The sequence below is a fragment of the Phocoena phocoena genome, chromosome 1 (assembly GCF_963924675.1).
Source record: "Phocoena phocoena chromosome 1, mPhoPho1.1, whole genome shotgun sequence".
Taxonomy (NCBI): domain Eukaryota; kingdom Metazoa; phylum Chordata; class Mammalia; order Artiodactyla; family Phocoenidae; genus Phocoena; species Phocoena phocoena.
This window is the reverse complement of record NC_089219.1, coordinates 44,475,865-44,536,812: the sequence shown is the minus strand read 5'-3', so window position 1 is coordinate 44,536,812 and position 60,948 is coordinate 44,475,865. Positions and strand designations below refer to the sequence as shown.

General features: G+C 41.1%; 1 protein-coding gene across 2 annotated transcripts; it reads right to left on the bottom strand.

Moving 5' to 3' along the window:
• Positions 1-1,402: 1,402 nt before the first annotated feature.
• Positions 1,403-28,585, bottom strand: CPT2 (carnitine palmitoyltransferase 2). Of its 2 annotated transcripts, none has more exons than XM_065887501.1 (5): positions 28,337-28,585; positions 15,752-15,832; positions 13,870-13,976; positions 3,065-4,369; positions 1,403-2,036 (listed from the first exon to the last, which is right to left on the bottom strand). In XM_065887501.1, exons 1-5 carry the CDS (start codon positions 28,486-28,488, stop codon positions 1,705-1,707), a joined length of 1,977 nt encoding a protein of 658 aa, XP_065743573.1. In that variant the 5' UTR covers positions 28,489-28,585; the 3' UTR covers positions 1,403-1,704. The 2 variants fall into 2 exon arrangements, with proteins under 2 accessions (XP_065743573.1, XP_065743582.1); XM_065887510.1 differs by having other exon boundaries at positions 1,705-2,039; positions 3,137-4,369; positions 28,337-28,488.
• Positions 28,586-60,948: the final 32,363 nt, after the last annotated feature.

The following is a 60,948-nucleotide window of genomic DNA, read 5'->3' as shown; positions in this document are numbered from 1 at the left end:
AGCTCCAACTGGATTGAGACTTAATAACTGTTTTTGCCATCCTAGCTACCTCGTAGAACCCTTCATAGCATGAATCCAAGATCAAGAGGGGGTGGAGGAAGTTGTAAACAGGAATGCTGAACACTGGGACAGGCCGGCAGTTCCCCTTTAAGGGACTGCTCGCACCCAAGATGTACTGCCCAAGGGTACATCCACCTGAACATAAGCATGAAATATACTTTTCCACCAAGCTTCAATTGATGCTTCGGTCTTAAGAGCTCCTGCTATGGGGAACTTGCTATCCAAGAGGGGTCAGCACTTCAATAAGGAATGGAACAGCGGCAGCAAGACATCACAGAACAAGAGAGCACAGGCTCAGCTTCAGCTGTATGCCAGGTGCTTTACCTACATCGTTACAGCTAATTCTCACGACATCCCCATGCTATAGGAATTATCCCCATTTTACAATGGAACTCACAGACCAGAAAGGCAAAAGAACTTGCCTATAGTCATAAAGTGAGGACATGGTAGAACCAAGATACCAGAGTTCAGGTATTCCTGATCACGGTTCCTGAATGAGAGCAGCATATGTTTATGTGCATTGGCAGCCACAAATGCCTCTCTCTTATCAAACCATGGAGTATGGAGGACCTGGGACCTGCTGGGTATTCACTAAATGGTTAATGAGCAAAGGATGGACAGGGTCGGCTAAGAAAACGTGCAGGAGTGTTTACATGAACTGTAAGGAGGATTAAATGAGATAATGCATTGGAAGAGCTTTGTGACTGGCTCATACCAGAATTCAACCCAGCTGTCCAGTAACTTGCTGGGCAAGCCACTAGAAACGCAGGTGAAATTAAACACAAACAAAAACCCTTCCTTTTCAAAAACAAAAGAGAACACGCTTCCTTTTCACATTATAGCAGTATTCTAACAATAAATTGTTAGAGCAGTGATGTTCTAACAATAAATTCTGTGCTCACTCAATGGAGAGGTTTCAAGTGCAAAATGTATAGAGCAATAATTCTACCTTATTCCATAATTAGCACACAAGATTCAACTGGTAAAAATAAATACACACCAGTTATTAATCTTCATTTGGCTGGAAGAACAGTGATATAGAACTCCCTAAATCCATGGATATAACCCTTTATTGCAGCAGGACTATCAGAATCGAGCAGTAGTGGTTTACTCCTTAGAAAAATGAAGAGGGTTTTTAAACAAAGGATATCCCAGGAGAGAAAAGCAAGTTTACAGGAAAGATAAAAGAGCATTTCCTACCATCACCCGAAGAGCCAGGAGCCAATATGAACTTACTATCACCTGAACTTACTACTGGAAAGTTCTTTGTGGGGATTAGGCAACGAGGTTAAACAATTAAAAACAAAAACAAAAAAACCCAAAACCTAAGAGGAACCACCTCTAAGCATGAATTGCATTTTATTTCTGCTTCAACAATAAATACACCTGAGTTATTTTCTAAGTCTTACCTCCTGATAAATGTCCTTAAAATTGAAATCTCACATAATCTTTAGTTGTGATGTAGTTCCACTTGGAAATTACATGTTTAGCTTTAAAACCACGGTTTTAAAGCTCAAACCTTATAGCACTGGTGCTCAGGCACCTCACAATTAGTTTCATTAGTCACAGAACAGGGCCTACTGGTTACAGAGGCCCCAATTTTCATGTTGATGAAGGAATAGAGGCTTTTCATCCACCCAGAAGTTAAGATTTGATGGCTTTGCCTTCTAAGGCATCAAACATGCCTTCTAAGGCCTTCTCCACACACTGGAGAAACTCGTGGGCATTGCGGCCTTGGTAGGCAGAGACGTTGCAGCCTATCCAGTTGTCATGAACAGCATACGCAATGCCAAAACCATCAGGGACCACGGGGGCAAAGCCGCCAATGTTCACTGCTGGGCTGCTCAACGTGCTCGTGGACAGGATGTTGTGGTTTATCTGCCTATATGCAGGGTCCAGGTATAGCTCGGGCAGGTCAATCCCTTTGGCTGCTCCCAGGTACCGCAGAGCAAACAAGTGTCGATCAAAGCCCTGGCCTGTCAGAGACAAAATGGAAAACCAGAGTCTAAGAATCTCAGAACTGAAAGGGACCTCACTTGGTAAAACCTCCGACCCATGGTAGGAGCACCTTCACAGCATCCTTGAGAGTGGAAGAAGGGTTTGTTTATCTCTGCATGCACACCTCCGGCTTGCTAACCTCTGGCTCAGTTCATTCTAGAATATTCCTTTTTAAAAAGCTGTGAACAGCTGAGCTAAAAATCAGCCTAAAATGAACATGATTTTTAAAATTTTGAAATTGAATCAGTTTAGTCAAACAGTCAAGAAAAGTACGTGGAGAACACACTATGGACTCAAAAACTAAGGTAAAAGCCAAAGTCCAAATCAAGTGTAAAAGACAAGACTGAGTCAGTGGAACAAAATGGAAGGGGTATTTGACCAGGGTTCTAATCTCTGCTTTCCTGATAATTTGCTGTGTGACCCTGAGCCAGTGGTCTCAGTTTCATACTTATAAAATTGGAGAAGGATGAGACTACAATGTCTTGGAGGTCCCTTTCAGTTCCAGGACTTTGGCTGCATGAAGGAACTGGACTGTGTGATCCTCCAGGTCCTTTCTAGGTCTCGAATTTTACTATGAAGAGGCAAAGAAAGATGACACTTAGGTTGGGAAGAGCTTCTGAGATGGCCTATTTACAGGCAACCAATACACTTCAACTGAAGTGAAGTAAGAGGGGCCGTGGGCTTAGAAATCCTACGTTGTCAAAAGTGAGTCTGATGACCAATAAATAATAGGAAGAGAGTATGTAACATGGCTGAAAGTGACCTTAAATGAGGACGATGTTGGATGCATTTCCCCATCCCTGCTTAAGAGGAGAGAATATTCTGAACTCTAATGGCTAGTCTGGCTGTTTGGACTGCTAAGGTTGAAAAAAATAATAATCAGTTGGCAGGTGGATTAAACCTAGTGAAGAGGTGGAAATCAGATGTGGGGGAGGATAGAGCTGAGGCTTACCCCAGTGCTGAGGGCAACAAGACCTAAGGGCATGCTCCCCAAACCCTGTCTCACCCATCGCTGCTTCTTTGGTCAGCTGGTTGTGGTACGTGGAGCACTTGGCTATCATCTGCTGAAGCTCTCCAGCACTGTGCTTGGAGGGCTCCCTGACAAAGGCCTCAGAGCACCTCTTTGTGAAGATGGAGGCCGGGCGGATGGTCTCGGTGCGGCCGTGCTTGAATGCTGCAGTGCTACAGGACTCATAGGTGGCCACTGTCTGCCCGTACTGTTGCAGGAGGGCCATCTGGAAGGCCAGCTGAGCCACCGAGTCAGGGCTCAGCTTCTGCTTCTTCAGGAATTCTTTGCCTCCTCTCTGAAACTGGATGTAGTCAATGGTGAGGGTTTTCATGGTGGCATCAAATTTTTCCTTAGCAGCGCTAATGCCAGTCTTTAAAGCATCGTTCAGCTTGAAGTTGAGTTTTCGTACGGCGACAGAAGAGTCAGTGTTAGCTGGTTGGCTCCGTGGAGTGATGGCAGGGGCCTGAGTGCTGTCTTTAAACACTTCATTAAAAAACCTGAGCACTGCAACACCATCGCCCCAAGCATGCTCAAAGTGGATAGCAGCAGTGCCATCCTTGGCTATAATGAGGTTAAAGGATTTATCAAACCAGCGGTTTGTGCCGTCACCGTGCAGCATGTTGTGGGACAAGTGGACAAGGTCCTTAATGGGGAAGTCATCTAGGCAGAGACAGAATACAGCAGAGTCCACTTTCCTCAGGGTCTCCTCGTTGCCACCACTCACCAGCTTCTGTCTGAGCTCTGCCCAGATGTCCCGGTTCTCACTGGTCAGATATGACAGTGGAAACTCGGGGGCCAGGCTACTGTCTGAGAGAATGTACTTCAGATGAGCCTGGATTTCTGAGGCACTCACAATGTTCCCATCTTGATCCAGGACATCAAAGACATAGAAGTGTCCTTTTCTTAGGACCAGGAGGTGTCTGGCCTTGTCATCAGTGAAGAGTTCATCTCGACTGGGTTTGGGTAAACGAGTGGAATTGAAAAGCCGAAAATACTGGGACATATCCAGGGGATATGCATTGACCAAGTAGGCGCCATACCAGGACAGAGAGGAAGGCACAAAGCGTATGAGTCTCTTGAAGGTATCAGTGTCACTTTTGGCAGGGTTCAAGTGGAACACTTCTGGTTCCAAAAGGTCAGCCTGAAGTGTCTTCAGAAACCGGACGGCAGAGACAGTCATGTTGGTTGCCCGGGTGAGCTGGTCGTTGTACTCGGACTTTGGGTCAGGGTTGAATGACATAAATGGATTAAAGTTCAGGACAATTGGGTCTCGAGCAGTTAAGTACATATCAAACCAGGGACCTAAAAAATAAAAATTAAAAAAGAACGATAAAGAGTTAATGCAGTTCCTAAAGATAAAATTTGAGAAAGAAAAAAAAAAATCAAGCATATTCAGAAGAAGTGACATTAACCTCCAGAGGATGGAATTTTCTGATTATTTTTTTCCTCTGCAATAATTCATAAATGGTAAATGGGATCATATAATATGTGGTCTTTTGCATCTGACTTCTATCACTTACAATAATGTTTTGACGGTTCATCCATGCTATAGCATATATCAGTCTTCATTTCTTTTTATTGCTAAATAATGTTCCAATAATGTACCACATTTTGTTTATCCATTCATTTGTAGATGGACATTTGGGTTGTTTCCACTTACTGGTTATTTTGAATAATGCTGGTATGTACAAATTTTCATGTGGACATATGTTCTCAGTTCTCTTGGGGGATATAGCTAGGAGTGGAATTGCTAGGTCATACGGTAAGTCTATGTTTAACCCCCCTTTTTTTGACTGAAATTGTTTGATTTTTTATTAATTTTTTCTTTTTTTATTGAAGTACACTTGATTTACAATGTTGTGTTAGTTTCAGGTGTACAGCAAGGTGATTCAGTTATACATATACATATACCTAGCCTTTTTCAGATTCTTTTCTATTATAGATTATTACAAGATACTGAATATAGTTCCCTGTGCTATACAGTAAGTCCTTGTTGTTTATCTATTTTAGATATATTAGTGTGTCTCTGTTAATTCCAAACTCCTAATTTATCCCTCCCCCACGCCAACCTTTCCCCCTTTGGCAACCATAAGTTTGTTTTCTATGTCTGTGAGTCTGTTTCAAACATGTTTTGGAAATAAGTTCATCTGTATCATATTTTAGATTCCACACATAAGTGATATATGATGGCTGTCTTTGTCTCACTTACTTCAGTTTATATGATAATCTCTAGGCCCATCCATGTTGCTGCAAATGGCATTATTTCATTTTTTAATGGCTGAGTAATATTCCATCGTATATATATACCACATCTTCTTTATCCATTCATCTGTCTATGGACATTTAGGTTGCTTCCACGTCTTGGCTACTGTAAATAGTGCAGCTATGAACATTGGGGAGCATGTCTCTTTTCGAATTAGAGTTTTCTCCAGATATATGCCCAGGAGTGGGATTGCTGGATCATATGGTAACTCTATTTTTAGTTTTTTAAGGAACCTCCATACTGTTCTCCATATTGCACCTATTTACATTCCCACCAACAGTCCCTTTTCTCCACACTATCTCCAGCATTTATTTGTAGACTTTTTGATGATGACTATTTTGACTGGTGTGAGGTAATACCTCATTGTAGTTTTGATTTGTATTTTTCTAATAATTAGCAATGTTGAGCATCTTTTCATGTGTCTGTTGGCCACCTGTATATCTTCTTTGGAGAAATGTCTATTTAGGTCTTCTGCCCCCTTTTTTTTTTTTAAGATATACAATTTATTTATTTATTTATAAATTTATTTTTGGCTGCATTGGGTCTTCGCTGCTGCGCGCGGGCTTCCTCTAGTTGCATTGAGCAGGGCTACTCTTTGTTGCGGTGCGCGGGCTTCTCGTTGCGGTGGCTTCTCTTGTTGCAGAGCATGGGCTCTAAGCACGTGGGCTTCAGTAGTTGTGGCACACGGGCCCGGCTGCTCCACAGCATGTAGGATCTTCCCAGACCAGGGATCGAACCCGTGTCCCCTGCATTGGCAGGCAGACTCTTAACCACTGTGCCACCAGGGAAGTCCCATTCTGACCATTTTTTGATTGGGTTGTTTGTTTTTTGATACTGAACTGTATGAGCTCTTTGTAAATTTTGGAGACTAATCCCTTGTTGGTCACATCATTTGCAAAAATTTTCTCCCATTCTGCAGGTTATCTTCTCATTCTGTTTATGGTTTCCTTTGCTGTGCAAAAGCTTTTAAGTTTAATTAGGTCCCAATCATTTATTTTTGCTTTTATTTCCATTACTCTAGGAGACAGATCTAAAAAAATATTGCTGTGGTTTATGTCAAAGAATGTTCTTCCTATGCTTTCCTCTAGGAATTTTATAGTATCTGGTCTTACATTTAGGTCTTTAATCCATTTTGAGCTTATTTTTGTATATGGTGTTAGAATGTTCTAATTTCATTCTTTTACATGTAGCTGTCCAGTTTTCCCAGCACCACTTATTGAAGAGGCTGTCTTTTCTCCATTGTATATTCTTGTCTACTCTGTTGTAGATTAATTGACTGTAGGTGTGTAGATTTATTTCTGGGCTCTCTATTCTGTTCCACTGATCCATATGTCTGTTTTTGTGCCAATACCATGCTGTTTACATTACTGTACCTTTGTAGTATTGCCTGAAGTCTGGGAAGATTATGCCTCTAGCTGTGCTCTTTTTCCTCAGGATTACTTTGGCAATTCTGGGTCTTTTGTGGTTCCATGTAAATTTTAGGATTATTTGTTCTAGTTCTGTGAAAAATGTCATGGGTAATCTGATACAGATCATGTTAAATCTGTAGATTGCTTTGGGTAGTATGGCCATTTTAACTATATTAATTCTTCTAATCCAAGAGCATGGTATTTCTTTTCATTTCTTTGAATCACCTTCAATTTCCTTTATCAATGTTTTTACAGTTCTCAGCATATAAGTCTTTCATCTCTTCGGTCAGGTTTATTCCTAGGTATTTCACTTTTTTTGGACACAATTTTAAAAGGGATTTTTTTTTACTTTGTCTTCCTGATATTTCATTGTTAGTGTAAAGAAATGCAACTGATTTCTCTATGTTAATCTTGTATCCTTCTACCTTACTGAATTCGTTTATCAGTTCTAATAGTTTCTTCTGTCTGGAAGATCTGTCCATTGACGTCAGTGGGGTGTTAAAAGTCTCCTACTATTATTGTATTCCCATCAATTCTCCCTTTATGTCTGTTAGTATTTGTTTTATGTATTTAGGTGCTCCTATATTGACAGCATATAGGATAACGAATGTAATATCCTCTTCTTGTATTGATCCTTTTATCATTATACAGTGTCCTTCTTTATCTTTCTTTATGACCTTGTTTTAAAGTCTATTTTGTCTGATTTAAGTATTGCTATCCCTGCTTTCTTGTCATTTCCACTTGCATGAAATATTTTTTCCATCCACTTTCAATCCATATGTGTTCTTTGCCCTAAAGTGGGTCTACTGTAGGCAGCATATTGTAGGTTCTTGTCTTATTATTCAGTCTGCCACTCTACGTCTTTTGATCAGAGCCTTTTGTCCATTGACATTTAAAGTAATTATTGATAAGTATGTATTTATTGTCACTTTAAACCTTGTTTTTCAGTTGATTTTGTATATCTTCTTTGTTTCTTCTTTTTGTTTTTCCTTTTGTGGTTTGATGGTTTTCTTTTGTATTATGCTTGAGTACCTTTTTTCTTTTTGTTTTTTTTGTGAATCTTTTAAATATGATTTTGATTTGTGGTTACTCTGATTTTCAAGTATGTTAACCCATCACTAAATCTACTTGCTTTAGACTGGTAGTCATATAAGCTCAAACACATTCTAAAAGATCTACATTTTCTTACTCCCCTCCCCCACATTTTGTGATTTGATGTCTCATTTTACATCTTCATGTTTATTCTTTTGCTGAACACTGTAGTTATAATCACTTTCATACAATTAAAAAAAATTTTAAACCTATGTACTGACTTATTTCAGTGAGCTTTAATCCTTTTATATACTTACCTCTTCTACTGTTGTTTTCTCTTTCCTATAGATTCTTGCTTCTTTTCCATTTAGAGAAGACCTTTCAATATTTAGTTTAAGATAGGTTTAGTATTCCTGTATTCCTTTAGTTTTTGCTTGTCTGAGAAATTCTTTCTCTCTCCTTCTATTCTAAATGATAACCTTGCTGAGTAGAGTATCCTAGGTTGCAGGTTTTTCCCTTTCAGGACTTTGAATATATCTTGCCACTCCCTTCCGGCCTGCAAAATTTCTGTAGAGAAATCAGCTGATAGCCTTATGGGGGTTCCCTTGTAACTGCCTATTTGTTTTTCTCTTGCTACTTTTAGAATTCTCTCTTTAACTTTTGGCATTTTAATTATGATACATCTTAGAGTAGGTCTGTTTGGGTTCATCTTGTTTGGGACCCTCTGTGCTTCCTGTGCCTGGAAATCTGTTTCCTTCTTTAGGTCTGGGAAGTTTTCAGCCATAATTTTTTCAAGTACATTTTCGATCCCCTTTTCTCTTTCTTCTGCTTCTAGGATTCCTATTATGTGCAGATTGGCATGCTTTAGGTTATCCCATAGATCTTGTATGTTGCTTTCACTTTTTTTTATTTGTCTTTGTCTGCTGTTCTGATTTGAGTGATTTCCACTATTCTATCTTCCAGATCACTTATTCATTCTTCTGCATTATTTAGTTTGCTATTTATTGCCTTTGGCTTTGTTTTCATCTTGGCAATTGAATGGTGTAATTTTGATTGGCTCCTCTTTGTAGTTTCTAGTTCCTTGTTACAATGATCTGAATTTCTAACAATAGCTTTTCTTAATTCCTTCAGCATTTTTATTACTTCCTTTTAGAACTTGTGGTCTGGTAGACTGGAGAGGTCATCTGTTTCATTGTTCTTTCAGGGGATTTCTCTTATTCTTTTAATTGGGAGTAATTCCTCTGCTTTTTCATTTTTCTTATATTTCTCTGACTGTGAATTTAGGAGAAAGTTATCTACTGTGGTCTTGAAGGGCTGTTTTTATGTGGGAGTGTCCCTGTGTAGCCTGCTTGAATCCAAAATTTCTCGTGTGAGGGCTGTTTTGGGTATGCATGCTTGCCATCTCTTTCCTTAGGGTGGCCCTTGTACCCTTGATAGGGGGTGTGTTTGGTGTTGTGGTGACCAGAGCCCACACTGGATGTTGGGTGGGGCCTCCTCTTTGCTTTGTGGATGTCATAGCCCTGCAAAGGGGAAGGGTCTGCTCCCCCACTGTTGTAGTAGAAGTCCCCAGATCTGGTTCTAAGCTGTGGTGTGAAGTAGGCGGGACTGGAGCACTCCCTCTGGGAGAGGAGCTGCTGCATGTTTCTCCCCAGGAACTGTCTACCAGGACGTGCGATTCTGTGATGCTGCCTGCCACCTGGTGTGAGCACCCACAAAGACCACTATTGCCTGGCACTGCCCTCGAGGGACACCTTTGCTTGGGGGCTCTGGTAACCTGAGGTCCCTTAAGCGTGCAGGTGCACTCACAAAGTGGTTGCTCCATAAACCCACTGGAGTCGTGTTCCCTGAGCCCGTCTACAATTGACCCAGATGGCCTTCAGGCATGCATGGTTCTGGTCCCAAATCCACCATAGTGAGAACTCACTGGGGCCACCTCCCTGCACCCACAGTGGGACTGCTGGTAATCAGCTCAGACAGCCCCCAGGCAGGCACGTGCAGTCCTGAACCCAAAATCTGCCAGAGCAGCAACCTGCCAAAGCTGCAACCCAGCACCTGCAGTGGAATCGCCAGCGATAAGCTCAGATTTCAGGCCCGCCTTCATGTGTGCCACCCACAAAGTTCACAGCATCTGTGGTGATTGGAGTCACACCCTGCTGTGAGCATGCTGACAATGAGGCTGCTGTGGCAGGCCCACCCCCCTCCCCTTGTGTGTTGACAATGGGGCTCCTATGGCAGACCCATGCTCCATCCTGTGTGCACCCCCAGTTGCAGCCTGGGTCACACTCCAGGCTCTTTGGGATGTCTCCCCACAGCCAAACCATGTCCTCTCCCTGGGTCTGTCCTCTGAAACCTGAGTTTCACCACCCAGTCACTGCACACACCAGCAGGCATGCGTCTTGGGCTCAGAAATGTGGCAACATGGCCAGAACCATCTATGTTGGTGTATCTCTACCCCGCAGGGCAGCAAGCCAGCTCCCACACTCTCCTCTCCAGCCTCTGAAGCTCCCTATCTGTCCTGGTGGACCTCCCAGCCAGTGAAGGATGTTCTCAGGGTGAGGGAAGCTGTCCTCTTTCACCGCTCCCTCCCAGGAGCACAGGTCCTGTCCCACATCCTCTTCTCCCTTTTCCCTTCGTCCTACCCAGTTACATGAGGATCTTTCTTGCAGCTTTGGTTGTATGAGATCTTCTGCAAGCTTTCAGTAGATGTTCCGTGAGAACTGGAACATGTAGATATGTTTCTGATGTATTTGTGGGAGGAGGTCCTTCTACTCTGCCATCTTGGACTGAACTCTATGTTTAACCTTTTGAGGAACTGCCAGGGTGCCTTACAAAGTGGCTGAACCAGGGCTTCCCTGGTGGCACAGTGGTTAAGAATCCGCCTGCCAATGCAGGGGACACGGGTTCGAGCCCTGGGCCGGGAAGATCCCACATGCCGTGGAGCAACTAAGCCTGTGCGTCACAACTACTGAGCCTGTGCTCTAGAGCCCGCAAGCCACAACTACTGAAGCCCGCGTGCCTAGAGCCCGTGCTCCACAACAAGCGAAGCCACCGCAATGAGAAGCACGTGCACCACAATGAAGAGTAGCCCCCGCTCGCTGCAACTAGAAAAGGCCCGCACGCAGCAACAAAAACCCAACGCAGCCAAAAATAAATAAATAAATAAATTTTAAAAAAAAACAAAGTGGCTGAACCATTACCACCAGCAGTATACAAGGGTTCCAATTTCTCCACATCCTCAGCAGCATTTGTTATTGTTACTATAAGTTTTATCTGATTGGAGCCATTCTGGTGGGTAACCATCATTGTGGTTTTGATTTACATTTCCCTAATGTTTATTAATTGCTTTTTCTTCCTCATTCCGTTTCCTTTTTTGACACTTACAGAAATAAAAAACAATAATACCTCACTGGCATTCATGCTGAAATAGAATAGTTGTTAATTCCCACCCCATCAGCTTAGGTTTCTCATGCTTCATCTCCTTTCAGGGACAACATTCACACCTGACTGTCTCCCTAATATGGCAGAAAGTCTTCTGTGTACTGTGTACATTACTGCACTCCCTCTTTTAGAAAATGCTTGAAAAGCAATTAGAAATAACTATCAGTGCGAGTGAACCACTCCAACTAGCCCTCTGTATTCCTGTGGATGTTTTGCTTGTAAAAATTCCAGAGGCAGCATCTTATCAGAAAATGTGTTTTCAAGGGAAGTTCCTGGTGGGATTAGGAACTTCCTAATCAAATATAGCCTATCTTTGATTCAAAGAAATAGTTTTTACATATAAAGTATTGGGAAAGGATTAATGGACATGAATTTATCTATTATTCATTTGTTGGTCCCTTCATTCCTTGCGAATCAGTGCTGTGCCAGGCCCTGGCCCAGGGGATATAGAGAGGAATAGGGCATGGACTTTAATTCAGAAGGACTCTGATGAAGGAGACAAATAGAATTAAAACATAATGCAATGCATTAAAACGGGGGCAAGACGTATTTGACAAAAGAAGACATGAATTTATACCTCTGATCCATTCAGTAAAAGAATTTTAAAGAGACAGAAACCAATAAGGCAAAGAGAATGAGAGAAGAGAAAAGAGCAAACATTAGAAATTGGAAAGCTCTCTAGCCAATTCAAGGAAGCCACCCCTAACCTGGCAGCAGAGAAAGCCAAGAAACAGTATGATTTACACAGCAGAACCCCCAGAGGGCTCAGGAAGTAGCAGCCTAGATATATCTGGTTGAAGAGCTGTTCAATTAAACCCCCACCCCACACCCCAGATTCCCTCCCCACTCCAATAGGAGACTTAAGTTTTATTCACTGGAGAAAGTAAAATTGGGGGACATAAGTTACATATGAGAGCTCAAGCCTTCTTCCCTTATCCCACTCCTACGACAGCAGCAAACAGGAAAATACCTTTTGGCAGTTTACTGGAAAAGCCTTCCCTGGGAGTCTAACCCAAAGACACCACCATTAGGGACACCCCGAGGAAATGGCTTAGCTGATCACATTACAGTGAAGCTGTGACTGACAAGCACGCCCTCACCTACAGAGCTTCCCACAACTTTTAAATATCTCATTCAGATCTAAGACAACAGAGAAGGATTATGAAACATCTGAAGAAAGAAAAGAGGGTAAAACAAACCAGCAAAAAGCAAATTCGAGACAGACTAGGAAGGAAGATGAGAATTAAAAAAAAAAAATCCCAGGTAAATTATTAAGCACATAGAAAGCAAAACAAAAGAAAGTAGAATTATTAACTTCAGAGAAAACAAAGTTCATATGGGAAAGGAAAAACAATTCCAATGTGCTACACAATTCAGCTGACAATAGTGCTTACATGATTATAATAGTGTAAACACTAGGTACTGAGCAAACGAAAATTACAAATAACTATACTGTGACAATGAGGGGATGGAAATGTGGTGAGGATATGAGAGACTGCTAAATCCTAATCTTTTACAGTGAGACATCAATAGATAATGCCTAAAACTACAAAAGATGCATTAATATCAGTCAGTAATTTAGAGAATGGGGGAAAATGAGAAGTGAGAAATTAGGGCAAGGTCAGGAAATTTCTGTTTCTCCTAACAAGCCTGAGAAAACTATTTGATTCTTTAAACTATATGCATGTATAACCTTATTAAAAATATGAACTGAGTTAAAAGAAGTGCTGTGGAACAGAGGTGGAAGCAACCAACTCTGAATGGGAAGAAGGGCTGAAAGGTTTCATAGAAAAATCATCCTACCCGATCTTTTTTTTTTTCTTTTTCTTAATTGAGATGTAATTGACATATAACATTATATTAGTGCCAAGTGTACAACATAATGATTTGATATTTGTATATACTGCAAAATGCTCAGCACAGTAAGTCTAGCTGACATCCATCACCATACATACTTAGAAAATTTATTTTCTTATGAGAAGCTTTAAAATCTATACTCACAGCAACTTTCAAATATACAATACAGTATTATTAACTATAGTCACCAGGTTATATATTACCTCCCCAGGACTTACTTATTTTATAACTGGAAGTTTGTAACTTTTGATCCCCATCTCCCATTTTGCCTAGCCCCTGTCCTGAACCTCTCGTAACCACCCTAACTGGGTCTTAAAGGAAGAATTTGCCAGGTAAAAAATGGTGGGGCGAACAACATGGATAAAGGCACAGAAGAATGAAAGACTAACGGGTTGAGGGAAGGAGTTGTTCAGTTTTGCTGAAGCATGGGTGTGTCAGGGAGGATGGTAAGAGATGAGGCTGGATCGGGCAGTTGGGCCAGACCGTGAAGGACCTAGAATGATACACACAGGACATAGGACTAAATCCTGCATCTTTTACAGACAGAACCAATGATTAGGTTCTGTCTTGATCCCACCTACAGGTCAGGCAAGCTACTGCTCTTGAGCATGGACTCCAGGCAGCACCTCAGTGGAGGATGAACTCACTCAACCTTAATGTTCACCTCAGGAAGAGAGGATGAGCTAACACTTCAGTGCTGGTCTCACCAAAAATATCTGTGAGATTAAAACAGGAGAGAAGATGACTTGCTTTCTATTACAGAGGGCTCTGGAAATATCAAGCCCACAGCCCTGCCTACCCACCTGAAATGTAGCTCGTATGTTTATTCTGCTTGTCCTGAGCGACCAGCTGCTTGTGCAGTTCTTTTCCAATCCCATTTTCAAAACTCTTACACAATTGTTCCGTTTTCCTGAAATGTTCAAAAAAAGATAGAGTCAAACCATGGCAGGGAATAGATGATTTTTATTTATTTATTATTATTATTTTTTAACATCTTTATTGGAGTATAATTACTTTACAATGGTGTGTTAGTTTCTGCTTTTATAACATAATGAATCAGCTATACATATACATATATCCCCATATCTCCTCCCTCTTGCGTCTCCCTCCCACCCTCCCTATCCTACCCCTCTAGGTGGTCACAGAGCACTGAGCTGATCTCCCTGTGCCATACGGCTGGGGAATAGACGATTTTTAGATTCATGGCCAAGAACTCATCACAGAACTTTGGGTCCCCAATAGCATATCCCTAGAACCAGGGACTGAGATCAGAAAGTACCTCTGGTCAGAAGAACAGGAATCAATCTAAACAGATAAATCTAGGATATCTTAAAATGATTGATTAGGAAGATGAATCCACATCTCATAAAATAATGTGTAATCTAGGAGGCATGGAGAAAATGATATAAGCTTTGGAGCCAAGAAGAGCTAAGTTTGAATTCTAGCTCTGTTACTTTCAAACTGTATAACCGTGGACAAGTTACTTGATCTCTCTCAGTCTCAGTTTCTCTATATGTAAAATAGAGATAATATACCACCTTACATGATTTTTTAAATATTTATAAGAGCTAAGGATTTAGGATAGTTTGAAACATAATACGTAGTAACAGGTAGCTATTACATCATTACCATGTCAATAGAAGCTTCAAGTGACTAATGTGGAATATTTAAAAGCAGAGGACTACATTATGAATGGTTCATCTTTTTTTCCCAGCACTTCCCAGCACGGAGTCCATTGAAGGACTCCGTGATTCTAATGAGAGGGCCAGTTATTTGCACGACAAATTCCCATTGTGGAAAAAGAGTACTATACCAGGATACAAGAGCTTGATGGAATCCGCTTTTTAACAATATCCAATATTATTTTCCAATTCCATACTGAATTAGTTTCCTAGGACTGCCATAACAAAGTACCACAGACTGGATGGCTTAAGACAACAGAAACTTATTCTCTCACAGTTCTGGAGGCTAGAAGTACAGAATCAAGGTGCTGACAAGACCATATTCTCTCTGAAGACTCCAGTGGAGAATCCGTTCCAGGACTTCCTCTTAGCTTCTGGTGTTACCAGGTATCCTTGGCATTCCTTGGCTTGTTAATCCACTCTAATCTGCCTCTGTCCTCACATGGCTGTCTCTGTGTCTCTCCTCTTCTTATAAGTATACCAATCATATTGGTTTAAGGACTCAGCTCTCTCCAGTATGACCTCATCTTAATTAATTACATCTGCAACTACCCTATTTCCAAATAAGGTCACATAATGAGGTTCTCAAAAGGGAATGAATTTGGAGGGCACACTATCCAACCCAGTACATATGCTCACCAAGCAAACTTCTGGTCTGCCCCATGCTCTCCTTAATAAACCTCCCTACCAAGAGCACATGCCCCCTGTAAATGACTGGTACCAGCTAGCCAACCAGGTAACACCCACCAAGATAGCACAAATTTGGCATTCTGGCTTATAAACCATTGCCTGTTGAGTCTAGTTAAAGAGACTCTCACCTCAGGGCCTGGTCAGCCCTTCATGAGTGAAAATCTATTTCCTGAACTTGCAAACGTAAAGACCAGGTCCTAGGTGCCTGGTGACCCAATCAAATCACAGACACTCCCTGAAACTTGGTTCACCGGCACCTGCCAGCCTCCCCTGAGCCACCCATCCATGGCCATTCAGGGTTCTCAGCTTTTACCTGAACTGGCCATCATCCAAGAGAGGCTTCTGTGCACTGAGGTATCTCCTAATGGTGTCTTCAAGTTTGGGAATAGGCAGCCTGGGAAGAAAGTAAGGTCAAGTGTAAGGGTGACAATCTGTGGAAGAGGTTAACTAGCTTCCCAACCCAAACTAACCAATAATTACTGGATAATTAACTTCTTTCCAAAAAAAACAAACAACAAAAGGAAGCCACTTACAAATGAGAATAGATGAATTTAAGTATAATTGGTAGCTCTTTTTTTTTAAGTAAAATAATAACTTTTTAATGTATTAATGATGAATTTCATAAGCTGAATTAGTAAACATACTAACAGATTCAAAATGGGGAAGCAGAGTCTGCCCCAAAATTCCTGTTTCCTGTCACAGTTATAATACCTGTGTTAACCCTGTACTGGCACTGATTTTATTTCTACCCTTAGTTTGAACGACTGTCTTTTTCTCTCCCAAGATGAAAAAAAACTTCTATTTTTAAATTTTCTAGTGTATTTTATGACAGAGAATCATACAAAAGGGAAACACAGGTCTGTCCAATGGGCCAGCCAACCATGGGATCGACCATCAAGCCATGCCCAGCTCACCAGGAGTCCTGTGAGGAAGAACCAAATCTTCCTCCGTGCTTACTTACTCATCATTCTCTACCGGTGGATTCCCAATGACAGCTATGGCGATGAAGTTACAGGTCCACAGTGAAATGAAAACACCAGGGGTATGTCGTGAGGCATACTTTTTTTTTTTCATGTTAATAATTTTATTGAAAGATATATCCCCTAGTACCAAAACTTAATCCAAGTTTGTTAGGTTACCTTTGCCAACTCAAAATTAACACTGATACATTCAAAATATCTAAATATAGCAGCCATTTAGGAAAACTGAAAAGTTATCCATAAAACACAGTTTAAGACCTTACTAATAAGATACACTGTAGTTCTTCAGTTTATTTTTCAATGCATGTTTATCCAAAATACTATGTCAAAAAATAAATCTGAATTTACAGCCATCATGGACTTAGGCTGCACTGAGTAACCATTCACAACACTGTAACACTGTAGGTCCTCTTACATGGACTTATGCAGAAAATCCCTAACACTAGCTCAGCTATCTCATAAGTACAAAGTTACCTACTTACCTTTCTCAAGACTTTGTTTTGATACAGTAGGGACATTAAGGAAAATTTACCTTCGTTTTAAACAATTCTAAATTAGAGGCAATGGCAGTTTTATAAAAGCAGTCCTTATTCAAAAGATTCTGGAGTGTTAACTCTAGCTTGAACTTACTTTAGTGGGGTAAAGTAAGTTTTCAGAGTGATGATTTATTTTGGAGTTATTAGCACAACAGAATTTTCTCAATGGAACTAAATTAAGGCAGTATAGATTCTACAAAAAAATTATTATCATGGATACAAAGTCACCTGTTTTCTATAAAAATTATCAAAGATCACTTAATGAATATGCTAAACTTACCAAGTCTATATTTTTGCCTTCTATAAAATACCCTCATTGTAAATGTCAAATAAAAACATAGTCCATATCACTGGATTATCTGATACTTGCAGAAGATGGCCATAGTTGTGAAGTTACTGGTTCACAAGGAAATAAAACAAACATGGACAATACAGTGAGCTTTTCACAAAGCTAAATTTGCTTACATGAAAAGTCTATTCTTAATTCTGAGATTGTCCCACCCCCCCCCCTTTTTGGGTGAGAGTCACTAAAGGTCTTTTTTTTTAAGAAATAATGTTGATAACAGTATTTTCCCCTATAATTTTACTGATCTGTGAAATCTAAAAGTATAAGAACTACTGACGGTGAAAAGACAAGGACATTTAGAATCGGACCTAGGCTTAAGTCCCAGCTCTGTCACTTAATCTCTCTGATATGGTTATAGGTGGCAAATTACTTCATGTCCCTCAGACTCCATTTCCGGCCTCACAGGAAGTTGGAGAGAAGAACTGCCTCACAGAGAGATCTGAAATCCTGTCAAGTTCCAGCCCCACCCAGCACAAGTCTATCACCAGCACAGCTGGTATATGGAGAGGTTAGGTTCACAGCCTGTGGACTCTCACAGATAACTCAGAGTTTGCATCCAGGATTCTGTCACTTACTATCTAGGTGATCTTGGGCAAACTTCTTACCTCTCCAGCCCTTCTTCCTCCATGTGTTAAATATTAGCTCACTGGGCCATTATGAGGATTAAATGAAATAAATATATAAAGAACTTAACAAGGTACCTGACATATAGTAGGCACTAAACATACAGCACATATGGAATGTGTATTTGTAGAACCCAGATACCTATTAATATCTATAGACAGCTCCTTCCATCTCCTTTTCATTTCCCTCCTAGCTTCCTGCTTCCCTCCTCTTTTGACACCTCCCACCTTAGGCACAAACCCTGTCCCCAGCCATTCCCTTCGACCCACTCAGCAACATCCAGTTTAATAACATAGCTATTATTCTTCACAAGCCACCTCCACTCTATCTTGCAGAACCCCCATTCTGTTCTGAATAAACTACCCTATATTCTATAACTTCTTCTCTAGAACTTCTTCTACCTCCTCACCTTTCTCAAAATCTGACTGTTCTGTAAATACCACTTGCCTTCAGATTTCTCCTCAAAGAAAGCCACTCCCCAACTTCTAGGAAGGACCAACACCCTCCTAACCTCCACAACCCGCCATCAACATCAAACACGTTTCTTTCCCCTCAAATCTAATCGTACCACCTTCTCCCCATCCTCATCTGTTATCCACTCCAAGGAATGCTGGGTTAGTAAACCAGCTCTCTGGTGGGCAGGGGGTGAAGCCCTGATTTGTAGCATTTACCAATTTCTGTAAATCTCCCACCATGGCCAAGTTCAAGCTACCAACATGATGTCACCGAATGTGGAGCTGGGAAGAAATGCACAGAGTTGGCTCGCATGATTATGGTGATGTATAGAGAGGGGAGCTCACCACTCATTAGGATTCTTCCTCTGAATCTCCTTTTCTCACCTCCACTGGCACATGGGCTGGCATAGAATAGGTACTCAATGTGTGTTAAATGAATTAGTTGATTACCTTCCTTTTCCCCCCTATGCACCCCAGGACACTATATTCTTCTCTATCATTTTTAGTGGCATTTATGTATTTATGTCTCTCTTCCCCATCAGACTGCAGACCATGAGATCCTTTAAGGATGCAGAAGATGGAGTTAGAGATTCTCTTCTCCCATCCTGTTGGTTTTGACATCTTCTTCTGATTCTCTTTTCCTCCATTATGTCCTCTTGCCCTAAAAGTGCCAGTTTTCTCAAGACTGGCTCCTCTGCCCTCTTCTGACTGGATACTCCATCGGTGATCCCCCCTGCTCTGACAGAATCAACTCTGACACTTACACAGGCTCTTCCAAGCAGGCAACAAGGAAGAAAACTGAAGGTATGCAAGGGAGCATAATCCTGTCAACTGTGGATTCGTTCTTTGTTTAGCGACAGTGTGCTATGCTGGAAAAGCCTAAGCTTTGAGGCCAAACAAACCCGGGTCCCAGTTTTAAACAAGTCACTTTTCAGAAAGTAGACTGGTGGTTACCAACGGTGTTGGGGGATGGGGAATGACTGCAATGACGGGGAGAGGCGATGAATTAGATGGTGGTGATAGCTGCATAACGCTGTGGTCCTAGAACCCTACCCCATGGAACTGTACACTTTAAAAGTAGGAATGTTACCAGTGCACAGGCACTAGACCCAGGACCCCCAGGGCCCTGCCGCCAGAGACCACAGGACCCAGATGCACCCACCAGTGAGCAGGCAAGCCCTCAAATCCCTGACCTGCCCACCAGTAAGCCTGCTCTAGCCTCAGGACCGGCCTACCCACTAGCTGGTGGACACCAGCCCCAGGGCAACAACAGCCCCTCAGCTGGAGGACCCAGCTCAGACTCCAGCAGGCCAGCAGCACCTTCCCTGGGACTGGTTGGGCCCTGGTCTCACCCACCAGCAGGCCAATACAAACTTTGGGATACCCTTGACCCCGCAGCCAGCTGTGTCAGGAGCCAGCCCCATCCACCAGCAGTCCAGCACCAGATCTGGAACCTCTGGGCCCCCTGGGCCCTGCAGCCAGACCCCAGGAATTGACTCTGCCCACCAGTGAGCCAGCACTAGCCCTGGGACCCCCGGAGCTCTGCAGCCAATCACCTTGTGACCCGGGCAGCCAACCGGCAGCCAGCAGCCTCTGCATACGGCAGGGCCTGGCAACCAACCAGACCAGGGGACAACCAAGCCTATCAGACTGCCCATGGTAGTCAGCCTACCACAGGAGAAGGACCTACGCAGTCCACATTAGGGGCACCCCTAGAGCATGTAGCTCTGGTGACAAAAGAGGAGTGCAATACTGGGACGCATAGGACATCTCTTACAAAAGGCCACTTCTCCAAGATTAGGAAACATGACCAACCTACCAGATACACAGAGATAAAAACAGCAAGTTAGGCAAAATGAAGTGACAAAGGAACATGTTCCAAATGAAGGAACAAACTAAAACCCCAGAAGAAGAATTAAGTGAAGTGGAGACAGGCAGTCTACCTGATAAAGAGTTCAGGGTAATGACTGTAAAGACGATCATAGAACTCAGGAGAAGAACGGATGCAGAGAGCAAGAAGTTAGACGTTTTTAACAAAGACTTAGAAAATATAAAGAACAATCAAACAGAGGTGAAGAATACACTAACTGAAATGAAAAATACACTAGAAGGAATCAACGGGAGACTAAATGATACAGAGGAACAGATCACATGAGCTAGAAGACAGGGTAGTGGAAATCACTCATGCTGAACAAAAAAAAGAAAACAGAATGACAAGAAATGAGGATGGTTTAAGGGACCTCTGGGACAACATCAACTGTGCTAATATTCACATTATAGGGATTCCAGAAGGAGAAGAGAGAGAGAAAGGGGCAGAGAACATATTTGAAAACACAATAGCTGAAAACATCCCTAACATGTGAAAGAAAACAGACATCCAAGTCCAGGAAGCACAAAGGGTCCCATACAGGATGAACCCAAAGAGGAACACATCAAGGCACATTGTAATTAAATGGTAAAAATTAAGCATAAAGAGAAAATATTAAAAGCAGCAAGGGAAAAGCAATAAGTTACTTACAAGGGAACTCCCATGAGGTTATCAGCTGACTTTTCAGCAGACTCTGCAGGCCAGAAAGGAGTGGCATGATATATTTAAAGTGATAAAAAAGAAAAACCTACAACCGAGAATACTCTACCCAGCAAGGCTCTCATTCAGATTTGATGGAGAGATCAAAAGTTTTTCAAACAAGCAAAACCTAAAAGAGTTCAGCACCACCAAACCAGCTTTGCAAGAAATGTTAAAGGGACTTCTCTAAGCAAAAAAGAAAAGGTCATGACTAGAAACATGAAGATTAGAAAAGGAAAAAGCTCACCAGTAAAGGCAAATGTACAAAAAAGTTAGATCAATCACATACAAAGCTAGTAGGAAGGTTAAAAGAAAAAACTGGTAAAATCATCTATAGCCACAATAAGCAGTTAAGGGATACAAAACAATTAGATCTAAAATATGATGTCAAAAACCGTCATCATGATATGGAAGGACAGTACAAATGCAGGGTTGTTAAAATGCATTTGAAATTAAGAAACCAGCAACTAAAAACAATCATGTATATACACAGATGGCTATATTTAAATCTCACGGTAACCACAAACCAAAAATCTATAATTGATAACACGCAGAAAAAAGAGAAAGGAACCCAAAGGTAAGACTAAAGATTGTCACCAAATCACAAGAGAAGAGAACAAAGGACTAATAAAGGAACAAAAGAGAACTACAAAAACAGTCTCAAAACAATGAACAAAATGGTAATAAGAATATACATATCGGGACTTCCCTAGTGGCTCAGTGGTTAAGAATCCGCCTGCCAATGCAGGGGACACGGGTTTGAGCCCTGGTCCGGGAAGATCCCACATGCCATGGAGCAACTAAGCCCGTGCGCCACAACTACTGAGCCTGCATGCCACAACTACTGAAGCCCGTGCACCTAGAGGCCGTGCTCCACAACAAGAGAAGCCACTGCAATGAGAAGCCCGCGAACCGCAATGAAGAGTAGCCCTCACTTGACACAACTAGAGAAAGCCCATGCACAGCAATGAAGGCCCAACACAGCCAAAAATAAATAAATCAATAAATTTATATTTAAAAAAAGAATATACATATCAATAATTACTTTCAGTGTAAATGGACTAAATGCTCCATTCAAAGACACAGAGTAGCTGAATGGATACAAAAACAAGACCCATATATAAGCTGCCTACAAGAGATTCATTTCAGATCTAAAGACACACACTGATTTGAGGGGATGGAAAAAGATATCCTATACTAATGGAAATCAAAAGAAAGCCGGGGTAGCAATACTTATATTAGACAAAATAGACTTTAAGACAAAGATGGTTACAAGAGACAAAGGACACTACATAATGATCAAAGGATCAATCCAAGAAGAAGGTATAATAATTTTAAATATATATGCACCCAACATAGGAGCACCTAAATACATAAAGCAAATATTAACAGACGTAAATGGAGAAATTGACAGTAACACAGTAATAGTAGGGGAGTTTAACACCCCACTTACATCCATGTACAGATCATCAAGACAAAAAATCAATAAGGAAACACTGGCCTTAAATTACACGTTAGACCAGAGAACCTAATAGATACATAAAAAACATTCTATCCCAAACAGTAGAATACACTGTTCCAAGTGCACATGGAACATTCTTCAGGACAGGTCACAAAACAAGCTAGGCCATAAAACAAGCCTCAGAAAATTTAAGAAAACTGAAATCATATCAAGCATCTTTTCCAGCCACAATGCTGTGAGACTAGAAATCAACTACAAGAAATAAACTGCAAAAAACACAAACATGTGGAGCCTAAACAATACACTACTAAACAACGAATGGATCACTGAAGAAATCAAAAAGGAAACAAAAAATACCTGGAGACAAAAGGAAAAAAACCCACAATGACTCAAACTTCATGGGATGCAGCAAAAGCAGTTCTAAGAGGGAAGTTTATAATGCTATAAGCTTACCTAAGGAAACAAGAAAAATCTCAAATAACCAATGTAAACTTACACCTAAAGGAACTAGTGAAAGAACAAAACACTAAGTTAGTAAAAGGAAAGAAATCATAAGGAACAGAGCAGAAGTAAATGAAATAGACTAAAAAAAAATAGAAAAGATCAATGAAAATAAGAGCTGGTTCTTTGAAAAGATAAACAAAATTGATAAACTTTAAGCCAGACTCATCAAATAAAAAAGATAGAGGGCCCAAACTAATAAAATCAGAAATGAAAAAGGAAAAGTTACAACTGATGCCACAGAAATACAAAGGACCATAAGAGATTACTATGAACAACTATATTCCAATAAAATGGACAACCCAGAAGGAATGGACAAATTCCTAGGAATGTACAATCTCCCAAGACTGAACCAGGAAGAAATAGAAAATATGAATAGACCAATTAACAGTAATGAAATTTAATCAGTAATTTAAAAACTCCCAACAAACAAAAGTCCTGGACCAGGTGGCTTCACAGGTGAATTCTACCAAACACGTAGAGAACAGTTAACACCCATCCATCTCAAACTATTCCAAAAAAAACTGCAGAGGATGTAATGCTTCCAAACTTATTATAAGAGGCCAGCAACATCGTGATACAAAAAACAAAGATACCACACCAAAAAGAAAATTACAGGCCAATATCACCAATGAACATAGATGCAAAGATCCTCAATAAAATATTAGCAAACCAAATCCAACAATACAATAAAAAGATCATGCAGCCTGATCAAGTGGCATTTATCACAGGGACGCAAGGATGGTTCAATATCCACAAATCAATGGCTCATCACAATAGCCAATTGAAGAATAAAAGCCTTACGATCACCTCAATAAATGCAGAAAAAGCTTTTGACAAAATACAACGTCTATTTATGACAATACTCTCCACAAAGTAAGTACAGAGGGAACACACATCAGCATAATAAAGGTCACATATGATAACTCCAGAGCTAACACATACTCAATGATGAAAAGCTGATAGCATTTCCTCTAAGATTAGGGACCAGACAAGGAATTCCACTCTTGCCCCTTTAATCAACATGCTGTTGGAAGCTGTAGCCACAACAATCAGACAAGAAAAAGAAATAAAAGGAATCCAAATTGAAAAGGAAGAAGCAAAACTGTCAGAGTTTGCAGATGACATGATACTATGTCATAGAAAATCCTAAAGACACTATTAAAAAACTACTAGAGCTCATCAATGAATTCAGTAAAGTTGCAGAACACAAAGTTGATATACAGAAATCTGTTGCATTCTACATGCTAACAATGAACTATCAGGAGGAGAAACTAAGGAAACAAGCCCATTCACAAACACATCAAAATGAATACCTAGTAATAAATCTAACTAAAGAGGTAAAAGACCTATAAGACACTGAAGAAAGAAATCGAAGATGACACAAACAGATGGAAAGATATACCTTGTTAATGGACTGGAAGAATTAATATCATTAAAATGACCATACTACCCAAAGCAATCTACAGATTCAATGCAATCCCTATCAAAATACCAATGTCATTTTTCACAGAACTAGAACAAATAATTTTAAAATTTGTATGGAAACACAAAAGACCCCCAAATAGCCAAAACAATCTTGAGAAAGAAGAAGAGAGCTGGAGATATCACATTCTCTGACTTCAGACCATACTACAAAGCTAGCATAATCAAAACACTATGGTACTGGCACAAAAACATAGATAAATGGAACATAAGAGAGAGCCCAGAAATAAAACCACACACTTATGGTCAATTAATCTATGACAAAGGAGGCAAGAATATGCAATAGAGAAAAAACAGTCTCTTCCTTAACTGGTGCAGAGAAAATGGAACAGCTATGTGTAAAAGAGTGAAATTAGAATATTTTATCAAACCATACACAAAAATAAACTCAAAATGGATTAAAGGGCTTCCCTGGTGGCGCAGTGGTTGAGAGTCTGCCTGCCGAAGCAGGGGACACGGGCTCGTGCCCCAGTCCGGGAAGATCCCACATGCCGCGGAGCAGCTGGGACCATGAGCCATGGCCATTGAGCCTGCGCGTCTGGAGCCTGTGCTCTGCAATGGGAGAGGCCACACAGTGAGAGGCCCACATACTGCAAAAAAATAAATAAATAAATAAATAAAAAATTTTTTAAATGGATTAAAGAGCTAAATGTAAGACTGGAAACCACAAAACTCCTAAAAGAAAACATTGTCAGAACACTCTTTGACATGAATCACAGTAATATTTTTTTTGATCCGTTTCCTAAAGGCAAAGGAAACAAAAGCAAAAACAAAACAAAACAAAAACAAATGGGAACTAATCAAATTTAAAAGATTTTGCACAGCAAAGGAAACCATCCAAAAAAAAAAAAAGACAACCTACGGAATAGGAGAAAATATTTGCAAATGATATGACTAATAAGAGGCTAATGTCCAAAATATATAAACAGCTCATACAATTCAACATCAAAAAAACAACCTGACTTAAAAAAATGGGCAGAGGGACTTCCCTGGAAGTTCAGTAGTTAAGACTCTGTGCTTTGGGACTTCCCTGGTGGTGCAGTGGTTAAGAATCCACCTGCCAATTCAGGGGACACGGGTTAGAGCCCTGGTCCAGGAAGATCCCACAAGCTGCAGAGCAACTAAGCCCATGCAACACAACTACTGAGCCTGAGCTCTAGAGCCCGCGAGCCACAACTACTGAGGCCACGTGCCACAACTACTGAAGCTCGTATGCCTAGAACCTGTGCTCCGCAACAAGAGAAGCCACTGTAATGAGAAGCCCGCGCACCACAACGAAGAGTAGCCCCCCACTCGCCACAACTAGAGAAAGCCCGCGTGCAGCAACGAAGACCCAACACAGCCAAAAATAAATTAATTAATTTTTAAAAAAATCAAATCTGACTCCTATCTCATGACTGTAACCACCATGAGATGCTGCTTGCCACTTATCCATTATATGATAACTGTTTACCTGTTAAATCTCCCCCACTATACAGTAAGCTCCTCAACATGACTGACTGGTCTCCAAATCCCTATTAATAAATGGTTATCAAATCAATAATGTGAATGTGTAGGTCAGGTTGTTCCACCCTTTCTCTACTTCAGACTTGCATTTTTATATTCTGAAATTAATTGCTCAGTGTGTATAAATAGAACCCTAAAAAAAAAACCTAACTGAACTGTACACCTAAAAATAGTTAAAATGGTAAATTTTATGTTTTGTATATTTGACTACACTGAAAAAGAGCAAAGAAAAAAACGTAACACCTAAAAACCAAGCAAATGATAGTGCAAAGGTTCTTAGAGGAAAGCAAGTCCAAAGCCACTTGATTAAAAGGCAGTGATATAATAGGAAAAGAAAGAGGCAAGGAGGAAGGGAGATCCATTTGGACCACTTAATACTAAGGGACTAGTCCTTCCCATGCCAACTAATAAGGACAGTTCCCTATTTTGGCATCTTATCTCACTCTAGCCTCACAACAGCCCTATGAATTGTGCTTTCTGTTCCTACCTTACAGGTAAGAACTAGGGCTCAAAGAGGTTGACTGAATTGCCTGAAGCTATACAGAAAGAGTATCAGATCCGGAATCTGAAACTTAAGTTCTACCAGACTTCAAAGCCAGGGCTTTTCACCAAGTGTGACATCAAAACGAGTGTGAAAGACAATTCATTTTACCTCTCCAGAATCTCAGATAAAAGGAATCTCATCTTATCTAACTTCCAACTTACAGGTGAGGTGGTGGAGGCCTGGGGAGGGAGTCATCATTTAAAGTTATACACGGGTGATGAGCGCTACTGTTTGTAGCTCCAAGATATCTGTGCTGTGGATTAGAGGAAATGATCTTGATATTCTTTGATATTCTTAATATTCTTCCCAGCTTTCCAATTCTAAAATGGAGAAAACCCCTCTGACCTTACACCTGGGTGGGGCCCGGGACTGTCTGAAAGTTAAAGGCCATCTGTTGCTGGGCTTGGCAAGTGAAGACAGGCTCTGTCATTCCTCACCTTTCCCCCACATACTGGCTCAGCTCATAGTCAAGAGGTCAAGGTTTTATCTCACAGGCACAGAGACTTTCTCTTCCCCATCCTCCTGCCAAATTTAAACAGTGGGATTGGGGCTAGATAACCTCATTTTAACTTGTTTTAGATGTTTGCACACTGTAATTTGACAAGAATCCCTCAGCTGATACTCCTGAGGGGATGGGGGTGGGCAGTCATGACAATGGGTTAAGGGGTTCCCAGCTGTAGAGAAAAATAGCAACCTAGTAGTTGGGGTTGATGCCTGTGACAATCTTTGTTCTGTTCATGGGGTAGGGTCTCCAGCCCCTGGACTGGGAGGGAGACCCCTAATGGCAGCTTGGGGGAGAAAGGAAGTAAAAAGGCTCTTTGAAACAAATTTGGAACTTGGCACCAGGAACTAACTGGTGAGTAGGTAGAGAAGTTAAAGTTTGGTTTTAGGGGGTGAAGGAATTTAGGGACATTTCTAATATTGGAGGAGACCTGGCAGCTTAGAGTAAGGCTGGGAGTTCAAAGACTGGGCAAACTGGAAGCTGAATTAAAGAAAATACTGGATGAGGGAAGGAGAAGGAAGATGTATGGGAGCTGTGTTTCACAGGGGAAGTAGATTCTGGGAGAAGTGTTTTAGAAGGGGGCGGGGGCGTAGCTATGGTGAGGAGGCACAGAATTTGGGTGGGCTCTGTATCTAATGTGAATAAGAAGATTTGGGGAGGGGTACTGAGGGTGCCGCCTAGAATTCTGTGAGGGTGGGCTGAAGTTGCAGGGAGTAATGTGGGTTAGGGAGGAGGGTGGGAGGAGTGTTGAGGAAGGTTTGGTAGGGGTGAAAGGTTTCCAGGTGAAAATTGGACTTAGAATGCTGAGGACTTGGAGGGTAAGATGAATACTTGAATCTGCTTGGGGGAGGATAGCGTGCTAAAATACAAGAGGACTGGAGGCATGGGGAGTGGGGCTGAGGGTTATGAGTAACAGGCGTGAAAAAGGTGGCGTGCTGGGAGAAATTGAGGGAGAGTACCTATTATGTATCAGGAATTGACCGATCCATATTCTGTGCAGGAATGCGGGGAGACAACCTAGTTGGAGGGCTAAGGGTAGTGTTAGCGATATGCAGGTTGGACGTTTTTCAGGGAGAAATGTGAGGGACAATTAGATATTTGATTGGAAGTCGGTTTTTTGTAGGAGTTCGAGAAGAGCTCAGGAGAGAAAATCTGAGACAACAATGGCTGGGGGGAGCGAGGGATTCTGGAAGAGAATTCGGGCATTCTGAAGTTCCAGTACCATGAGATCCTGAAAGTCACAGGATTTTCAGATTGGAGGATGCGGCAGCGTCCCAGGTAAAACTTTAGAGGTGGAAGAGGGTTCAGCAGAATAGGCGTGAGTGATTGGAGAGAGGCTGGGGCCGAACCCCAGCTCGCGTGGACGGCGGGGACCGGGAGGCCGGGCTCACCTGGGCAGACTGTCCTGGTAGTGCATAGTGGGCACGATGCTCAGCTGCAGGTACTGGCCCGGGTCGAAGCCTGTGCTTAGGAGCCGACTGAGGGCTCCCGGGCCAAAGGTAAGGCCCCGGGGCCAGGCGCGCAGCAGCAGGCCGGCCACCATCGTCCCGGAAGGCGGCAGCAGCGAGAACGCGGAGAATGCGGAGCTCTGGTTACAGAGACTAGGACGCCGCCCTCAGTGCCCCAGGACGCTGCGTCAGGGATTCGCGTTCAGTTTGTGCCGGTACGCGGAACAACTTCCGGCCTTCTGGCCCCGCCCACGGAGTGCTCCGCCCGCAAATAGGCCCGCCCACAGGCCCACCGAGGCTCAGAGGGTCCAGCCCACTGCGGGACTGGGGCGGCCGTCGCCTCCCGGCTCTGTTGGTCTCTCTTCTGCTCTCTAGGCGGCAGGAAACCGAGCTCCGAAGCCACACCCTTCTCCTGTTTTGGAACAAGATAGAAACTGAACTGGAGAAAAAGAGAAGCCGAAAAAACTTTTGGAATCTGATAAATTTGGTCCAGACTCTGTCCCTGGGAGATCGTGGGAAAAAATTTAAACCTCTCTTTCCTCATCTGAGAAGTAGAGGTATGATCATTCAACCCAGCCCCCACGTTCCTAGATGTGAAATGAAAACAACTTGGTGTGTACTGTTCCTGGCGCTCTAAGCAGTAAATGGTGGCTGCTGTCGTTAACTAGTCACCCGTCAAGTTTGCCCAGCAGAAGGTTTTTGACATACTGTTATTAGCCCTGTCGAGCTGCCCTTCGAGCTCAATTGAGCCGGTATTAGAGAAAATGTGTGCAGGAGTTCCCTGGCGGTCCAGTGGTTAGGACCTCCGCGCTTTCACTGTCGTGGGCCAGGTTCAATCGCTGGTGGGGGAACTAAAATCCCGCAAGCTATGCAGCACGGCAAATAATAATAATAATAGAGAAAATGTGTGTAGAAGCCAGAAACCATTGGCGTCTCCCATCCAGCCACCACTTCTGTGCAGAAAACCCTTTTTAGAGCAGGATCCCTTCTGCTAGAACATCCTTTCTCAGTTTGAACATTTCCAAAGACAGGAAGCTCTGCCTCTGGCCCTAGGAAGCCTTCTATGCTCAGTGGACCCCATGAGGCTGCCTGTCCCCACAGATCACCTCCAAGTTTCCTTCCAACTCTGACTCTAAGATTATACAACTTGAATAGAGACCTATCAGCCCTTACCCATCAGAAAGCAGCCCCACCACACTCCCATTCTCGCTTTCAGCTGCAGTTTAGGATTAAGCAGGCTCTGCTCCCATTTTACAGAAGAAAAGGAAGTATCAAAAGACACAAAATCATGCTGTCTGGCTTGAGGTACAGAATTCCATTCCAGGAACAGGACCTTCCCTTAGCTTCAGCTCTCACTCGTGGCCCTGTAGGTTTGAGGTAGCCCAGTACGTCTGCTCTGTCCCATAACTGAATAAGCAGTGCCAGAAGCTGGAGCACACTGAAAAGAGCACTAGACTGGGAGTCAGGAGACCTGAGTTTTGGTCTCAACTCTGTCCTCATCTAGTTAGGTAACCCCTGGTTGAACAGGAAGATCACTAATGAGCCCACACTCATTCAGTGGTGACTACAAATCCCTAAGAACTGAACATGAAACTTAAAAATACTGAATGTCTAATCCTCCTCCCTTGAGGGAAGAACAGACAGCACTGTTTAGACCCAAGTCTAAAACATCAGTGCCATTTGCCTGTAGCGTATAGGACAAGAGGGAGAATATCAAATCCTTTCTGAAAAAGCTTACTCCAAATCCAGACAGTTTTCAGAGCCTTGAAGCCTGAGGCACATATCAGGAGCTGTGTAGAGCTAAGGGGTTCAGAGAACCCGGAAGAAACAGTGAACCTAACTGAAGAGCAGTGGCTCAATTCTAAAGACAGAGGGCCAGGGAATGTGCCCATCAAGTCTAATAGCTGAAGAGGGCCCAAAAGACTTCTGGAGGTGCATGGCCAACAGCAACAAATGTAACCCCTCAGACGGGTGTCCAAGGCCTTTTTCTGGTACCCACCTGGTTCTCCACTTCCCATGATGTCACCCCAAGAACCCTATGCTGTAGTAACACTGAACTGTTCGCCATTCCCAGAACTTGTCCTCAATCCGTGCTTTTTTTTTTAAGCTGTGCCTACTGTCTGAAATATTTTTTCCATGCATCTCTTCCTAGTACACTCTAACATCCTTCAAATCCCATTTCAAAACTCACAACCTCTATGAAGTCTTCCTCAATCCTCATCCTTCCTCCTTCCCACAAGAACAAGTTTCTCCCTCTGATTCCACAGCACTTTTCACAACGTTTTACTGTTATATATGGAAAACAGAACTATATTATGATTCATTATGCAAGGCAGAGATCTTGTTTACATTTATGTACCCAGGTTTCTAGTCATGGGTAGGTGCTTGTCCTCTTTCTTCTTGGTATGGCCCTGGGGCTTGTATCACACTAAGGAAAAACATGAACTGGAGGACCAGAAACACCATATTTTGCTGTGTAAGGCTCAAGAAAGTTCCTCTACTTAGAGAAAAGTTCTGAAGAATAAATTGTATCAAAGTAATCCCAGAGTTCTGCTCTGTTTAGAATTAACTATGAAAAAGCAGAACATGGTGGACAGGTTTAAGTAATATTCTTACTCAAAACCAAAGTTCTTAAAAACAATAAACATTTTTATTGAGGTGTAACTGATATATAACATTAAGTTAGTTTCTGGGGGACAACATAATGATTTGATATTTGTATACACTATGAAATGAATACCACAATAAGTCTAGTTACCATTAGTCACCATACATAGTCACAAAAATCTTTTTTTTCTTGTGATGAAGACTTTTAAGATTTATTCTCTTAGCAACTTCAAATGTGCAATACAGTATTATTAAGTATAGTCATCATGCTGGACATTACATCCCCATGACTCATTTAGTTTATAACTGGAAGATTGTAGCTATTGTCCCCCTTCACCCATTTTGCCCACCCCCCAACCCCCTGCCCTCTGGCAACCGTCAATCTGTTCTCTGTATCTATGAGCTTGATTTTTTGTTTTGTTTGTTTGTTTAGTTTTTTAGGTTCCACATATAAATGAGATCATATGGTATTTGTCTTTCTCTCTCTGACTTATTTCACTTAGCATAATACCCTCTAGGTCCATCCATGTTGTCTCAAATGGCAAAATTTTATTCTTTTTTTTTTTATAGCTGAGTACTATTGCATTGTGTGTGTGTGTGTGTATATATATATATATATATATATATATATATATGCTACATCTTCTTTATCCATTCATCCATCTATGGACACTTAGGTTGTTTCCATATCTTGACTATTGTAAATAGTGCTGCAATGAACATAGGGGTGCATATACCGTTTCAAATTAGTGTTTTCATTTCCTCTGGATATATACAAAGAAGTGGAATTGCTTGATCAAATGGTAGTTCTATTTTTAATATTTTGAGAAACCTCCATACTGTTTTCCATAGTGGCTGCACCAGTTTACAGTTTCTTCAACAGTGCATGAGAGTTCTTTATTTTCCTCACAACCTTTCTTGAGAATATGGCAGGACTGAGATGGGGAGACCCTTTAAAGATGGGCAAGACTGGAGCAAATATGAAGGCTGAGAGGGAGGAGCCAATGGGAAGACAGAGATTAAATAGAGGTAGAAATTAACTGATGGAGAATGTCCTGGAGGAAATGAGAGGGAATGGATTGGAGGAAGGGGCATGTCTTTAGTAGAGAGAAGACAAGGGGACTTCCCTGCGGTCCAGTAGTTAAGACTCCAGGCTTCATGGGATAGGGAGAGTGGGAGGGAGGGAGACGCAAGAGGGAAGACATATGGGAACATATGTATATGTATAACTGATTCACTTTGTTATAAAGCAGAAACTAACACACCATTGTAAAGCAATTATACCCCAATAAAGATGTTTAAAAAAAAAAAAAAAGACTCCAGGCTTCCAATGCAGGGGGTGAGGTTCGATCCCTGGTCAGGGAACTAAAATCCCCCATGGCACGGCCAAAAAAACCCACAAAAACTGAGAAAGAAGAGAAGGATGGGTCAAGATAACTCACCACTCACCTCTGCCATCTGACCCAATATCTGTACTTTTGCTATTGCTGCTTTGCTTCCATTATCCCATCAGCTTCAAGACCATGTTGGGAAAAGTTGGAAGTCACATCCGGGTACCTCTCAAAACTGTCTGAGAATCCTAGTGTTGGGAGCTCCAGTTTCCCACAATTTCCGTAATTGGGAATATGGAGCTAACGGCAGCAAGGCCTGAACTCTGGGTCCCTTCGAGGCCAGGCCAATCAACACACCAACTAAGAGGAATGAACCTAACCTTCCCAGTGTTCTTATATGGTTTCTGCCTGCTGCACCGTGTGCACAGCAGAAGGGAAGTCAGATAGACCAGGTGCTCCCATGTACTTGTCATGTGACCTTAAACAAGTCAGTTTATTTCAGATCCTCAGCTTCCTTTATTAATAAAACTGGACTAATCTTTACACTGACTTCTTCTCAAGTTTGTAAGTGAAAAGAATTTGCAACAGTTCATGAAGGTATGAGTTTAAATTAAGGTATGAGTTTAAATTAAGGTATGAGTTTAAATTATTGCAGGGACCAAGTCCTTCACTGCTTTACTGTAATAGTTTGTGACTACCTGTCCTGTTTCCAGTTTAGGTCCCCTCCAGTCCTCTCCATCATGCTGTCAGTATAATCTTTCTAAACCACAAACTGACATTAATAATAATAATAATGCTAATGATGAGGGCTAACATTTATTGTGTGTTTGCTATTTGCCAGATACTTCTTAAAACCCTAGACTTGGGCTTCCCTGGTGGCGCAGTGGTTGAGAGTCCGCCTGCCAATGCAGGGGACACGGGTTCGTGCCCCAGTCCGGGAGGATCCCACATGCAGCGGAGCGGCTGGGCCCGTGAGCCATGGCCGCTGAGCCTGCGCGTCTGGAGCCTGTGCTCCGCAACGGGAAAGGCCACAACAGTGAGAGGCCCGCGTACCGCAAACAAACAAACAAATAACAAGAAAAACCCTAGACTTCATAATGAAGCTCAAACTCTTTAGCCTACCCCTTTATGACCTTGTTCCTAATTTCTTCTCTAACTTAGCTACTTACCCCTCCCATGGGTAAACCCAAGTCTTTCCTAGCATGTTACGTCTTCTTGTTGTTCTTACTTGGTCCCACTCATCTTCTAAACTTAGTCCTAACTTCCCCTCCCACGGAGAAGCCTTCCTTGCCCTTGACTCAGTCTGGCTGAGCCCTCACACCCCCTGTCCCATATAAAGCACTCAGTGTCCAGCATTTATCATATGCTTTGTTGCTGCTGTTCTTTGGTTTGTCCTCCTCACCAAGTTCAATGCATGGCACAGAGTAGAAGCTCAACAAATATTAGCTGATTGAATGAATCAGAATTGTCTGGAGAGGAGATTTAAGAAGATTTTGAGCACCAGCACCATTTGGGTCGCTTATTAAAGCTATAAATGCCTGAACCCCACCCTTGGAAATTCTGATTCAGTAGATCTAGTGTTGGGGCTGAGAGTCCACACTTTACAAGTAGGTAATTCTAAGTACAGTCTGCTTAAGATCACTGTTCTATACCTTTGGTATTCAAGCACAGCTGGTGGACTGGAATCACCTGAGAGCTTGTTAGAAATGGAGACTCTCAGGCTCCATCCCAGATCTACTGAACCAGAAACTGCATTTTAACAAGATCTTCAGGTGATTTGCAGGTACATGAGCATTTAAGAAACACTGGTCTCTTCCACTGGACCAGTTCCACCTACATCATACAAACAAGTATTTGTCAATGACATTTGTCACTTTGTAATTTACAAAACACATTTCAAATAGTAAAAGGAAAAGCAACCAAAAATTATTGACTGCCACCCTCTGCTGTGTGCTGTACCAATGTTATGTCATTTAATCCTCACAACAATCCTTTGAGATAGGCATAGGTCATAAGATCCAGAACTTTAAGAGTTTAACCAATGAAATCTATCCAGGATGGGTTCTCAAATCAGGTATATGTAAAGACACCCTACTGAGTCAAAGCAAGCTTGTGACTGTGACTAAATTCACACGATTAACGTGTACCTTCCCGAAGGGTCACCATACTGTCGTTCATATTCTTCTGGCCCAGAAAGCCCAAGGTTCTTTGGTTCAATTTCAGAGTGCCATTTAAAGTCGATCTGTCACCATATTTTTGAGGACTTGCCAGATAGGGTGCAACCAAGGCCCCTCTATGATGCGCCTAATGTTAGGTTATCAGAATTTCCATCGACTACACATGGCTTTAATCAGCTGAAAGTGACAGGAGGAGGAGTCTTGAACCATGATCTGTAGGTCACCCACACTGTACTTTAGAGGCTCCCTGATAATTTGAAATGGTGTGATATGAGATGCTAATAAAGCCTGACTTTATGTGTACAACTTTAAAATAATGCAACTCTCCTGAATTAAAAACAATCAGGACCCGCAACTTCCAAGACTGGCTATCCACGTCAATTGTGGACGGTGTTCACATTCTTGCCACATAGTGGCGCCACCTTAGCCCGTAAACAGAAATCCTTGCCGGGTCCCGTCAAAATTGTGTGAACCAGCAACGCTCCAGTTCACACGCTCCAGAATTTCTTCGAGTAACCGTGGTAGCTTGTATTTGCTTTTTGTGTTCTAAAATCTCTTTAAATATCTTATAATAATGTTATCCAAACATTCCATAAACAGTGGTGCTGCTGAGAGTTCTGAAAAACATTGCTGGAAATCAGTTACGACGGAAGGAAGGTTAGATGTGATAAAAACCCCTGCTGTTCAATTCGCAGAGAGCACGCCATAAAATATTAGCGGTGATACTGAGAATACAGAAAGCAAAAGCATGCTGCAGGGGCTATAGACTGATGTTTTCCCGGAATGCATTTCCTAAAAAATATAAGGGAAAATGAGCACTGAATGATGGGCACTTGGATTCCTGCCCTGAGTGGAAAGGATTTGTTTATCTCGCGTTCTCAGCCATTTGCTGGGAGATCCCTAACGACCAGACTATGGCTTAGCTGCTGTTTGGTTTAGCAGTTAGGGCCATGGACTCTGCTGTGAGACAATCTGGGTTCCAATCCTGTGATCTTGGGCAATCCATAGCTCTGCATCTTATCTCCTCATCTATAAAATGGTCACATGACAGCGCCCAGCTCATGGGGTTGCTGTGTGAGATCTCAATGGAGATAATCTAGCAGGGGCTTAGCACAGCGCCTGGGGCAGAGAGAGTGCTTATTAAATGTTAGCCGTCCTGCTTCTCCTCAGCATCGCCATTATCCCAGCTCAGGGCTGTGCCGAACTCCCAGGAGATGGCGAGTTCCCATACCCGAGAGAATTATTTCCTCTTCATCTCTCTTTATATCTGACACGTAACTGATCATGCTTGTCCTGGAAAGTCAGTATGTTATTCCATTCTTTGCCAATCTCATTTTGAAATCTGTGGGAAAACTTTTGAGTTTTTCTAAAATTGTAGAAAAAGGCTATTATAGCCCTGTGAATCAAGGCTGGCAAGATGTTGGCAGAGTCTTCAGGGACTGGTCCTTCCCCTTTGCTATGTCTACCCCTCCTCCTCTGGGCTTCTCTGACCACCTCCTCACTTTCCTGGAGCCTTCACAAGGACTTGCTGCCCGAAACACAGCACCCCATGTGAGTGGGGTGAGCCAGCCCAGGGTTCTCCCATCCCCTCCATCAAATCTCAGAGTCCGGAGCTCCATCAGAGACTTCCTTACTCCTCTGGAGGACCTGTCACCTGGGGGGAAATAGGATATTTTAGGGATGAGTAAAAGGATAATAAAGGCTAGAAGGGGAATATAGGGACCCTTCTCCTTCTCCTTGGAGTAGCATTTGGGTAGGAAGATTTGAGGGCCAACTTTGAGGGCTGGGGGTCGAGGTTGCTTCTGATTGGAAGCCTCTGACCTAGGGTCACTCAAGCAGCTGGACAAGCCCAGAAGAAGAAGAGCAGGAAGCTGACTCCTTAGAGCTTCAACTCCGTCTCCTGAAAGGTTTTAGCTACCAAACTGCATTTTAAAAACACTCTGTTGATTCCCTTCTCCATTAAACACACACACACACACACAGAGCTGGGTGTTTAAACAAGGGAGGGGCCTCAGGGAGGACTATTGGGGTAAAAGGTGTGACAAGCCTCACAGTGGTCTAGGATTCAGAGGTGCTGGCTTGGCTAATGCTCTGGAAAGGGCCCTGGAGACCCAGATAGCTGCCCTGAACTCCATCAGTAATTTGCTGTGTGACCTTGAACAAGTCGCTTCTTTCAACCTCAATTTGGAAAGTGAAGGGCTCTGACAGCACGATCTCTGCTATCCCAGATGAGGGTTCCCTCCTCCTGATGCTATCACATCCCCTATGCCATCTCAAGTCCCCGAGAGACACACAGTCTCTCTCTTCCATAGCTCCTTGTACTATGTCCAGCACAAAGTAGATACTTGGTACATTTTGTGTTCAATGAGTGAAAGACAAAAAGCTGATGGAACACCTACCATGTGCCAAGCACCGTGCCAGGGGTGCTTATGGACAATGTGTATAATTCTGACAACACCTTGAGGGAAGGATATTTTTAAACTTTTGATGCAGGAAATCAAGTTGATCATACCTCTTGGTTAATGGCCCATTACTGTCATTGGTCTGTGCAATGCTCTTTTCTGGTTTCAATTTCCCCCCTCATCACTAATCTCCACTCATAGGCATCCATTCTAGTGCATTTGATATAGCTCTGTAAATATGCATGTATCCTTGTAAAATATATTCTCTTGTTTCGTGTGTGCTTCTGGTTTTTATTCATGTCTGTGGTATCATGGTACACGTCCTGCCTCTTATGTTTTTACCCAAGTCAGTTTTGAAGAATCATCCCTGTTGCTGTATGTGCGTCTAGTTCATTGCTCAGAATCCTATAGCTGCACCCACCACAGTTTACTTATCCTTTCCTCTGGCAGTGAAAACCTTCACTCCCTTTGCTGTCTTCTACCACAGACACCACCATGATGAATATCCTCCAACATGTCCCCTTATTTATACACCTGTAAGAGAACTTCTCTTGGCTATAATCCAAGAGCAGGATTGCTGGGTCACAGGGCACGTACAAAGTAGAGATTTTAGTCCCAGTTTTAGAGCTGAGAAAACAACGCTTAGCTCACACAAAGAGAAATTGGGGATCTAGGATTCATTTCCAGAATGTCTGCTTCCAGATCCTGGGTTAGTTCCAAAGGGCCTCTATAAATAACCAAATCTGGTCCAATCAGCTCAACGAGTAATTTCCCTGTTGTGTGGCTCTCAATAATAAACTCAGATAAACCGACTGGGTTGTCTAGACATCTTGGCATTTGCTAGTAAGGGTGTACTCACCATGCTGGGTACATCACCCTGAGACTGCAGCTTGAGGAACTCTTGCTTCCTTGAGTTACTAACAATCTCTCGCATGTTACAGCAACAAGCAGTTAAAAACATGTCCCATGTGTAATGTCTTATTTCTCATAACAACCCTGTGAGGGAGGAACAATCATCATTTACATTTTACAGCAAAGGAAAGTGAGGTTCAGTGTCATTTTGCTGCAAAGTGGCAGGGCTGAGAACCAGACCCAGGCCTCAGAGCCCAAGTCTGGTGTAATTTCCACCACCCCAGAGCTGATAGCCTACGAAAAACAGTCTGCGCCCCACAGCCAGGCGTTCGGGTGAGATCACAAAAGCTCAGAACTTTGTAAATCCTGTCTGCAAATGTTTGGCCTTCAGCAGGGCCACCTCCAGCCAGGAGAGACCCCAAGTGGCACACAGAAGGGAGAGGGATATGGCACCAGGGAGAGCTTCCCAACTGGCCATTACAGAGCTGCAGCATTCCATGCCGTGTCGGCTGGTGGCAGCAAGGTGCTATGACCTGTACCAACGAGGGAGACCATCCGGCTTCCCTCCCTGGCCCTCTCCCCAGACAGTGAGAATCGTCAGTGATGGTGAAAGAGAAACAAAATATCTCTGCTTCTGAAGACTTCCCTGACAAATACCTCTAGTTTATTTTATTCCATTCCAGTGAGCTTGCAAAGCTGCGCAACTTTTTAAAATGTCGTTCCATTTGAATTTACTAACTACTCTTCACCAGGCAGGATGCTCAGCCCTGGGGTTTTAAATGATTAAGCTCATGAGCCATGAGATGCTGAGCAGGTACTTAACCCCTCTGAGCCAATGGTGCTAGATACCACACAGGGTAGTTGCAGGGCAAGCACACGCCCAGCACAGAGTAAACACTCAACAAGTGGTATTTGGAGGTATTACTCAATGTGATAAATGAGGAAAGCGGTAACTGAAATGTTACAGAGCCCTGGAGAGGGAACAGTGAATGGTCTCTGGAGAGAGCAGTGGAGGCTACAGTAGCTCTACTGAGTAGCCGGGTAAGTTCACTGGGGAATAAGTACAAGGCAGCAGAGGGAAGAGCATGTGTGAAGTTGTGATGTTCCTGCCCTCTGCGAAGTGTCTTTACCACGAGCTTCTTTCCTCTCCTCTATGGTCTGTACGGATCTCTCTTGGGGATCTGCCAACCCATGGTCACACTTTACTGCTTCCATGCCTGTTTTTCCCCTAGACCCTGAGCTCCTGAGGCCTGGTGCTATGGGGTCAGCCTTTAGCATAGAGCTGAACACAAGGTCAATCTACGTTCATTAGAGATTTGTTAGATGACTGAAAAACACACAGGCATAAAAGAGCATAGATTATAAAAGTAGTGGCAAAGAGTTCTTCGCAGCCAGCACATGGAGCCAATGTTGGGAGTGGCGGGGATAAAAGCTGGGAGTTAGCAACAGTTAGTCCATAGAGGGCCCTGTGTGATGGGTTGGGAATTTCTCTGCATGGCTCAGACTAGGGTGGTAGCAGTAAGAGAGAGAAAATGCAGGCAGTAGAAAGGATCAGTCACTAGATGAATTAATAGGGTCAGGGATTAGTGGAAGAAGTCAGGGAGAGTCCTCTGATGCACCCTGAACTGGCTTCCTGCTCTTGGATAATTTTCCATATCTGCCAAGAAGTGACAAATATTCATTTGAACAGAGCCCGACATTCTTCTGTGGTTAATTGGTTCCCACCTAGACTCCCTGGCATGGAAGGTACTTGAATTAGGTTTCTCCAGAGAAACAGAGCCAACAATGCGTGGAGATACGTGTGTGTGTGTGTGTGTGTGTGTGTGTGTATATATATATATATATATATATATATATATATATACATATATATGTATATATATATGTGGGTGTGGGTGTGGGTGTGTGTTTTGAGAGAGAGAGAGACATAGGCAGAGACAGAGAGAGAGAGATTTTAAGGAACTGACAACTGACTCACGTATTACGGAGGTGCAAGTTCAAAATCGGCAAGGTAGGCCAGGAGGCTGGAGACCCAGGCAAGGGTTGCAGTTCAACTGCAAAGACCATTCGCTGGTAGAATTCCTTCTCACTCACAGGAGGTCAGTCTTTGTTCTATTCAGGCCTTCAAGTTATCAGATTAAGCCCACTCAAATTATGGAAAACAATCTGCTTTTCTCAAAGTCCACCAATTTAAATGTTAGTCTCATCCAAAAACACCCTCACAGAAACATCCAGAATATTGTTTGACCAAATATCTGGGTGCCGTGGACAGCCAAGTTGATGCATTAAACTAACCATTCCGGTACTTTAAGAATTCAGCCACTTTCCTGTCATGGGGAAGTCCATCCACAGCACATTCTCTCTCTCTCTCTCTCCCTCTCTCTCTCTTCTCTCTCTTTCTCTCTCTCAGTTATTTTCACACTTCAACAGGTCCACTTTGGGGAGAATTTCAGGGGACTGTCTCCAGCCCTGTTTTGCCCACATGAGTCATGACACCCCATCTATTGGTCTCCCCTCATCTCAGTGTCCAGGACATAAGTATAAGGAAGCAATTGCCATTGTTTTATACTTAAGTTCACTGAACCTTTCTTCTGCCTGCTCAAATCTGCTGTTGAATCCCTCTAGTGAAATTTTCATTTCTGTTACTGTACTTTATAGCTCCAGAATTTCTTTTTTATATCTTTTTAGGTTTTCTCTCTCTTTATTGATATCTCCAATTAATACATCATTTTCATAACTTTCTGCATATATTCCTTTAGTTTTTTGGGTATCTTTAAGACAGGTGTTTTAAAGTCTTTGTCTAGTATATCTGCCATTAGGTTTTTTTCAGGAACAGTTTCTGTTGATTTTTTTTTTCCCCTTTGAATAGGCCATACTCTCTTGATCTTTGTATGCCTTGTGGGCTTTGTTGTTGTTTTTGTTGTTGAAAACTGGGCATTTGAATCTAATAATGTGGTAACTCTGGAAATCAGATTCTCCCCCTTCCCCAGAGTTTGCTCTGTTTTTTTTGTTATTGTTTTGTTTACTGTTCTTTTTTTTAATTGCTGTAAGTTGTCTTTGTGCTGAGGACCAGCCTGTGGTATAAATTAAAGGTCTTCTCAGGTCTTTTCTGAGCCTTTCCCTGGGCAAACACACTTTCTAATTTTCCCCACATATGCAGTTGTTTTAGAATTTCTTAGTGTTTAATGTCTCTCCCAAAAGGGAAAACAGAAAAAAATGAAGGGTGGCTTCACAGGCTAATTCTATCAAACATTTAGAGAAGAGTTAACACCTATCCTTCTCAAACTCTTCCAAAATATAGCAGAGAGAGGAACACACCCAAACTCATTCTATGAGGCTGCCATCACTCTGATACCAAAACCAGACAAAGATGTCACAAAGAAAGAAAAACACAGGCCAATATCACTGATGAAGATGCAAAAATCCTCAACAAGGGCTTCCCTGGTGGCACAGTGGTTGAGAGTCCGCCTGCCAATGCAGGGGACAGGGTTCGTGCCCTGGTCCAGGAAGATCCCACATGCCGCGGAGCGGCTAGGCCCATGGGCCATGGCTGCTGAGTCTGTGCATCTGGAGCCTGTGCTCCACAACGGGAGAGGCCACAACAGTGAGAGGCCCGCATACTGCAAAAAAACCCAAACAAACAAACAAACAAAAAAATCCTCAACAAAATACTAGCAAACAGAATCCAATAGCACATTAAAAGAATCATACACTATGATCAAGTGGGGTTTATCCCAGGAATGCAAGGATTCTTCAATATACAGAAATCAATCAACGTGATACACCATATGAACAAATTGAAGGGGAAAAACCATATGATCATCTCAATAGACACAGAGAAAGCTTTTGACAATATTCAACACCCATTTATGATAAAAACCCTCCAGAAAGTAGGCATAGAGGGAACTTTCCTCAACATAATAAAGGCCATATATGACAAACCCACAGCCAACATCGTCCTCAATGGTGGAAAGCTGAAACCATTTCCACTAAGATCAGGAACAAGACAAGGTTGCCCACTCTCACCACTATTATTCAACATAGTTTTGGAAGTTTTAGCCACAGCAATCAGAGAAAAAAAAATAAAAGGAATCCAAATTGGAAAAGAAGAAGTAAAGCTGTCACTGTTTGCAAATGACATGATACTATACATAGAGAATCCTAAAGATGCTACCAGAAAACTACTAGAGCTAATCAATGAATTTGGTAAAGTAGCAGGATACAAAATTAATGCACAGAAATCTCTTGCATTCCTATACACTAATGATGAAAAATCTGAAAGTGAAATTCAGAAAACACTCCCATTTACCATTGCAACCAAAAGAATAAAATATCTAGGAATAAACCTACCTAAGGAGACAAAAGACCTGTATGCAGAAAATTCTAAGACACTGATGAAAGAAATTAAAGATGATACAAATAGATGGAGAGATATACCATGTTCTTGGGTTGGAAGAATCAACATCGTGAAAATGACTCTACTACCCAAAGCAATCTACAGATTCAATGTAATCCCTATCAAATTACCAAGGACATTTTTCACAGAACTAGAACAAAAAATTTCACAATTTGTATGGAAACACAAAAGACCCCAAATAGCCAAAGCAATCTTGAGAAAGAAAAACGGAGCTGAAGGAATCAGGCTCCCTGACTTCAGACTATACTACAAAGCTACAGTAATCAAGACCGTATGGTACTGGCACAAAAACAGAAACATAGATCAATGGAACAGGATAGAAACCCCAGAAAGAAACCCACGCACATATGGTCACCTTATATTTGATAAAGGAGGCAAGAATATACAGTGGAGAAAGGACAGCCTCTTCAATAAGTGGTGCTGGGAAAACTGGACAGCTACATGTAAAAGAATGAAATTAGAACACTCCCTAACACCATACACAAATATAAACTCAAAATGGATTAAAGACCTAAATGTAAGGCCAGACACCATCAAACTCTTAGAGGAAAACATAGGCAGAACACTCTATGACATAAATCACAGCAAGATCCTTTTTGACCCACCTCCTAGAGAAATGGAAATAAAAACAAAAATAAACAAATGGGACCTAATGAAACTTAAAATCTTTTGCACAGCAAAGGAAACCATAAACAAGACAAAAAGGCAACCCTCAAAATGGGAGAAAATATTTGCAAATGAAGCAACTGACAAAGGATTAATCTCCAAAACATACAAGCAACTCATGCAGCTCAGTATCAAAAAAAACAAACAACCCAATCCAAAAATGGGCAGAAGAACTAAGTAGACATTTCTCCAAAGAAGATTGCCAACAAACACATGAAAGAATGCTCAACATCATTAATCATTAGAGAAATGCAAATCAAAAATACAATGAGATATCATCTCACACAGGTCAGAATGGCCATCATCAAAAAATCTACAAACAATAAATGCTGGAGAGGGTGTGGAGAAAAGGAACCCTGTTGCACTGTTGGTGGGAATGTAAATTGATACAGCCACTATGGAGGACAGTATGGAGGTTCTTTAAAAAACTAAAAATAGAACTCCCATACGACCCAGCAATCCCACTACTGGGCATATACCCTGAGAAAACCATAATTCAAAAAGAGTCATGTACCAAAATGTTCATTGCAGCTCTATTTACAATAGCCAGGACATGGGACATGGAAGCAACCTAAGTGTTCATCAACAAATGAATAGATAAAGAAGATGTGGCACATATATTCAATGGAATATTACTCAGTCATAAAAAGGAATGAAACTGAGTTTTTTGTAGTGAGGTGGATGGACCTAGAGACTGTCATACAGAGTGAGGTAAGTCAGAAAGAGAAAAACAAATACTGTATGCTAACACATACATATGAAATCTAAAAAAAGAAGAAAAAATGGTCAGAAGAACCTAGGGGCAAGACGGGAATAAAGATGCAGACCTAATAGAGAATGGACTTGAGGATACAGGGAGGGGGAAGGGTAAGCTGGGACAAAGTGAGAGAGTGGCATGGACATATATACACTACCAAACGTAAAATAGATAGCTAGTGGGAAGCAGCTGCATAGCACAGGGAGATCAGCTCAGTGCTTTGTGACCACCTAGAGGGGTGGGATAGGGAGGGTGGGAGGGAGGGAGATGCAAGAGGGAAGAGATATGGGGACATATGTATATGTATAACTGATTCACTTTGTTATAAAGCAGAAACTAACACACCATTGTAAAGCAATTACACTCTAAAAAAGATGTTTTAAAAAAAAAGAAAAAAATGAAGGGGGAAGGGGACCAGCCTTTTAAATTCCCTTGAAGTCACTTCGGCTGGATGGGTAGGGGCTTTCAACAATAGGGGAGGTACAGCAACAATGCTGGGCCACCTCTTTGTCTGTGCCTCTGTGATCCGAAACAGCAACTGGTGATCAGAGCACAGACCCCTGACATGTGGAGGACAGGACCCTTTTTGTTCACTCCAGCTCCAGCAAGCTCATCCAGGAACATATGCGCAGCTGCCTACCACATGGCTGGGATGGAGGGTGGGCAGCTGCTCCTGTGCAAAGAACTGAAATTGACCAAAATTAACTGCAATTTACTATCCAAGCCTTCCTCTGGAAGTTGCAAGCCTGGAACAGACTCCAGAGTACCAAAATAGGTACATCAGACAGATTCTGCCAAAGCAATTGTTGTCTAGGTGCAAAGATAGATTCCTGGTGTTTCTTAGTGTGCTCTGTTCCCAGAACCCCCTCTTGTATTTAGTCTTAAAGGATTGTTTGGTACACTAGATGGACTGAGAGGAGAGAGCATTCCAGGTAGTGGGAACAGAGTATGCAAGACTCAGACAAGGAAGGGTATGGGTATGCTGGGGAAATGATAGGAATTTCAGTATGGGTGGGACAAGGGGAAGGAGAAGAGAAGGGAAAGTAAAGAGCGATGTAGACAAGGAGAACAGCCTTTGGCCTTTGTGGTAAATAAATTTTCATGGCACAATTGTTGCTGACAGGCAAACTCAAAATTTTATTCAAACATAGAATATGCAGTGACCAGCCAAAGGTCTTGAACTTGAAATGTTAAGTAAATTTTATTTATTCAATTTGTCTAAACACAGTTATGAAAAGAGCTAAATAACTTGAAGAGGATATTTTGAATTTTAAAAGGCAGGGGGTGGGGCAGAGTCAGAAGAACCTCTTGCTGTTTTGAGGGAAATTGTCTTCTCTGGGCTTTGGAACTGGTGACTGCCACCTTGCATAGTTAACAGAAGTGGAAGATCCTGTGGTTCCAGTGTCTCACGGGCACAGCAACCTCTCAGGAGCCTCTTCTGAGGCTTCTTTCTACAGGCCCACTGCTTTCCTCATCTCTGCTGCCTCCAGACTTTCTCCCCATTAACCAAGCAACAGCCTGTTTATCCACAATCTAAACAACCAAGAGAGTCAAGGAACCCCATGGTGGTGATGGTATATGAGAGCAGTTTGTATTCCATTCTATGAGCAAGAAATAATAAGAAAACATGCTCCTGTTAGGCACTTAGTTCAAAAATAGCCCCCTGGGTGGGTGTAGCCCCTCAGCTGGCACCATCCAACTTCTACTCATTTTGCGTGGCACTCAAGACTTTTCACAACAACATTTGTGAAATTATAACATGCCATTTGCATCTTTAAGAATCATTAAGGTCTGTTCAGTGAGGGCCATATTTGAGGGCATTCAGACTCTTTGATTGAGTCAACCAGAAAGTTCAGTTAACTAGAAAGCTCCATTTTCCAAAGAATTCAGAATAACCAAGAATTCATTGGAATCTCTCTAAAAGTAAATCTCCTGGACTTACTCCCCAGAATTTAATTTAAGAACTTGAAGCTGCAACACACTTCACCTTAACCTAGAGTGTGGTTCAACTTTCTAGGAATTATCGAGGGGTAGGGGCCTAAGTGCGCTCAACTGAGCAGAAGGAAGAGACTGCACTGTGGAAATAAAGACCACCCAAATGAGAACAAACAGGGGCTGATTCCAAGCTCGCTATAGCAAGGGATACGGCCACCATCACTTGCATTTGGCAGGCAAGGGAGCAGGAAAACTTTATAGTGGAAAAAAGTGAAGGCTTCAAGGGTACTCTGATTGGAGGTTGTTGGCAAAGAGGAGTGGAAACAGCTGACTAGAAGAGGGACATCTGTGTAATTGGTTTGGGGAGCAAATTTGGTTTTCTCTGGCTAGTCCTGAGTTGGAAGTGAAGGCAAAGATTCAAACAGCTGACCATTGTTGACTCGGTCCTGATTGTTTTGGGCTGATTACTTCAGAGGTTGTTGCAGAGTTTGTGGGTCAAAATTCAATTGTCAAATATGATCTGACAATTGTGTTTATATATTTGATCTCTCAGCACACACACACATCCATGATTTTCATTTTCATTTTCAGATTGAGACATTTATCAAATAGGACACAAGCTAGAGGCAAAGCTGGGTTAAGAGGTGAGGAGGGGAGTTCAGCACAGTGACGAGTGGACAGCAGACATTTGATAAATCCATGGTTTATTATTGACGCTGGGAGATAAATCTGGAACTTCAGGCTTCTATTATAGCTCATCCTCAATTCCCTTCAATTCATTCCATCCATTCAACAAACATTTTTATTTGTTATTGTTGTGTTAAAGTTGTCTTCCTTTTCTTCCACTAGTTCTTCCCCTAATAACCATCATCTGTTCTGATGTTTCAGCTTGGTTTCCCTCCCCCAAGTTTCTGAATTTCCCCCCCACCCTCCCCAGTTTCTGAATTCTCTTAAATGGCTTATAGTGGGTTGAATGATGGCCCCTCAGAAAGATATGCCCACATCCTCCCTGGGATCTGTGAATGTGACCTTATTTGGTAAAAGGATCTTTGCAGATGTAATTAAATCAAGGATTTTAAGATAAGTAGATTATTCTTGATTATACGGGTGGACCCTAAATCCAATGTCAAGTGTCCTTATAAGAACGAGTCAGAGGGGGACCACACAGACACAGAGGAGAAGCAATGTGAAGACAGAGACTGGAGAGATGCAGGCACAAACCAAGGAACGCCAAGGATTGCTGGCAGCCACCAGAAGCTTGGAGAGAGGCATGAATCTCCAATGAATGGGTTCTCCCCCAGAGGTTCTGGGGTGGAATGGCCCTGCTGACACCTTTTTTTTTTTTCTGTCACCAGGGAGCTGGGATTTTCTTTCTTTCTTTCTTTTTTTTTAATTGGGGTATAGTTGTTTTACAATGTTGTGTTAGTTTCTGCTGTATAGCGAAGTGAATCAGGTATATGTATACATATATCCCCACTTTTTGGATTTCCTGCCCATTTAGGTCACCACAGAGCATTAAGCAGAGTTTCTTATGCTATACAGCAGGTTCTCATTAGTTATCTATTTTATACTTATCAGTGTATATATGTCTATCCCAATCTCCCAACTCATCCACCCACCCTTTCCCTGCTTGGTGTCCATACATTTGTTCTTTACATCTGTGTCTCTGTTTCTGCCTTGCAAACAGGTTCATCTGTACCACTTTTCTATATTCCACATATATGTGTTAATAAACGATATTTGTTTTGCTCTTTCTGACTTACTTCACTCGGTATGACAGTCTCTAGGTCCATCCACGTCTCTACAAATGACCCAATTTCGTTCCTTTTTATGACTGAGTAATATTCCATTGTGTATATGTACCACATCTTCTTTATCCATTCATCTGTCGATGGACATTTAGGTTGCTTCCATGACCTGGCTATTGTAAATAGTGCTGCAATGAACATTGGGGTGCATGTGTCTTTTTTTTTTAATAAAATTATTTATTTATTTATTTATTTTTGGCTGCATTGGGTCTTTGTTGCTGCATGTGGGCTTTCTCTAGTTGCGGTGAGAAGGGGCCACTCTTCGTTGCAGTGCATGGGCTTCTCACTGCAGTGGCTTCTCTTGTTGCAGAGCACAGGCTCTAGGTGCACGGGCTTCAGTAGTTGTGGCACGTGGGCTCAGTAGTTGTGGCTTGCGGGCTTAGTTGCTCTGCGGCATGTGGGATCTTCCTGGACCAGGGCTCGAGCCCGTGTCCCCTGCATTGGCAGGCAGATTCTTAACCACTGCGCCACCAGGGAAGTCCTGCATGTGTCTTTTTGAATTATGGTTTTCTCTGGGTATATGACCAGTAGTGGGATTGCTGGGTCATATGGTAATTCTACTGTTAGTTTTTTAAGGAACCTCCATACTGTTCTCCACAGTGGCTGTATCAATTTACATTCCCACCAACAGAGCAAGAGGATTCCCTTTTCTCCACACCCTCTCCAGCATTTATTGTTTGTAGATTTTCTGATGTTGGCCATTCTGACCAGTGTGAGGTGATACCTCACTGTAGTTTGTTTTTTTTTTGTTTGTTTGTTTGTTTTTATTTGCTTATGCTGGGTCTTAGTTGTGGCAGGAGGGCTCCTTAGTTGTGTCATGCAAACCTTAGCTGTAGCATGCATGTGGGATCTAGTTCCCTGACCAGGGATTGAACCCAGGCCCCCTGCATTGGGAGCGCAGAGTCCCAACCACTGCACCACCAAGGAAGTCCCCTCATTGTACTTTTGATTTGCATTTCTCTAATAATTAGTGATGTTGAGCAGCTTTTCATGTGCCTCTTGGCCATCTGTAGGTCTTCTTTGAAGAAATGTCTGTTTAGGTCTTCCACCCATCTTTTCATAGGGTTGTTTGTTTTTTTGATATTGAGCTGGATGAGCTGTTTGTATATTTTGGAGATTAATCCTTTGTCCTTTGATTCTTTTGCAAATACTTTCTCCCATTCTGAGGGTTGTCTTTTTGTCTCGTTTATGGTTTCCTTTGCTGTGCAAAAACTTTTAAGTTTCATTAGGTCCCATTTGTTTATTTTTGTTTTAATTTTCATTACTCTAGGAGGTGGATCAAAAATATCTTGCTGTGATTTATGTCAAAGAGTGTTCTTCCTCTAAGAGTTTTATAGTGTCCAGTCTTACATTTAGGGCTTTAATTCATTTTGAGTTTATTTTTGTGTATGGTGTTAGGGAGTGTTCTAATTTCAGTTTTTTACATGTAGCTGTCCAGTTTTCCCAGCAGCACTTATTGAAAAGGCTGTCTCTTCTCCATTGTATATTTTTGCCTCCTTCATCATAGATTAGTTGACCATAGGTGTGTGGGTTTATCTCTGGGCTTTCTATCCCGTTCCACTCATCTATATTTCTGTTTTTGTGCCAGTACCATACTGTTTTGATGACTGTACCTTTGTAGTATAGTCTGAAGTCAGGGAGTCTGATTCCTCCAGCTCTGTTTTTTTCCCTCAAGATTGTTTTGGCTATTTGGGGTCTTTCATTTCTCCATACAGGTTTTAAGATTTTTTGTTCTAGTTCTGTGAAAAATGCCCTTGGTAATTTGATAGGGATTTCATCAAATATGTAGATTGCTTTGGGTAGTTTAGTCATTTTCATGATGTTGATTCTTCCAATCCAAGAACATGGTATATCTCTCCATCTGTTTGTGTCATCCTTGATTTCTTTCATCAGTATATTGTACTTTTCTGAGTACAGGGCTTTTACCTCCTTAGGTAGGTTTATTCCTAGATATTTTATTTTTTTTTGGTGCAGTGGTGAATGGGATTATTTCCTTAATTTCTCTTTCTTATCTTTCATTGTTAGTGTATAGGACTGCAAGAGATTTCTGTGCATTAATTTTGTATCCTGCAACTTTACCAAATTCATTGACTAGCTCTAGTAGTTTTCTGGTGGCAACTTTCGGATTTTCTATGTATAGTATCATGTCATCTGCAAACAGTGACAGTTTTACTTCTTCTTTTCAATTTGTATTCCTTTTATTTCTTTTTCTTCTCTTATTGCCACGGCTAGGACTTCCAAAACTATGTTGAATAAGAGTGGCAAGAGTGGACAGCCTTGTCTTATTCCTGATCTTAGAGGAAATGCTTTCAGTTTTTCACCATTGAGAATGATGTTTGCTGTGGGTTTGTTGTATATGGCCTTTATTATGTTGAGGTTGGTTCTCTCTATGCCCACTTTCTGGAGAGTTTTTATCATAAATGGGTGTTGAATTTTGTCAAAAGCTTTTTCTGCATCTATTGAGATGACCGTATGGTTTTTATTCTTCAATTCGTTAATATGGCTGACACCTTGATTTAGAACTTCTGACCTCCAGAACAGTGAAAGAATAAATTTCTTTTGTTTTAAGGCACTGAGTTTGTGGTAATTTGTTGCAGCAGCCATAGGAAAAGAATAGTCACCCATAGGAAGAAATTTCTTTTGCTCAGGTCAAATAATTGTGTGATTTTGAGTACTATGTTTATAGAAACACTGTTAAAACCACCTAAAAGTTTTTTCAAAAGAAACAAAAAAAATACCCAAGATCCTCACCAGGCATATTGATTCTTTCTATATCTTCATATTCTCTTCCATTCATTATACTTATGAGTATTATAAAACTAGTATTCGCAATTCTTTATTTTCATTCAACTTCAGAATGGAGACATTATCCCATGTGACCCCTTGTCTCCACCATTGTGTTCATGCTTATATTTCATAGAGTGAAGCTGCAGGCATGAATTACTTAATCATATCCCTATTGTTACATATCTAGGCTATTTCCAAACTTTTTGTTACAGATAATGTTGCAGTGAAAAATAATAGTAATAATACCACCATTTATGCTGTGCCTATGATACCACATGCCCAGATACTTCCCTCTGTGTGGTTTTATCTAAGCCTCAAAATCAATAATTCTTTGAAGCAAAAAAGAGCTTGAGGGGGGAGTTGGGTATTACAGATGAAGAAAATGGGGCTCTAAGAGGTAAATCAACATGCCCCCAAAGATTCATAAAGTTAGGAAACAGGGGAGCCTGGAGTGGAATTTGGTCAGTCTGTCTTCAAAACCCACACTTTGTCATTAAGCCATACTTCTTCCCAAAAGTTAGTACAAATGAAATTTTTAATTGGCATCATATCCTCAAACTACGTTCCCAGGAGTGAGATGATAAAAGTCAGGGATTAAATGCTTATCATGTCTTAAAAACATCTTGTCAAACCACTTGGGCAAAAATTTTGAAACGAACCAAACTTTTAACTAACGGGGATTTGTCAACTAAATTGAGGAACAGGCATATAATGTGCTATAAAGAAGGCCTTGGGGAAATTTGGTTATTCATATGAAAAGATGTTCATAATATATCAAGAAGGAATATATACAATAGTTAAAAGGTAGAAGCAACCCACATGTCCATTGAGAGATGAATGGATAAGCAATATTATTCAGCCTCAAAAAAGAGAGGAAATTCTGCAATATTCTACAACATGGATGAACCTTGAGGACATTATACTAAGTGAAATGAGGCAGTCACAAAAAGACAAATACCATATGATTCCACTTATATGAGGTTCCTAGAATTGTCAGATTCATAGAGATAGAAAGTAGAATGGTGGTTGCTGAGAGCTGGGGGTTGGGGAGAATGGGGAGTCACTGTTTAAGGGGCACAGAGTTTCAGTTTTACAAGATAAAAAGAGCGCTGAAGATGGACGGTAGCGATAATTGCCCAAGAAAATGAATGTACTTAATACAACTAAACTGTACACTTAAAAATGGTTAATTCCCTGGTGGTCCAGTGGTTAGGACTCTGTGCTCTCACTGCCCAGGGCTCAGGTTCAATCCCTGGTCAGGAACTAAGATCCCACAAGCCACACGGCCAAAAAAACAAAAATGGTTAAAATGATAAGTTATATTTTACGTGTATTTTACTACAATTTTTAAAAACTGGAAAAAGAAAGCAGTGTGTATGCGATCCAGCAATTCCACTTTGGGGTATATACCCCAAAGAATTGAAAGCAGAGATTCAAACAGATATTTGTATACCCATGTTCATAACAGCGTTATTCACAAGAGCCAAAATGTGGAAGCCACCGAAGTGTCCATGGATGGATGAGTGGATAAACAAAATGTGGTATATACATACAATGGGACATTATTCAGCCTTAAAAAGGAAGGGAATTCTGACACATGCTACAACATGGATGAACTTGAGGACATTGTGCTATGTGAAATAAGCCAGTCACAAAAAGACAAATAGTATATGTTCCACTTATTCGAGGTACTTAGAGTGCTCAAATTCACAGAGACAGAAAGTAAAATGATGCTTGCCAGGGGCTGGGGAAGAGAGGAATGGAGAGTTGGTTTTTAAAGGGTACAGAGTTTCAGTTGGGAAAGATGAATGGAAAAGTTCTGGAAATGGAAGGTGGTGGTGGATGTACAACACTGTACATGTACTTAATGCCACAGAACCATACACCTAAAAATGGTTAAAAGAGTAAATTTTGTGTTATGCATATTTTAGCGCAAGGGAAAAAGAAACAAGCAATACGAAAGCTTTTGCAAAACAATATTTAAACACAGAAAAATGTATGTTATTGAGCTGCATGAGTTGCTTGTAAATCTTGGAGATTAATCCTTTGTCAGTTGCTTTATTTGCAAATATTTTCTCCCATTCTGAGGGTTGTCTTTTGGTCTTGTTTCCTTTGCTGTGCAAAAGCTTTTAAGTTTCATTAGGTCCCATTTGTTTATTTTTGTTTTTATTTCCATTTCTCTAGGAGGTGGGTCAAAAAGGATCTTGCTGTGATTTATGTCACAGAGTGTTCTGCCTATGTTTTACTCTAAGAGTTTGATAGTGTCTGACCTTACATTTAGGTCTTTAATCCATTTTGAGTTTATTCTTGTGTGTGGTGTTAGGGAATGTTCTAATTTCCTACTTTTACATGTACCTGTCCAGTTTTCCCAGCACCGCTTAAAAAAAAAAAAAACGTCATGAAGAACCTAGGGGTAAGACGGGAATAAAGACACAGACCTACTAGAGAATGGACTTGAGGATATGGGGAGGGGGAAGGGTAAGCTGTGACAAAGTGAGAGAGTGGCATGGACATATGTACACTATCAAATGTAAAATAGCTAGTGGGAAGCAGCCGCATAGCACAGGGAGATCAGCTCGTTGGTTTGTGACCACCTAGAGGGGTGGGATAGGGAGGGTGGGAGGGAGGGAGACGCAAAAGGGAGGAGATATGAGGACATATGTATATGTATAGCTGATTCACTTTGTTATAAAGCAGAAACTAACACACCATTGTAAAGCAATTATACTCCAATAAAGATGTTAAAAAAAAAAAGAAAAATGTATGGGAGTATAAACTAAAAAGCTATTTCTGAGTGTTAGAATACAGGATATTTTTGTGTTTTTCTTACTTTTCAGCAATGAACACATATTCTTTGAAGCATTTTCTTTTTTAGCTGAAAAAAGGAACGAGACGGGCAGTACAGGTACAAACTGACTGGTGGGCCGTGGTGGCAGGGAAGGGTGTACCTCCACTGGCAAGGTCTGTGTGATGTGTGTTTCCCCTCTGCCTCTTCAGCCCAAGACCCTCTTCTGGGCAAGAATTACTTCAGTCATTGAATGATGGAACACAGTTAACTTTAATGGTCTTCCTGTAAGTTCCCCCACTGTGGAGCAGGGCAGGGCAATGAGTCTGAATGCTGGGCCCACTGACTCTGCCTGTTGCCCTAGCATTTTACTTCTGCAGTCGAGGGGCCTGTGGATTCAGGTTGTTTCCATGTCTTGGCTATTGTGAATAATGCTGCTATGGGGAGTGCAGCTATCTCTTCAAGATAGGAATTTCATCTTCTTTGGATATATTTAACTTCTTGAAGCTCTATATCGAATATTTAAATTGTGTAGGTTCTATTTTTCCCACCTGTCTCTGGAAGGCTGCAGTCCTTACCTGGACTTTGCAGAAGCCCTGGTAAGGGAAACAGTGGTAGAAATTAGTTTTATCAAACATGTTAAACTTCAATGTCTCTGCTGGATCCCCACGAGCCTACCCCAGCAACACAGGAATATTTTAGCAGGAAATTCTTTCAAATTGCATTTTGTCTTGTGTTTTCATCATAAAACTTTTCCAGACTTCAGGTCTTCCTATCTCATGGACCCAGTTTCACTATTGAAAATAAAAACGCAGTAAGATAATTATCATTCTAAACTAACTTGATTACATTTTTAGCCTTTACTGAAAACATCACAAGTAGATCATTGATCATTTCTAATGGGAAAAGTAACTTTCTTGGCAAGTGACATGTCCATGTATATCTTGTATTTTAATTATATTTGTCAGTATTTCTCACCTGGACTTGAGCTACTCAAGAGCAGGGAACCCATTACATGTCCACATAGTAGGTCCTCTTTATCTTTATGCTAATTAGTTAACCAATTAACTTATTTACAGACACCAGGAATACTAAATGCTGATGATAATGAGTAATACCTTTATTACTATATTCTTTCCTTTGCTGTGTTTCTTATGCTTATGCTACAGGCATTGTTCTCGGTGCTGAGGATACAGCAGGAAGTAAATATTACAAAATGTAATCCCACCTGCTCCCCACCAAGAAAAGCCTTACAAAATCTTACCAGAAGCTGGGGGCCATAGATTTGCCTATTTTAAAAAAGAGAAAGGGAGGAAGGCAGGCAAGACTATGTTGCAGTACAGTAGAAAAAGTGCAGATTAGGACTCAGAAGACTTGGACTTACTTTGTGCTTTCTAGCTGTCTAACCCTGGGGAAGTTAATTGACCTCTCTCTGCCTCAATTCCCTCATCTATAAAATAGGGATAATGAAAACATCTAATAACATTGTGGTGAGGATTAAATTAATCAAGACAATGTAAAGTGCCTAGAATAATGCCTGGCGCACGTTGAATACCCAATAAACGTTAGCTATTTATCATTGTCGCTGGTATGAACAACCCTGAGTAGGTCACATAACATCTCAGCTTCAGTTTCTTCCCCTGTAAAATGGGGGATTGTAGTAACATCTACCTGATGGGTAAGGTTCAAGTGAGATGAAGTAAGTGAAAGCTCTTTATAAACTGAGGACTTAATCTAGGACTCAAAGCCTTCAGCGGGTAGCTGTTCAGGGAACCCAGGGAGATGCGGGGTGGTGAGGTGGAAGGTGGAGGAGTCATGGGGACTGCAGGCAGAGCAAGAAGCCAGCACTTCGTTCCAGTGATTATGGTCGTGCAGATGTTTCTAATGAAACCACAAATCCAGATTTTTATGTAAGATCTCTAGTTTTTAAATGTTGGCAATTAAGTCGGATTTTTGTAAAACACTTTGAAAGCCAATCAAAATAAAGATGCAGGCTGCCAACTTGTGACCTGTTATAAACTTTTACAGCTATTACTTAATAAACCCCAGGGGAGAACTATAAAAGCAGCTGATGCAATAACTAAGTTGAAAAGCCAAGAAACAACTAACATTAATTGGGTTCTATGTGTCATGCACGTTATAGCATTTGATTCTCCCAGCAACCTCAAGAGATGGGCATTAGCACTCCCATTCGACAGATGAAGAAACTGAGGCCCAGAGATGCCTAAGGTCACACAACTGGTGAGGGGCCAATAGGGTTGAATGCCACCTCTCTGTGCCTCCGAAACCCAATCTCTTTTCACTCTGATGACTTTGCAAGATTGCAACACAGTATCACCTGAGCCCATAGGCCCCTCGACTTCACAGCAGAAGTACAATGTCATGGCAGTGGGCAAAGTCTGTGGGCCCAGCATTCAGACTCATTGCCTTGCTCTGCTTCACAACGGGGGAAACCTACTTGAAGACCATTAAAGTTAACTGAGTTCCATCAATCAATGCCTGAACTAGACCTTGCCCAGAAGAGGGTCTTGGGCATTAGGGTATCTTTTCAGTGAGGCTTCCAGATCTGCAATAGGCAGCCTAAAGAGATAAGAGAGAGAGGACATCAGTCTCCCGATCAAAAAGGTCTTGGAACCAGTCCCAAAAGCAATGTACAAAAATGCAGCAAGGTCTATATACTAATACATTTTATGTTAAGAATACAAACCATAAGTCTCTAAACTGCTGTGGTTTAGACCAGTGACTCCCATCAGCCTCAACCTAATGTTGGGTCCACCTGCCCACATTACATCAAAACCTGGGCATTTAACAGGGTCAGTGGTAAGTTTTAAAAGCTCCCCAGGTGATCAACCAAGGATCACTGACTGTCTATTAAGAGAATTCAGCAGATACTGTATTCATTCAACAGCTGTTTCTTGAGCACCCACTATGTGCCAGATACATAGTATGTCGGAAATTAGTGAGCAATAGAAAGGCAATGTCTTGACTTTAGTCTAGTGAGGGGGGGACAGGGAGAAAAGCAAAATAACATCATTTTAGGTATAATAATAAGTGTTATAAAGAAAAATAAAACAGTTCAAGGGATAGAGAGTGATTGAGGAGCAGGTTATTTTATTGGACACATTGGTTTCTCTAAATTGAGATTTCTTTTTGAGTAGGTAATACTTTCATATGTTTAAAAAAAATCAAAGTGATGAAAAAGTATAAACCTTGAGAAGACTTACTTCAGCCTCTGACTCTATTCTATTTTTCTGGCCCAGTAGGTCTCAAAATATGATCCCCTGACTGGTAACCTGGGAACTTTAGAAATGCACAGTTTGGGCTCCATCCCAGACCTACTGAAGCAGAAGCTCTGTGGGTGGGACTAGTAATCTGTGTTGTAGCAAGCCCTCCAGGTGATGCTGATGCATGCTGGCGTTTGAGAACAACTGCTCTAGTCTAATAAACATTTCTCTTCATTTCTGACGTATCCTTCCAGTGTCTCTTTTGTAAACAGCAGTAACGTGAACATTCATTCTTGTTTTTCCCCTTCTTATACAATTACTATTCTGCATCTTAGTTTTATTACTTAACATGCACTAGAGATCTTTCTATTAAACACAAAGTTCATTATTTTCTGTATGTTCCTATGCTTTCGTAGTGTGGATATACCATGGAGTATTTAACCATCTCCCGCTTAATGATTGTAGGTTATTTCCATCTTTTGCTATTACTGTTTGCTATTACCATACTTAATACCCTTGTGCATGCATCATTTCACATTTATTCGAGTCAGAGGGTGAATTCCTAGAAGTGGGGTGTAAGATCAAAGGGCAAATTAATTGGAAATTTCATAGATGGTGTTTGCTGCTCCCAGAGGTTTTTGCTTTCTTGTCTGCAATGATGAGAATGTTTGTTTCACCACAAACTCACCAAATACAATCTGTTGGATTTTTGCCAATCTTTCATGTAAAAAATTGCACCCTCTAGTCATTTTAATCTGTATTTCTCTTATTTTAAATGAAGTTGACCATCTTTGCATATGTTTAAGGGCCATCTGTATTTACCTGTGAACTTTTCATGCTTGTCTTTTGCCCATCTCTATTAGATCGATGCTCTTTTTCTCCTTTATTTCTAGAAGCTTTTTAGATATTAGGGGGATTAATCCTTTGTGACATGAGTTACAAATAATTTTTCCCAGTTTGTCACTTGCCTTTTGACTTTATGGAGTTTTTTGGTTTTACTTTCATTTTTAATTTTAATAATTGTGTTCTACCTAAAATTTAGTTCTTGAAAATCTGAATTTGGTAACTCATTCAAAATCAATTACAGGGCTTACCAGGACCTATCAGAAGCAAGTGACCAGGTCCTAAGGAAGGCAACTGAGACTGAAACAAGTTAGATTTTTGTCTACAAATATTTTGTCTACAAACATGTATGCAGAATCTACTATGTGTCAGGAACAAACACATAGTTGTTTTTGAGCTGCTTATTTTTCCAACAATTTTTCATTGCAAATATTCATAGAGAATCCTAAAGATGCCACCAGAAAACTACTAGAGCTAATCAATGAATTTGGTAAAGTTACAGGATATAAAATTAATGCACAGAAATCACTTGCATTCCTATACACTAATGATGAAAAATCTGAAAGATTTTTATACACTCCCATTTACCGTTGCAACAAAAAGAATAAAATACCTAGGAATAAACCTACCTAGGGAGACGAAAGACCTGTATGCAGAAAACTGTAAGACACTGATGAAAGAAATTAAAGATGATACCAACAGATGGAGAGGTATACCATGTTCTTGGATTGGAAGAATCAACATTGTGAAAATGACTATACTGCCCAAAGCAATCTACAGATTCAATGCAATCCCTATCAAATTACCAAGGGCATTTTTCACAGAACTAGAACAAAAAAATCTTAAAATTTGCATGGAGACACTAAAGACCCTGAATAGCCAAAGCAGTCTTGAGGAAAAACAATGGAGCTGGAGGAATCAGACTCCCTGACTTCAGACTATACTACAAAGCTACAGTAATCAAGACAATATGGTACTGGCACAAAAACAGAAACATAGATCAATGGAACAAGGTAGAAAGCCCAGAGATAAACCCACACACCTATGGTCAACTAATCTATGACAAAGGATGCAAGGATATACAATGGAGAAAAGTCAGTCTCTTCAATAAGTAATGCTGGGAAAACTGGACAGCTACATGTAAAAGAATGAAATTAGAACACTACCTAACACCATACACAAAAATAAACTCAAAATGGATTCGAGACCTAAATGTAAGACTGGACACTGTAAAACTCTTAGAGGGAAATATAGGAAGAACATTCTTTGACATAAATCACAGCAAGATCTTTTTTGATCCACCTACTAGAATAATGGAAATAAAAATAAACAAATGGGACCTAATGAAACCTAAAATCTTTCGCAAAGCAAAGGAAACCATAAACAAGACAAAAAGACAACCCTCAAAATGGAAGAAAATATTTGCAAATGAATCAGCAGATAAAGGATTAATTTCCAAAATATATAAACAGCTCATGCAGCTCAATATTAAAGAAAGAAACAACCCAATCCAAAAACGGATGGAAGACCTAAATAGACATTTCTTCAAGTCGACATACAGATGGCCAAGAAGCACATGAAAAGCTGCTCAACATCACTAATTATTAGAGAAATGCAAATCAAAACTACAATGTGGTATCACCTCACACTAGTTAGAATGGGCATCGTCAGAACATCTACAAGCAACAAATGCTGGAGAGGGTGTGAGAAAAGGGAACCCCCTTTCACTGTTGGTGGGAATGTAAATTGATACAGCCACTATGGAGAACAGTATGGAGCTTCCTTTAAAAACTAAAAATAGAATTACCATATGACCCAGCAATCCCACCACTGGGCATATACCCAGAGAAAACAATAATTCAAAAAGAAACATGCACCCCAATGTTCATTGCAGCACTATTTACAATAGCCAGGTCATGGAAGCAACCTAAATGCCCATCGACAGACGAATGGATAAAGAAGTTGTGGTACGTATATACAATGGAATATTACTCAGCTATAAAAAGGAACGAAATTGGGTCATTTGTTGAGATGTGGATGGATCTATAGACTGTCATACAGAGTGAAGTAAGTCAGAAAGTCAGAAATTTGCAGGACAGAAATTTAGACACACATGTAGAGAACAAACATATGGACACCAAGGGGGGAAAGCGGCAGGGGGTGGGTGGTGCTGGTGGGATGAATTGGGCGATTGGGATTGACACGTATACACTGATGTGTCTAAAATGGATGACTAATAAGAATCTGCTGTATAAAAAAATAAAATTAAATTTAAAAAATATATATATATACATTTCAAATCAAAAGGACAAGAAGAAAAAGATAAATCTGCTATCATGTTGTTAGATTTTAACACCCATCAGTAATTGATGGATCAAACACACACAAAAAATGAGTACAGATATAGAAGATTTGAACTAATGTATTCTCAAGTTTGATTTAATGGATATACATATAACACTGCACCCATCATTTACCGAATACACATTCTTTATAGGCACAAGTTGAACATTTATAAAAATCAAACATTCACTGGGACATAAAGCAAATCTCTACAAATCTCAAAGGATTACTCTCATAGATCCTCATTCTCTGTCCACAATAGGGTTATTAGAAACCAAAAACAAGTTTTTTCAACCAACAGTGCTGGAAGAATTGTATATTCACATGCAGAAAGATTATTTATACCTTTAACTCACACCTTACATAAAAATTAATTCAAAATGACCATAAACCAAAATTTAAGAGCTAAAACTATAAAACTTTTAGAAAAAAACATGGGAGAAAATTTTCTTGACTTTGGATTAGGCAAAGAGTTCTTAGATGTGACACTAAAGTCATGATCCATAAAAGAAAAAATTGATAAATTTGATTTAACTTTTAAAAATTGGGGGAATTCCCTGGCAGTCCAGTGATTGGGACTCTGCACTTTCACTGCCGAGGGCCCAGATTCAATCCCCAGTCAAGGAACTAAGATCTCGCAAGCCACACAGCACTGCCAAAAAAAAAAAAGAAAAAGAAACAGGAAAAGAGTAAAATACATAATAAAAACCTATTTTTTTAAAAAAATTGTACTTTAAAAGACACTACTAAGAAAATGAAAAGGTAAACCACAGACTGGGAGAAAATATTTGTAAGTAATAATTCTGATAGAGGTCTTGTATTCGGAATACAGAGAACTTTCACAAATCAAGAAGAAGACAAACAACCCAATTTTTAAATAGACAAAAGATTTGAATAGACATTTCACCAAAGAAAATATATGAATAGCTAATAAGCACATTAAAAGATGCTTAACATCATTAGCCATTAGGAAAATGCAAATTAAAACCACAAGGAGATGCCACTTCATACCCAGTAGGATGCCTATAATTAAAAAGACAGAGAATAATAACTGTGGGAAGGGATGTGAAGAAATTGGAATCCTCGTAGATTGCTGACAGGAATGTAGAATAGTATATTCACTTTGGAAAATAGCTTGGCAATCTCTTAAAAAGTTAAACATAAATTTATGTTTAACAACCTAGTAATTCGACTCATAGATGTGCACTCAAGATAAACAAAAACATGTGTCCACAGAAACACTTGTACAGGAAAGTTCATAGCAACATTATTCATAAAAGCCAAAAAGTGGAAACAATACAAATGTCCATTAACTGATGAGTGGGAAAACCAAAGTGTGCTATATCCATACAATATAATACTTTTCATCAATAAGAGGAATGAATCACTGATACCTGCTACAATCATGGATGAACTTCAAAAATATTATGCTCAGTGAAAAAAGTCCAATAAAAAAAAGACCACATATTTTTTGTTTCCATTTATATAGTATATCTAGAAAAGGCAAATCTATGGATATAGAAAGCAGATTGGTGTTTGCCTGGGGATTGAGGATTGACTAAAAATGGGCATGAGGGGGTCTTTTGGGGATGATGGAAATGTTCTAAAATTGGGTTGTGGT

Coding starts and splice junctions, on each gene's coding strand:
- CPT2 (XM_065887501.1), bottom strand. CDS start 28,488: ATGGTGGCCGGCCTGCTGCTGCGCGCCTGGCCCCGGGGCCTTACCTTT. Junction 13,977..15,751: donor TTGGATGATGGCCAGTTCAG/GTAAAAGCTGAG, acceptor TGAACATTTCAG/GAAAACGGAACAATTGTGTA. Junction 2,037..3,064: donor GACCAAAGAAGCAGCGATGG/GTGAGACAGGGT, acceptor TGTCTCTGACAG/GCCAGGGCTTTGATCGACAC.